The following is a 72,089-nucleotide window of genomic DNA, read 5'->3' as shown; positions in this document are numbered from 1 at the left end:
CGCCCGAGGGGTCCGGTCCCGAGAACTCCAGGTGGGCGACCTGGTGCTTCGGCTGCGACAAGACGCTCGAGGGAGGCACAAGCTCACGCCCCCCTGGGAAGGGCCATTCGTCATCGCCAAAGTTCTGAAGCCCAGAACATACAAGCTGGCCAACAATCAAGGCGAGATCTACGGCAACGCTTGGAACATCAAACAGCTACGTCGCTTCTACCCTTAAGATGTTTTCAAGTTGTTCATATACCTCGCACCTACGCAAAGTTTAGTCGTCAAGGAAGGGTCGGCCTAACCTCGGCAAAGCCCGACCCTCCCTCGGGGGCTAAAAGGGGGGAGACCCCCTCTGCGTCGAATTTTTCCTCGAAAAAGGATCTCTTTTTAGCAGGATTTCTTCCGTGCTTCTTGACTACTTCGGAAAGCGGATCCTGGAAACGACGAGGTACACGTAAGCAGCCAAGGCTGACCGAGCCGAGGGATTCCTACGCCTCCGGGATACGGATACCTCACTCGTCCCCTTCTGCGATAAGTAACTCGCGCTCGGATAAAGCGACTCCGTGGACCGAACGAGTCATCACGTTCGGAAGCTCTCCTGCCGAAGCAGTCCTTCAAGCTTCCTCGACTAAAGTCGGGGACAGGGCCTCATGGACGGGTGAAAGTACGCGTAAGCGGCAAGGCCGACCGAGCCGAGGGATTCCCACGCCTCTGGGATACGGATACCTCACTCGTCCCTTCCGCGAGAAGCAACTCTCGCTCACACAAACATCCCTGTTACCGACAGAGTCCAGATGCTCGAAACAGGAGGAAAAAAGACGCAGCTTCGCAAGCGCAGCGAGGGTGTGTTCTTCTGGCCTCGGCGGTCGCAGAAAGCACACGCTACAAGATGATCTGATCCTGCAGGCTCGGGTCTTCACGCCGAAGGGAGCCGTAGCACCCTCGGCATCGACGACGTCTTCAGCAAAGCCCGACCCAGCCTCGGGCGGCGCCGCGGTCCAGGGACTCCTCCGGGAATCCGGCCCGAGCAGGCGGCTCAGCCGGACACCCCTGGGGCCTCGGACAACCGGCTTCCAAGGGCGCCAGCCCGACCCGAGGCCTCGGCTGATCGACTTTGGCGTCGGCTCCGCTGACGGACAACGTGGCTAGGCTCCGGCCAACCAGGTTCCCATTCTCGAGCCAACTCCGCCTCTGTTCATACTGATATCGCTACCCCTGGCCTCGGTCCGCCGAAGGGCAGCCGGGGGGTCTCTTTAACTAAGCTAGAGGAGCCCCAGACAACAAGGCCGAACGGGCCGAGGGATTCCTACGCCTCCGGGATACGGATACCTCACCCGTCACCTTGACACGGGGCAACTCATGCTTGGTGAAGCGGTTCAGATAATCAACAAGCGAGACTTAGTGCTCGAAAATGAGGAAAAAACACGGCTCCGTGCCAAAATTACATACACGTTCAGGCCTCGACAGCCACAATGAACGAACTCACTGGCATACGAGATGCCACTACCAACGGAACTCCGGTTCCCCCCTCCGCAGGTACGAACGACCCCACTCCATGGGGAAGGCCTGCGGAGCCACAGAAGACCGATGGCCGGCTCGCCGCCGCCCGTCCTGACTACGGCAAACAGTGGGTCGGCGCTGCTGCGATCTTGCCCCCGCCCCCGCCGACGCTCGAGGGGCGAGGACAAGCACGCCGGCGCGATGGCCCGGGGCGCGGGCGGTGGCAGTGATCCCGTCGGTGACGAGGACTTCTCGAGCCGCCTCCGCACCGGCGCCGATGGCAGGGGACACCAGCCCCCCGGCAGATCCCCACTCAAATCCTCCCAGACGAGTGGGGCGCCGGCCTCTGCGCAAGGGCGTCGTCCCAGTGCAAAAGCAGGACCACCCCAGAACACGAACGCCGCCCTAACGGCGCGCGGAATCCTGGGTGGTCCTCCTATGCACACGATGCGGCGGCCACCCTCCGGCAGGAGGGGCCGCCGGAAGCCCGGCCGACGACTCCGACACGCTGGAGGTGACGACGCCCGCCGTCGTTCAGCCCCTCGTTATCGAAGTCCGCGCCGTCCGCAGGGCCAGCGAGCGCCTCCACCCCCAAACGCCGCGGGAAAGGGCGACCCGCGGACCCGCGCGGAAGGTAGAGCGCCGGCTCAGCATGGCTCCCGCCCCAGCGGGGATGATGAACATCCTTGAAGCTGAGGGTGGGACCAAGATCGCAGCCTGGCTTGCTCTTCCCCACCTAGAAACCGGCGGTCACCATCCTGGGTGATCGTCGGCATGGGGGTACGGCCGGGCCGGCTGATGAAAATCCTTGAAGCCGAACGATGGCTGAGAGGTACCAACTCCCATGGAGTTGCGTTCCTCCAACGAGGAGGCGGAAAGGCGGCGGATACCCCCCATCCGGGGGCTTGGAAGACGGGAAGGCCCGACGCTCAAGAGAGGAAGAAGACATGGTTGCCATACGAAAGGAGCCTCCCTCCTTTTAAAGGCAACTCCCCTTGCGTGCGCCCCTAGGCGCCGCGGGCCGAGTCTTCTCCAACACGCTCCAAGGCCCTCCCCTGCGACTCGGGGGCTGGGTCCCACATATCATGCAAGCCGGCTCAGGGCAGAAGAAGCCAAACCGCCGCGCGTGGTGCGCACGACCGTCCAGCGGTTACAGGCGACCCCCCATTTTCGCCCAGACCAACGGGCAGAAGGGGCGGGTAGCCATGCAGGCGGCATGCAGCCGCGCCAGATGGACGCGCTTCTCCGACTTCTGACACGCCAGCTTGGAACCCAGGCCCACGCGTCGGTCAAAGCGACCGAAAGGGGGCCGGCAGTAATAGCGGTGGCAGGCGGCGGGCGCAGCGGTCACGTCGTCAGCCAGGCTCACGTCCCATCCTGAGACAGCAAGAGAGCCTCCTCTCACGGTGTGAAGACGGTGCACCCGTGACCCGTTCCTCGAACGGATCGCACGCGCGCAACGGCCGCCCCGCCAACCACTCGCCCCGTCGCATTAACTCCGCGGCGGGACATGCGGCGCTTCTGGCAGGAGGAGCGCGCGACGCTTCACCTTCGCCGTATAACCGCTTCAGAAAAGGTACGCCACGTCGTCCGATTTCGTATCCTTTTCCGTTTTCCTCTTTCTCTACCTCTTGCAACAGGGACCGGGAAAGGGGGATACCCCGAAAGGGATCCTTCTCCGCGAAGGAACCGGGCTCCGAGCCCCCCACTACTGATCAGGGGTTCGAAGGCTGGCCCCCCGAGGGTTCAACAGTCGCCTCAGATCGCGTGAGCCCGACACCCACTACTGGTCAGGGGTTCGAAGGCCAGCCCCCCGAAGGGCTCCATGGCCGCCTCAGGCTACTCGGGCTCCGCGCCCATTACTGATCAGGGGTTCGAAGGCTGGCCCCCGAAGGGTTCATAGTCGCCTCAGACACCGAGCGAGGGATGACCAGGGGTACGTTCGATACATAACCAAGGCTCGGGCTGCGCTCCCGAGGTACCCTAGGACATTTCCGAGACCAGCGGGAACGATCTTGTAACGGAATCCCATCGGAGGGAGGCATCGAGCCCTCGGACCCCGTCGCCAGGGGACCGGGTCCGGCAAATCACCCGCAGGTACTTTTGGGCGTGCCTCTAGGCCCCTAGCCGACCCCCAACGAACGGGGCACGGACGTCCACTCGGATTACCCGCTTGCAGCTCACCGGAGACACCATGTTCGGTGCCCATCGAGGGTAACATGGCGCACTCCCCCCCTCCTCCTTGCGGAAAGGCGACGTAGGGGCGTATGTAAAAAGCCGAGTCTGTCCCTGATCGTCCTCTCGCCCTGTGCAGAGGCTCGGGGGCTGCTCTCGCAAAAACCGGCTCCGGCCAAATCGTTGACAGCGTCAACATACCAGCCCGAGAGCTTGGGCCCCGACCGTGCACCCGGGCTACGGCCAGTTCGCATGAGGGAACGACCAGACCAGCCGAAGCGTTAAGCGAAGTATTAAGACCTCGAAGGAGTGTAACCACTCCTCCGAGGCCTCGGGGGCTACACCCGGCGGGTGCGCTCGCGCGCACCCACCGGAACGAAATGCAACCGAGAAAGGCTGGTCCCCTTGCAAAAAAGTGCGACAAAAGCCTCCAAGCGAGTGCTAACACTCCCTTCGAGGCTCGGGGGCTACTGTCGGGGACCATAATTAGGGGTACCCTCAAGACGCCTAATTCTCAGCTGGTAACCCCCATCAGCATAAAGCTGCAAAGGCCTGATGGGCACGATTAAGTCAGGGATCAGTCCACACGAGTGACTCGATCACGCTTCACCCGAGCCTAGCCTCGGCCAAAGGCAGCCGACCTCGAGAGACTTCCGTCTCGCCCGAGGCCCCCCTTTTTATGGCGGACACATCACCGGCTCGCCCGAAGGCCTTGGCTTCGCTCAGAAGCAACCCTGACTAAATCGCCACACCGACTGACCAAATTGCAGGGGCATTTAACGCAAAGGTGGCCTGACACCTCTATCCTGACACGCGCCCCCGGCAGAGCCGAGGTGACCGCCGTCACTCCACCGCTCCACTGGCCAGTCTGACGGAAGGACAGCGCCGCCTGCGCCGCTCCGACTGCAGTGCCACTCGACAGAGTGAGTCTGACAGGCAATCGAGCCTTGCCAAAGGCGCCACGGCGAACTCCGCTCCGCCCGACCCCAGGGCTCGGACTCGGGCTAAGACCCGGAAGACGGCGAACTCCGCTCCGCCCGACCCCAGGGCTCGGACTCGGGCTAAGACCCGGAAGACGGCGAACTCCGCTCCGCCCGACCCCAGGGCTCGGACTCGGGCTAAGACCCGGAAGACGGCGAACTCCGCTCCGCCCGACCCTAGGGCTCGGACTCGGGCTAAGACCCGGAAGACGGCGAACTCCGCTCCGCCCGACCCCAGGGCTCGGACTCGGGCTAAGACCCGGAAGACGGCGAACTCCGCTCCGCCCGACCCCAGGGCTCGGACTCGGGCTAAGACCCGGAAGACGGCGAACTCCGCTCCGCCCGACCCCAGGGCTCGGACTCGGGCTAAGACCCGGAAGACGGCGAACTCCGCTCCGCCCGACCCCAGGGCTCGGACTCGGGCTAAGACCCGGAAGACGACGAAACTCCGCCTCGCCCGACCCCAGGGCTCGGACTCCGCCCTGGCCTCGGCCAAACAACTTCCGCCTCGCCCGACCCCTCGGCTCGGGCTCGGCCACGGCAACAGAAGGCAGACTCAACCTCGGCTTCGGAGGAACCCCCACGTCGCCCTGCTTGGGGCACAGACCGCCACGTCAACAGGAGGCGCCATCATCATCCCACCCCGAATCGACCGGGGTCACGGAGAACAAGACCGGCGTCTCATCCGGCCAGCTCCGCCAGAGGGGCAATGATGGCGCTCCACAAGCTCTATGACGACGGCGGCCCCCAGCTCTCTTACGGAAGCAGGACAACGTCAGCAGGGACTCGACCGCTCCAACAGTTGTCCCTCCATCAGGCTCCGCCGCACCTCCGACAGCCACGACATCACGCCAGCAGGGTGCCCAGATCTCTCCGGCTGCCACATTGGCATGTACCTAGGGCGCTAGCTCTCCCTCCGCTAGACACGTAGCACTCTGCTACATCCCCATTGTACACCTGGATCCTCTCCTTACGACTATAAAAGGAAGGACCAGGGCCTTCTCAGAGAGGGTCGGCCGCGCGGGACCGAGGACGGGACAGGCGCTCTCTTGGGGCCGCTCGCTTCCCTCACCCGCGTGGACGCTTGTAACCCCCCTACTGCAAGCGCACCTGACCTGGGCGCGGGACGAACACGAAGGCCGCGGGACTTCCACCTCTCTCACGCTCGGCTCCGGCCGCCTCGCCTCTCCCCCCTTCGCGCTCGCCCACGCGCTCGACCCATCTGGGCTGGGGCACGCAGCACACTCACTCGTCGGCTTAGGGACCCCCCTGTCTCGAAACGCCGACAAATGCTCTTTTTTAAATACTACTCCCTCCATCCAAAAATATGATTCAGGAATCTCGTTGATAATTATCTACTTGTAACACTATGAAAATCATTAAATAAAATAATGAATTTAGTTAATAATGATATTAATGGTAATGAATTTTCTTTTAAGCGTGTGTCATTTATTTGCCTTTGGAATGATTTTTTGGATGCTCATGATTGATTTTGGTCATTTAATAGCATTTCGTTTTAAATAAAAATCCTAGTAAATAATATATATAATAATATTAGTCCAAAAATTAATATTTTATTTATAAATAATTTTGGTTTAGTTATTATGAATTTTAGAGTTATTTAAAATTATATTTCGAATTTAGAAAAGAAATAGAAAAAAAAAAGAAAAAAAGAAAAACTAACCCTAAAGCCCACCAGGGCCCAACATCCCCAACACCTAAACCTAGCGCCGCCCCTGCTCCTCTCACAGCCGCCGCTCCCTGGCTGGTGAGCTTGCCGCGCACGCCCTCTCCCAGCCAGCCGCCGCCTCTCTCTCCTCTCTCTCCTCCCCCTCGTTTCTCTCTCCCAGGTGCGCTGCCAGGGCACCGGCCGAGCGCCCCAGCCCCGACCGCGCCGAGCAGCCGGGCGCGACACCCTGCGCCCAGGACCTCGAGCCGCCGCGGCGCCCCTGCAGCTTCCCCCGACGCGCCAGCCGGCCAACCTCGACCGCGCTGACCGCGCCGCAAGGAACCAGTGCGACGCCGTGCACCCGACCCCGCGCCCATGTGCCTCGCTGCCATGAAGCCGAGCCATCGAGCAACAACAGAAGACCAAGCGACCCCAAGTGCCGCGCGTCCGTTCCTCACCTGTGTAATGGAGCGTCAACCGAGCGTTTCTCCGAGTTATTGGCGCCATTACTCCTCTCTCCATTGATGTCGACGCCATTATTGGCCATGAAGCACCCCGGCCGACCCTACATCTCTCTCCCTCTCTCTATAAAATCCGCCGAGCTCCTCTGTCTTCTCCCTCCCCTGTCCAAGCTTTTCTCCATCGCTACCTCGCCCGGACGTGTTCGTCGGCCGTCGTACGTAGCTCGTCGGAGCTCGTGCCCCGTCATCCGCACTCAACCCCAGCCACCTCGCCCCTTCCTCCTTCTCGCAGTAGAGCACGTTCCGTCGTCCGCGCCTTCGCCGACGCTGGACCATCCACTGCCCTGCAGTGCTCGGACCACCCGTGGAGCCTCGCCGGAGCGTACCTCGCCGTCCACGCAGCACCTCTGCCGAGACCACCCTGCCCTTCCTCCTGCACATGAGCAAACTCAAGGTTGAAGGCAACCCCAAATTGTTGATGTATTTTCTAAATCTTGTTTTAAATTACTTTATGGATCTTATGATTTATCGTGGTATTATCGATGCGATTCACGTGTTTGATTTTAGAGATGCGATGTATACGTGTAGCCAAAATCGAACCCCGCAACAATACTTTGAATATGCGTATAATTTTATAATTTTAAAAATGAGTATAGTCACTATTCACTACTTCCGTGATTTCATACTAGAAAACGTTTACAAATTTGATTTCGCTTTAGTGTGTAGAATAATAATTGTTAGTAGTATTTTAAGTGTAAACTTATTTGCATGAAGATAATAGAAGACATGCTAAGCCACGTATTTTCGGTCAAATGAAAATATATATTTTACTATTTACGATAAATGTATTAATAAGTATATCTCTTAATTATTTAAAATTAGTAAGCTATTTATTCATGTCATAATAACCATGAATAGGTTATTAAAAGTCCCATTTAGTAATTTACAATCAATTCTTAGAATATTAATGTTATAAGAATTAAGTAAACAATTTTAGCCACGCGCATAATTTCTATTTAAGAAAGAAAGGAGAAAACTGAAATAATAGAATTTTATTAAAATAACTTGATTAGGTGCTTATACTTTCCTAATAAAGAAAATGATAATATGTTGATAAATATAGGTTTCTTACTAAAGAATTAGAGAATTTATTTCTAACTATAAAACGACCTTTTAATAGACATCATGATTTTGATTTAATAAGATTCGTTATAGATGTTTAAGTATAGCCGTACTAAATGGTAATATGTCATATAACTTTTCTAATAATGATATAATGGCTTAATTAAGTACTCACATAACTAAAATGATAGTTAATACCAATAAATATAGCATTCATTCTAATTATCCTTTATCATACTCAAACTGGTAGTCAATTTGTTCTTAACTAGATTTATGGCAGGATTAATGATTTCATAGAATTTAATCCACATTATATACGAATCACTTAGCTTTTTCTAAAGGATAAAATAAAGTAATAGGAGTTTAAGTTCCTTTATAACTTAAACTGTTATTTAATGTTGACTTCGAATATAATAATATAGGCTATGTGTTTTCAAATGAAATTAAAAGATAGTTGTTTGTTCATTGTCTTTTACATAAAAGTTCATTTAAGGCATATACCATAACTTTCCATAAATAGGTGTTTAATAATAATAATTACCTTTTTCACATAAAACCTATTTAAACTTATATCTTAATTTGTCATAAGTAATTGGTTAACAATATTTATAAAAATGCTTCATAATGCTTCTAAAATTAATAACGCGATTAGTAGCCCATTAACTTTACATATATATAACTTATATCTATTCTAAAAGGTTAAAAATGTTTAATATCGTTATTAAGTGTTTTATCATCTTATTAACCTTTTATCTTAGACGTATCATGTATGACGTTTTATAAAAGATTAAAATTGATGAACCCAATATTTGTATATTTTAATTAAGATATTTTTAAGCTCATGTCTTGTTTTATAAATTATAGATCACACATTTTTAAAAGGAATACCTTCTTATTATAACCATTACTTGCGACGTTTTTGAAAAGCAAACACTCTTTTCGTTAAACTTTCTTTTAGCTTTACGTATGGTGAATGTTGTATGTTATTGAGTGGTGTTTGTTCTTCTTGTTTGTTTGTGTGATATTCAGTGGTTGATCTAGTAGTTGAGAATCAAGATATATTCTGTGGAAGAACCTCGAGTTTTCAATAAGCAAGGCAAGTGGACTTCTCCCTCTGCATACTCTGTTTGATCCCAAACAATACATTTAATAAAGTTTATTCTTTTGGATATATATGCATAATTTGACGGGTTACCTATTTAGATAACCTTTCCAACCTTATTCCTTGATCAAACCTGGGAATTATACTTTACCTTCGTAGCTATGCTATTGCTACAACTTAACTTTATGCAGTCACTCCTGCTTATGATATTAATGTTCCAAATGGTAAGTTTACATTATTGTTGTTAACCCGATGGTTAAACAAGATTATTGCATATTAATTGGAACATGGAGTGACCACCCGGGAAAACAGTGCTACCATGAGAACTATCATGGCTCTGGTCTTGGCTAAATAACTAGGGAAGTCTTATGTTGGGTGCTGGTCGTGGTCGACAGGAACGGGGGCATCTGGCAAGCTCTTATAGTTCCGGCTCAGACAGATTGGATACGGGCATAGTTCCCAAAGCTTTACCCTGTAGTCTGGACTATAAGTTGGTTACGGTAGGTGTGCCTTATGCAGTTTGACCATTTCCAGCATTTGCGTAATGAGGACTCTAGGGAGAAGCCTCGTAGTGAGACCCTGGCCATTCACCTCGGAAGTGAATACGGGTCTAGCTAACCCGGGCTAGAAGGGAATCGCGACTCATGGGTAAAGATGCGCCACCTCTGCAGAGTGTAAAACTGATATATCAGCCGTGCTCACGGTTATGAGCGGCCTGGACTCCTCACATGATAATTGAACTTGAAGATGAAAATAAATCGAGATCCGATGATCTGCCAATGGTTTGCTTAAGTGGTTTCACTTAAGTGTTTTTTTATATACTCTTGTACCTTTGTTTAATGGGAATACTTGGGAATCACACTTATTAGTAAGACAGGTGTTGTTAATAAAATGTTGACCAACTAAAATGCTTACTGCTCAACCTCAGCCTCACCTTGTTAGACTTGCATTAGTTTTTCCCCCACTTGCTGAGCCCCGACCATAAGTGAGCTCACCCTTGCTTAATTTTGATCAGAAGCTTGCAGATGAAGATATGATGCTGAACTCCGTGGATGCTAGTCTAGTGATACCCCCGGTCATCTTCCTGTGGATGGATGTCCTTGTTTCGTTGTACTTTGATGAATAAAGGTTAAGACATTATGTCTGTTCGAAGTGTAATATGTTAATATAATCGTTATTTACGCTTTTATGCATTGTTCTTTTGATATATTACACTTGTGACGTCAACATATGTGTGGAAATAGATCCTGGCACACATATGCTATGCACCCGGCTCTGCCCTTAGGAAACGGGTGTGACAGAAGTGGTATCAAAGCAATGTGACCGTAGGTCGCTAGATTAGTTAGAAATGGAAAGCTCAGTCAGTCTTTCAAAGCTTGATATATTTTCCTTCATAAAAATTTACTTTATATCAAACTCGTCCCTTTTATTTTCAACTCTTCTTGTCCGATTCTTCGTCTATCAGAAGGTTCTAATGAGAAGCATTGCAAGATGATCAAGCTAGGATTGCGGAACTTGAAGCGAAGTTTGCCTGAAGGAACCTTTTAGAAGCTATTGAAGATGCCTCATTCTCTGTCTTATCCCTGCCCCGCAAGAAGTTTTCGTTACAGATCTCTTGGATCTATTGCCAATCTTCTTGGTTAGGTTGATAGGATTGTTCTTTAGTATTAAGATTTTCAACTAGATCGGTAATGGCGATATTATATTATATTATAAGTGGTTTTCTAATCCCTAATATTGCTATATAACCCTTGACTCCTTATACTTTTGTTTGCTTGCCATTATTGCCACCCTTGTGCAATATCTACCTTGATATATTAAACTTTTGCCTCTCTACTTTTCTCCTTAATAATGCTTTCTCCCTATTGAATTCTTATACTTTTGTTTTCTTGCCATTGTATTGCCACCCTTGCACAATATCTACCTTGATATATTGAATTCTTTGTCTCCCTACTCCTACTTGAAAATGCCTCTCTATTTTGTCTCCTTGATAAAGCTTTCTCCCTAACTCACTTTATATCCTTGGTTGTATCATTTATCCTAACTTTAATAGTTCATGATTATCTTATTTCACTATTGGCCACCAACAAATATGTCTTGTCTAACTCCTTGATAATTCTTACCCAACTCCTTGACTTTATAATATCTTTCTTATTCCAAACCTTATCTCACTGTTTGTTTTGGTTGAATGAGTAGAATTGGATTGTGTTGTGCTGGTATGTTTGAGTTCATTGTCCTTTGTGTTCATGTTTGATTTGCTTCTTTGAAATGATTGTTGGTGTATTGTGTGACTTTTGTCCACAATGACATCAGTTAGCTAGGTAAAACCTTAGATAGATGGGTTTTCTCTGCTCTCTATAATCTGTCTTTGCTCAACCCTTTCGTCCCTTCCATTCTTCCATACCCATACAGATGTCAGACCTTGGAATGTCAACTACAAGTGTTGTCACTAAATGCAAAGAATGTGGTGTGTTAGCAAGTCAAAACAACACTATAAATACAATAGTTGATGAACAGACATTCAAGACCCAAAAGGATGCACAACCAAACCAACAAACAAGTGACCTTGGAACATGTTGTTGTTGTGAGTACTATGGAATTCCTTCTCGCCAAATCAGTACAAACGAAAGTGAAACTACAAAACAGAAGAACCAGATTTTATTTTCTGGCATAAACAGACAAATGTCTCCCCAAGAACAACTAATAGTAGATTCTCGCATACCTAATGCACTGCCAGTTGATGAATTGCAAAGTTTTCCAAAAAGGAAACATCACAAGGATGCCCAGCCCCAAGAAGAAACACATGAGTGTTACATTGATGGATGGACTATTACTTGCACACAGTTTCAGCCTCATGGTCGCATCAGATCCAAGAAACAAAAAGGGAAACGTGGAAAAAGTCAAGAAATAACTTCAAGAAAAGCTTGCTATCAATGCGGACGTGAAGGTCATTACTTCCGTAACTGTCCTGAGAAGAGTTCACTACAGATCACCTCTGAGATAAAGCTATCTCAGTCTTCAGACATGGAATATGAACAAAAATGCACAGAAACTTCTAACAACACCGTAAAGACAACTCCACCATGTAACTTATCAAGTCGTGCTTGCTTTGGCTGTGGTGATACCGGCCATCTTGTTAATGGTTGTCCTAAGAAAGATGTGGAGATCAATAAGGTCCAAAAGAAAAGACAACACCCTCAAACCCATGCATCAACAAAGAATAAACAACGGAAAGAGACAACAGGAAAGATAAGTTATGCAGTGACAGGAACCACTCCATATGACGATGCAGTAATTTTTGGAACACTAGTCATTCACACAACTATCGCCACCGTGTTGTATGATCCTCGTACAACACATTCTTTTATCAGTGCCCAGTTTGCAACAAAGTATGGTATCTTTAAGTGCCCCTTAAGATCAAGAAAGACCATCAGTACACCTGAAAGGAAAGTGTTAGCGAACTACATATGTCCGAAAGTAAGTATTAAAATCAACGGGATAGATTTTTCAGCTGATCTCCTAGTGATAGAATCAATGGGAAAGGATGTGATTCTTGGAAAGAATTGGTTACAAAGAACTAAGGCGGTAATCCTACATACTGAGAAAACCATGTGCTTGGAAACTACGTCTGGAGAAACAATAGTAGTTGAAGACAACCGACCTCCAGCTCAGATTGGTACATCTGACAAGGAAGAATAATATATCGTTTAGCTAGAAGAAGGAGTATGTCTCACGAAAAAAAATGTTAAAGTGTTGCCCTTTCAAGATTTGTATTTGTGCTAAGTGATATATGAATAAATTTGGAGAATCTTTCGCACTTATTGTGTTTTGCCTCTTTATAAGAGAATAAAGTATGGTGTCATCTGCTATATGCAAACAATGTGATACTCTAGTTGCCCTAAAGTACCCGCTCAAGTCTTTCTCTCAAATTGTGCTCAAAGAAATACTCTTGGATCAAAAAGATTATTTGGATATCATGCTCTGTAACTTATAAGGTTCAAAAGGATCTATGCTAAGGATTATAACACTTGTACGCTCTTGTAGTATGATGAAGCTAGGAGAAATATGAAACCACCCTTGTTCCTTGACCAATCTTGGAAATCAAAAAGTTGTGTTAGATCTTTATCTTAATGTCATGTAAGCCTCTTATGCAATCTGTCTCACTAACTCTTTTACCCTCTGACTAGATGATGAACCCCAATGGAAATGAAGTAAATGATGCCAACGACAATATTCCTACCTTAACAACTATGAACGAGAAAAATGAGTCACAGAGATATTCGATGAATGGAATGAAGAACAACAAAAGGAATAGAAAAATGTTTGGATACATGATTAGTCCACCTCAACCACAAGCAAAAGCCCCGAAACACATGGATACCCAAACAGAAGAATCAAGTCAGGCTCAGCTACATGAGATACAGACACCCGGTCAACCCTCACCCCCTATTGGTCAAGCAAAGTTGACTCGCAAAGAACTCAAAGCAAGAGGTGCTTGCTACTACTGCAAAAACGAAGGACATCTTATTCGTGAATGCCCCAAGAAGCGTCTAGACCGACTAGAGAAGAAAGCTGCCAAGCATGACCTAAGCAATAGTTCAGAAGACCCACCATTTTATAACTATGATGATGAAGGTCGCTTGATTAGTATACATTTTGGAGCAAAGAAGTAAGGAAGTTCCTTAAGTTTGGAGGAGTTCAATGAGAACTAAGAACCTACAAATAAACCATGTATCTCCTTTGCTTTCGTGCTAGCCTTTCTTAATCTCGAGGACGAGATTCTTTTTAAGAGGGGTAGATTTGTAACACTATGAAAATCATTAAATAAAATAATGAATTTAGTTAATAATGATATTAATGGTAATGAATTTTCTTTTAAGCGTGTGTCATTTATTTGCCTTTGGAATGATTTTTTGGATGCTCATGATTGATTTTGGTCATTTAATAGCATTTCGTTTTAAATAAAAATCCTAGTAAATAATATATATAATAATATTAGTCCAAAAATTAATATTTTATTTATAAATAATTTTGGTTTAGTTATTATGAATTTTAGAGTTATTTAAAATTATATTTCGAATTTAGAAAATAAATAGAAAAAAAAAGAAAAAAAGAAAAACTAACCCTAAAGCCCACCAGGGCCCAACATCCCCAACACCTAAACCTAGCGCCGCCCCTGCTCCTCTCACAGCCGCCGCTCCCTGGCTGGTGAGCTTGCCGCGCACGCCCTCTCCCAGCCAGCCGCCGCCTCTCTCTCCTCTCTCTCCTCCCCCTCGTTTCTCTCTCCCAGGTGCGCTGCCAGGGCACCGGCCGAGCGCCCCAGCCCCGACCGCGCCGAGCAGCCGGGCGCGACACCCTGCGCCCAGGACCTCGAGCCGCCCCGGCGCCCCTGCAGCTTCCCCCGACGCGCCAGCCGGCCAACCTCGACCGCGCTGACCGCGCCGCCAGGAACCAGTGCGACGCCGTGCACCCGACCCCGCGCCCCTGTGCCTCGCTGCCATGAAGCCGAGCCATCGAGCAACAACAGAAGACCAAGCGACCCCAAGTGTCGCGCGTCCGTTCCTCACCTGTGTAATGGAGCGTCAACCGAGCATTTCTCCGAGTTATTGGCGCCATTACTCCTCTCTCCATTGATGTCGACGCCATTATTGGCCATGAAGCACCCCGTCCGACCCTGCATCTCTCTCCCTCTCTCTATAAAATCCGCCGAGCTCCTCTGTCTTCTCCCTCCCCTGTCCAAGCTTTTCTCCATCGCTACCTCGCCCGGACGTGTTCGTCGGCCGTCGTACGTAGCTCGTCGGAGCTCGTGCCCCGTCATCCGCACTCAACCCCAGCCACCTTGCCCCTTCCTCCTTCTCGCAGTAGAGCACGTTCCGTCGTCCGCGCCTTCGCCGACGCTGGACCATCCACTGCCCTGCAGTGCTCGGACCGCCCGTGGAGCCTCGCCGGAGCGTACCTCGCCGTCCACGCAGCACCTATGCCGAGACCACCCTGCCCTTCCTCCTGCACATGAGCAAACTCAAGGTTGAAGGCAACCCCAAATTGTTGATGTATTTTCTAAATCTTGTTTTAAATTACTTTATGGATCTTATGATTTATCGTGGTATTATCGATGTGATTCACGTGTTTGATTTTAGAGATGCGATGTATACGTGTAGCCAAAATCAAACCCCGCAACAATACTTTGAATATGTGTATAATTTTATAATTTTAAAAATGAGTATAGTCACTATTCACTACTTCCGTGATTTCATACTAGAAAACGTTTACAAATTTGATTTCGCTTTAGTGTGTAGAATAATAATTGTTAGTAGTATTTTAAGTGTAAACTTATTTGCATGAAGATAATAGAAGACATGCTAAGCCACGTATTTTCGGTCAAATGAAAATATATATTTTACTATTCACGATAAATGTATTAATAAGTATATCTCTTAATTATTTAAAATTAGTAAGCTATTTATTCATGTCATAATAACCATGAATAGGTTATTAAAAGTCCCATTTAGTAATTTACAATCAATTCTTAGAATATTAATGTTATAAGAATTAAGTAAACAATTTTAGCCACGCGCATAATTTCTATTTAAGAAAGAAAGGAGAAAACTGAAATAATAGAATTTTATTAAAATAACTTGATTAGGCGCTTATACTTTCCTAATAAAGAAAATTATAATATGTTGATAAATATAGGTTTCTTACTAAAGAATTAGAGAATTTATTTCTAACTGTAAAACGACCTTTTAATAGACATCAAGATTTTGATTTAATAAGATTCGTTATAGATGTTTAAGTATAGCCGTACTAAATGGTAATATGTCATATAACTTTTCTAATAATGATATAATGGCTTAATTAAGTACTCACATAACTAAAATGATAGTTAATACCAATAAATATAGCATTCATTCTAATTATCCTTTATCATACTCAAACCGGTAGTCAATTTGTTCTTAACTAGATTTATGGCAGGATTAATGATTTCATAGAATTTAATCCACATTATATACGAATCACTTAGCTTTTTCTAAAGGATAAAATAAAGTAATAGGAGTTTAAGTTCCTTTATAACTTAAAATGTTATTTAATATTGACTTCGAATATAATAATATAGCCTATGTGTTTTCAAATGAAATTAAAAGATAGTTGTTTGTTCATTGTCTTTTACATAAAAGTTCATTTAAGGCATATACCATAACTTTCCATAAATAGGTGTTTAATAATAATAATTACCTTTTTCACATAAAACCTATTTAAACTTATATCTTAATTTGTCATAAGTAATTGGTTAACAATATTTATAAAAATGCTTCATAATGCTTCTAAAATTAATAACGCGATTAGTAGCCCATTAACTTTACATATATATAACTTATATCTATTCTAAAAGGTTAAAAATGTTTAATATCGTTATTAAGTGTTTTATCATCTTATTAACCTTTTATCTTAGACGTATCATGTATGACGTTTTATAAAAGATTAAAATTGATGAACCCAATATTTGTATATTTTAATTAAGATATTTTTAAGCTCATGTCTTGTTTTATAAATTATAGGTCACACATTTTTAAAAGGAATACCTTCTTATTATAACCATTACTTGCGACGTTTTTGAAAAGCAAACACTCTTTTCGTTAAACTTTCTTTTAGCTTTACGTATGGTGAATGTTGTATGTTATTGAGTGGTGTTTGTTCTTCTTGTTTGTTTGTGTGATATTCAGTGGTTGATCTAGTAGTTGAGAATCAAGATATATTCTGTGGAAGAACCTCGAGTTTTCAATAAGCAAGGCAAGTGGACTTCTCCCTCTGCATACTCTGTTTGATCCCAAACAATACATTTAATAAAGTTTATTCTTTTGGATATATATGCATAATTTGACGGGTTACCTATTTAGATAACCTTTCCAACCTTATTCCTTGATCAAACCTGGGAATTATACTTTACCTTCGTAGCTATGCTATTGCTACAAGTTAACTTTATGCAGTCACTCCTGCTTATGATATTAATGTTCCAAATGGTAAGTTTACATTATTGTTGTTAACCCGATGGTTAAACAAGATTATTGCATATTAATTGGAACATGGAGTGACCACCCGGGAAAACAGTGCTACCATGAGAACTATCATGGCTCTGGTCTTGGCTAAATAACTAGGGAAGTCTTATGTTGCGTGCTGGTCGTGGTCGACAGGAACGGGGGCATCTGGCAAGCTCTTATAGTTCCGGCTCAGACAGATTGGATACGGGCATAGTTCCCAAAGCTTTACCCTGTAGTCTGGACTATAAGTTGGTTACGGTAGGTGTGCCTTATGCAGTTTGACCATTTCCAGCATTTGCGTAATGAGGACTCTAGGGAGAAGCCTCGTAGTGAGACCCTGTCCATTCACCTCGGAAGTGAATACGGGTCTAGCTAACCCGGGCTAGAAGGGAATCGCGGCTCATGGGTAAAGATGCGCCACCTCTGCAGAGTGTAAAACTGATATATCAGTCGTGCTCACGGTTATGAGCGGCCTGGACTCCTCACATGATAATTGAACTTGAAGATGAAAATAAATCGAGATCTGATGATCTGCCAATGGTTTGCTTAAGTGGTTTCACTTAAGTGTTTTTTTATATACTCTTGTACCTTTGTTTAATGGGAATACTTGGGAATCACACTTATTAGTAAGACAGGTGTTGTTAATAAAATGTTGACCAACTAAAATGCTTACTGCTCAACCTCAGCCTCACCTTGTTAGACTTGCATTAGTTTTTCCCCCACTTGCTGAGCCCCGACCATAAGTGAGCTCACCCTTGCTTAATTTTGATCAGAAGCTTGCAGATGAAGATATGATGCTGAACTCCGTGGATGCTAGTCTAGTGATACCCCCGGTCATCTTCCTGTGGATGGATGTCCTTGTTTCGCTGTACTTTGATGAATAAAGGTTAAGACATTATGTCTGTTCGAAGTGTAATATGTTAATATAATCGTTATTTACGCTTTTATGCATTGTTCTTTTGATATATTACACTTGTGACGTCAACATATGTGTGGAAATAGATCCTGGCACACATATGCTATGCACCCGGCTCTGCCCTTGAGAAACGGGTGTGACACTACTACTACACATTATGCAAAGGTAGCAGGTGTGCTTTGAAAGAGATGTAGTAAATATTTTTACTATAACAAATATTGACATAAACATACATGTGGTGTAGTGGTAGCTACGAGCACATTTGTTTGAGAGGTCGCAGGTTTGACTCTCATTGGAGCCACATTTGTGTTTTTTTATTTAATTTAATTTTAGCTAGGCGTGGGATCCACGTGGGAATGAGAATGGGATTTGCGGAGAGGGGGTAATGAGAAAGACAGTGCGGGGAGGAGGTAATGGAAATGGTAGAACACTGACAGAAGTACAGAACATGGAATGGCAGCCGGGAATGGAAATGGGCTTTACGGTGAGAGAAGAATGAGAAAGACAAAGACAGTGTGGGGAGGGGAAAATGGGAATAGCAGAACACGGAATGGTAGCCTACCCCTTACCGCCTTAATAAATAGTAGAGATAAGTTTTCAATCCTGCACCAAAGCAGGAACCCTGGCCTGATTGACCTCAAAAGATAGATACATGCATGCGGCAGCTATTTGATCTATACAAAAATGCAGAATCCATCTCATGTTAAAGTCAGTACATTAACAAACTTACAGAACTACCACTAAACGTGTCTATTTTCCTCACAGCAATACAAGAAACCAACATATTATTCTTACCAAAAAATAAAGAAACCACTGCACTTGAATTAGAAAATAGTAAAGGGCACCTTTTGACCAACGCTTCCCAGCACAACCCCCTTTGATGCCTTCGCCTATTGACCACGTGCTGTGCTGGTTGACGTTTGTAGTTTTTCTCATTTACCATTATTTGGGTAGACCTCCCTCTGGCATAGTGGAACAGGAGCAAAATCGTTCCAGCATTGCTGCCAAATCCACTAAACTCAACCTGAAGCGACCTTTTTGCGGACGACTCTCTTTCGACGAGGCTTAGACAACGTTGTCTCAGGTCCACCCTGCTTGATGCCTAGAAGACCAAGGCCAGATACAATTGCATCCTTGGATATAAACCACCTTGAATCCTGTTGGTCCATATAAACCTCCACGGGCCTCTTGTATGGTCTGAGCAGTCGATCTGAGTACTGTGGATCAGCTTCCTCGCCAAGCCATGCTCGCCTTGATGCCTCACCAATCTGAATATTCAACAGTCTGCAATATAGTACCATTGTGTTAGTGCTCGAATAAGCACTCATAGAACAAAGAGCAGTTCTATTATTCTGTGTAATATAAAAATGGGCCGAGTTCATAGTTGCTGAGCATGGAAATGCAGATTAAGATTACACGAATAATAGGTCAAAGATGAGACACAAAGAACCACAAATAAGGAGGCCATTGAAATGTGAATAACGTTGAAACAGCCAAAGTAAATATAAGAATGAAAGAGTACAAAAAATATTGGTTCATAATAAGATCAAAACAATGTTCCTAAACCATTGAAATGCTGAGAACTTAACATATGGACAACAAAAGCACTGCCCAGGTGGTTCCTTATATTATATGTTATATGCCACTGAACTACGTATGCTGACCAGAGGCCACTGATGTCTCTGACATGTTAGCACGGGCCATCCCACCGAGTGGAGTTAGGGAAAATTGGTTCTATAGCTCTGAAAGATCACCAAAATCATAAAATACCATCAAAAGTTCGAGCTAAGGTAAAACACCACTAAAAGGTTCGAACGTTAAATTGGATTTAGCAGTCTGTTATAATTTTTGCACCGAAAATGTATTTTAGTATCTTTGATGAGTAAAATGGCACATGAAATGTCCATTATACCCTCAGTCTTATCCTATCCACACCACGCAGTCTTTGAAGTCTTGAGCACACACACCACGCAGACTGCACCGCCGCTCCGCCCGCCCATGCGCCGCCACTCTGCTTCCACCTACCCATGCGCCGCCGTCAAAGGCCAGAGGCATGTTTTGCCCGACGAGGCGCACCCATAGCAATGCCCGCGATGGGGGCCCAATGAGGGCCACCCACACCAATGCTCGTGATGAGGGCCACCCACCCACCCGGCAGCCATGGCATGGGACGCCAGTCGGCCATTGTGCAAGGGCCACTTCCCAGGCTAAATTTTGGTCTTCCAGTGTTGTTCTTCGTAAACCCCATAGCGCAGACCTTCTTCATATGCATCGATTTGAGATCCCTTAAGGGTAGTACTTGAACCCTAGCTCTGATGTGCATGTTCCTCTACTGCTCCTGAAATACAACTTCCATATTAGCCTAGTGATTCTCCCATGGCTCACGCCCAGTTTTCTACTAAATTTTTTCGTTCTGATTCTGGTGGTTAATTTTTATCTGATAATTTTCACTAGTTTTTTACCTCATAGAGTACTCTTACTCGGCTTTCTTGTCCTAGTAGTGATGCATAAAACGGTGTTGCTGAACGCAAACGTCGTCATATCATTGAGACTGCACGCACTCTTCTAATATCTTATTTTGTTCCTTGTATTTTTGGTGAAGCTATCTCTAATGTTGTTTATCTCATCAATAGACAACCGTCATCAAAACTCTCTGGCAAAACACATAGTAAAGTCCTTTTTAGGACTCCTCCATGGTATGATCTTCGATTGTTTGATGTACATGTTGTGTTTTGTTAGCACTCGACGAGCGGACTAAATTGACTGATCAATCTGTTGAATGCATTTTTCTTGGATAGTCCTGAACATAAAAATTATCGATGTTATGATCCATCTTCTAGTCGCATTCGTATTTCACAAGATGTGAGTTTTAATGAAACTCGACCCTTCTTTTACTACTCGCCCATCCACTCATATTTTCCCAGAGTCCACCTCTTTCATGTGTCTTTCTCCCATTCTTGAACCTCCATTTGTGCCACCATCATCTATTATATCCACACCTGATGTCCCCATTCCTATCACACCACCTTCCAATATCACCAAACCTGATATTGCTCATGTTGTTCACATTTTGAGTCAATTTGTATCTACACCTACCTCTGTTCATTATGGTCATTTGCTTCATGTGTTGAGTTATTTACAAGGGACAAGCTACAGATGTTTACTCTAATGCTTCAAACAGCCCCCTTCAGTTTCATGCTTACTCCAATGCCACTTGGGTGAGTGATCCCACTGAACCTCGCCCTATTACAGGTTAGAGTATCCTTCTTGGATCCTCTCCTATTGCATGGAAATCCAAGAAGTAGGCTGCCATCTCTCAATCTAGTACTAAATCAGAACTTTGAGCCCCTGCCACTACTACTGCTGAAATTATTTGAATGTGTTGGCTCTTAGCAGACCTTGGTGTAGAAAGTAGAGATTACGTATAATGTGTGGGATGATATTGCATTAAGCCTCTAGTATATAGGAGTACATGACTTGGAGGGAAAGAAGCCTATCCTAAAGATAAGGAAGGTTATCTCGGGATTACAATCAATCCTAAACCAAGCATATCAGGAGTTGCATAATATACTCTAACACCCCCCCAGTCATAGCGTTAGCAACACGAACGGACAGACTGGAGAACAATGGAGATATCCCCCCATAGTCGGAACGCCGGTGCGAATGCTGCAACTGCAGTAGCCCATGCATAGGATAGCCCTTTGTGCCGATTATGTCGAGATAGCCGAGTGCAAGGAAGTCAAGCCATTGTCGAGGTGCCAACAGAGAAGACATCCACGACGGTTGTGGTGCGATATGACGGGATTGCCGTCGCAACTCACGGTTGTCAGAGCGGAGTACACGAAGTAGTCGAGGATGAGACGACGACACTGGCAACAAGGTTGTGCTAGAAGAAGGCGAAGAGGTAGACGTGGCGACGCATCGAGGATCCTGGAGTCACGGCAACGAGAGCCACGACACACAGGAAGAAGAGACTCGACGGCGCCAGTGGAGCGCGAGTGGTACTTGTCGGTGAAGAACTCGCAGGTGTCGAACAGCTCGTAGACCGTGCGCAGGAGACACGCACCGACAGAGTCAACGACGATGTAGATGCAACGGCGGGGTCGATGACGAACAGCGACGCTGCTGCCCAAAGAGGCGACGCAGCGGTAACCCTTGTGCTTGGTTAAGAAACTCGCGACAGAAGACAGACGTCACGGGAGAGAGGTCGCGCACGCAATCGATTGGCCAGACCGACAGCGTGCAAGGCGAAGACGATGATGACAATGGCGATGGTAGAACCTCCCGGCCAGTATTGGCGACGATGAACCGGCGGAGATCAACGTGCCAACAAAGAGGCACAGAAATAGCATGTGGGTGTCCCCTGGCACACTGCTAGCCACGCCATGCGGCACAGTTGGAGAAGATGAAGGAGCCGATGTGGAGACACAAACCCGATCTCTAGCCAGGAAAAAGATAAAAAATGTGTAGCAGCAACAGCAGATTGTTTGGTACATTACCAAGTACCCTGCTCCTTTGTGCCTCCTCACCATCAACCAGCTCTGACAAGCACACCGAGCATATGCCCTCCGACCTTGCCTTGGTGAGGGAGCTAGCAACGTGAGCCCAACAGAGGCCAGCGCAGCGGCGCTCAGGAGGACACTCACATGACGTGGCTCCCGTTGAGGCTTGCACGAACCAGGAAGGGTGGTGCACACAGGAAGGGGCCACGCACCCGCGCGCTACTGTGGAAGAAGACTGGGACGGCACGTGCGCCTGCGGAAGAGGACCGGTATGGCGACGCAAACATGGGGCGGAGCGAGACCCGGCCCGTCCTCCCCACGACGTGTCAATCCCGATGACTACCCAGCCACGGTCCAGCCGACAGCGGAGGTTGCATCCGCCTACATGGCGGCGTGCAATGTTGCCGACGGCAGGGATACAGCCTTATCACAGCCGCTGCCACGATGACGTACAATGGGCCAGATCCAGCTGGGCTAGTCGATGGGAAGGTGGATAGAGGCCGTCGACGGAGCCTTGATGGTGAGTTCTAGTCTGGTGTTGTGCTTGACGAACGCAGTGGATCAGATGGATCTGTGGCGCATCCTACGAGGGCGCTACCCCTAACGAAGAGAGATCTCCCCGAGGGCGGCACGGCGACAGCAGCGGAAGGGAGACTAGGGCTTAACCTAAACTCGTGATACCATGTTAGAGTAAACGCACTAACCAATTCAACTCAAAAGCTTAAGTTGTTAGGAGAAGGTAGGCAATCCACTTATACACTTCAACACCCCCACTCACGTGCAACTAGAGAGAAAGGCGCAAACACAGCCAGAGAGAAAAGCGCAAACGTGGAAATAAATGAGTGGAGGCACAAATAAAGCCTCTGTCAGGATTCGAACTTGAGACCTTTGGCTTTGATACCATGTAGGAAGTACAGATTATGTATAATGTGTGGGATGATATTGCATTGAACCTCTAGGGAGAATATATAGGAGTACATGATTTGGAGGGCAGGAAGTCTATCCTAGAGATAAGGAAGGTTATCCCGGGATTACAATCAATCATAAACCAACCATATCAGGAGTTGCCTAATATACTTTAACATGCCTAATATACTCTAATACTTGGTGTCTCTTGTGACACTCCTACACCTCTTTTATGTGATAACATGGGGGCTATGTAAATTTCTCATGGTCATGTGAAGCATGAATTCACTAAACACTATTAGAATAGGAACCCATAACCCTAACCAGGGATGGGGAGTAGTATTAATAGACTCCATAACTGGGCCAGGCCCATTACAGTGAGGGGTGAGACGGTAATTACATGGGGAACACCCCAAACCCTAGAAACCTAGACGGGTAGTCTAACACCCCCCCGCAGTCACAACTCTATCCTGTACAGATGTTGAGACTGGATCGGAAGTCTAGAAATACACTCGACGGCAGTCCCTTGGTGAAGATGTCGGCGAACTGCAGCGTGGTGGGGACGCTTAGAACCCGAACGTCACCGGCAGCGACACGCTCGCGGACGAAGTGTAGGTCGATCTCTATGTGCTTTGTGCGCTGATGCTGCACGGGGTTGGTGGAGAGGTAGACCGCACTGATGTTGTCGCAGTAGACGAGTATGGCGCGCTGAAGAGGACTGTGGAGCTCGTGGAGGAGCTGGCGCAGCCAGGAGGCCTCGGCCACACCGTTGGCCACGGCGCGGTACTCGGCCTCAGCGCTGGAGCGAGACGACGGGCTGCCTCTTGGCGGCCCAAGAGACGAGGTTGGCGCCCAGGAAGACGGCGTAGCCGGAGGTGGACCGGCGCGTGTCGGGACAGCCAGCCCAGTCAGCGTCGGTGTAGACCACGAGCTCCGACGTCGGGGATGGGCGTAGTAGGAGGCCGTAGTCGAGGGAGCCGCGGAGGTAGCGTAGAATCCGCTTGAGCGCAGTGAGATGGGGCTCCCGCGGAGTGTGCATATGCAGGCACACCTGCTGGACGGCGTAGGCGATGTCGGGCCTGGAGAACGTGAGGTACTGGAGCGCGCCGGTGAGGCTCCGGTATGACGTCGCGTCGGTGACCGGAGGCCCGTCATCCTCAGAGAGCTTCGCCTGAGTGTCGACAGGCGTGGAGCAGGGCTTGCAGTCAGACATGCCAGCCCGCTCCAGGATGTCGATGGCGTACTGGCGCTGGTGGAGGAAGAGACCCTGAGGCCGACGTTCGGCGGTGATGCCGAGGAAGTGGTGGAGGGGCCCCAGGTCCTTCATCGCGAACTCCCGCTGAAGGGCGACGATCGTGCGGTGTAGGAGGTCGGCGGTGGACGCCGTGAGCACGATGTCGTCGACGTAGAGCAGGAGGTAGACGGTGTCGTCGCCGCGCCGGTAGATGAACAGGGACGTGTCCGACTTGGCCTCGACAAAGCCGACGGAGGCCAGGTAGGAGGCGAAGCGACTGTACCAAGCCCGTGGCGCCTGCTTGAGGCCGTACAGGGACCGGTTCAGCCGGCAAACCAGGTCCGGACGGTCAGCGTCGACGAAGCCGGTGGGCTGGCTGCAGTAGACAGTCTCCGTCAGAGTGTCATGGAGGAAGGCATTCTTGACATCGAGCTGATGGATCGCCCAGTCGCGGGAGAGGGCGAGGGAGAGGACGGCGCGAACAGTGGCGAACTTGACGACAGGGCTGAAGGTCTCGTCGTAGTCCACTCCGGGGCGCTGGGTGAAGCCCCGAAGGACCCAACGGGCCTTGTAGCGGTCGAGGGAGCCGTCCGAGGTCAGCTTGTGGCGAAATAGCCACTTGCCGGTGACCACGTTGGTGCCTGGTGGACGCGGCACCAGGTCCCAGGTGTGGTTGGCCAAGAGGGCCGCGTACTCCTCCTCCATAGCGCGACGCCAATGTGGGTCGGCGAGGGCAGTGCGAACGGAGGAGGGTACCGGGGAAGCGTCGGGTGGAGTGCTAGTCGTGGCGGCTGCCAGGATGAGCCGGTCGACGGGGCGGAGAACGCCAGCAGCGCGCCGAGTCACCATCGGGTGGACGTGCCCGGGGTCGCGGTGGATGGCGACCGGGTGGTATACAGACGACTCGGAGTGAGCCGCCGGAACGTCGGGAGCGGCTGGTGGGGCCGGCTCACGGCGGTGATAGACGTCGGCGGGGTCGGCGAAACGGGCCGCGCTCGTCGACGGGCCCGAGTCGGGGGGCGCCGAGGTAGTGGCGTGGCCGCGGCGATGGTAGACGAGGGCGGGGTTGGCAAATCGAGCCGGAGTCGACGGGGCCGCGCGTGGCTCAGGCGGGGTCGACGGGGCCGCGCGTAGTGCAGGCAGGATCGACGGGGCCGCGCGTGGCGCAGGCGGGGTCGACGGGGCCGCGCGTGGCGCAGGCAGGATCGACGGGGCCGCGCGTGGCGCAGGCGGGGTCGGCGGGGCCGCGCGTGGCGCAGGCGGGGTCGACGGGGCCGCGCGTGGCGTGGAAGAGGTCGTGGGGGCCGCACGAGGAGCAGGTAACGGCGCAAGGCGGGGAGCCGAAGGTGGGGAAGGAATCGGATCGGACTCGAGGAGGGAGTCAAGATCGGTGGGTGGGGTGGAGCCAGCAAGGGGAAACACATCTTCGTCAAAGACGACATGACGAGAGATGATGATGCGGTGGGAGGTGAGGTCCAGACACCGGTACCCCTTGTGGTCAGGGGAGTAGCCAAGGAATAGACAGCGGGTGGAGCGAGGAGAAAGCTTATGTGGAGCGGTAGCGGAAGTGTTAGGGTAGCAGGCACAGCCGAACACGCGAAGGTGGTCATAGGAAGGGGTTGTGCCGTAAAGGGCGAAGTGGGGGGTAGGGTGGCGTACCGCCTTCGAGGGAAGACGGTTGAGGAGGTGGGTGGCAGTATGCAGGGCCTCTGCCCAGTAGCTGGCAGGGAGAGACGCCTGGAAGAGGAGACAGCGGAGCATATTAGTGGTGGTGCGGATCATGCGTTCGGCTCGGCCGTTCTGTGCAGAAGTGTAGGGGCACGAGAGACGCAACTGGACGCCATGAGTGAGGAAGAAGAAGCGAGAGGCGTTGTTATCGAACTCGCGGCCATTGTCACACTGCAGAGCACGGACCGGGCGACGAAACTGAGTGGATACCCAGGTGAAGAAGTGTGTGAGGGTGGTGAATGTGTCCGACTTCAACCGAAGCGGGAAGGTCCAGAGAAAATGGGAAAAATCATCCAAAATCACCAGATAATATTTATAACCAGAAAGACTGAGTACAGGGGAGGTCCAAAGGTCACAATGAACCAGGTCAAAAGCCTGCTCAGCCCGAGAAGAAGAAGTAGTAAATGGGAGACGAGTATGTCGGCCTAACTGACAAGCATGACAGAGACCCTCAAAATGTCCCCTACTACATGAAAGATCGAGACTACTGGTAATCTTGGTCATGACGTCGGGTCCAGGATGGCCGAGACGTCGATGCCATGTGGTGGAGGAGGTGGTGGAGACCAGGGCAGGAGGTGGAGACACGCCGGCGGTGGAGGGCTGGAGCGTGTAGAGAGGCCCCGAGCTGTCACAGCGGGCGAGAAGGGTCCTGGTGGCCAGATCCTTCACAGAAAAACCAGAGGGGTCAAACTCAATGGAACAGGAGTTGTCAGTGGTGAATCGACGAACAGAAAGAAGATTGTGGGTGATGTGGGGAGCTACGAGAACATCGTTGAGGTAAAACGGCCCAGGGAGAACCGAGGCACCTACTGAGGTGACTGGCAGAGTGGAACCGTTTCCAACGACGATCGAGGATGGGTGAGAGGGGAGGGGGGATGAGAGCGAGAGAGCGTGCCTGCCGTGGGAGTGGTGTGGTACGAGGCCCCGGAGTCGATCACCCAGTCGGAGGGGGGGGTCATCGCCATGGTGCTGAAGGCAGCAGCGAGGGAGGCGCTGTCCCAACCACCGGCCGGCGGGGACCAAGGCGTCGAGGTGGGGGTCCCCGGGGGCAGGAGCGCGGGCGGAGCCTGGGGCACGACGGGAACACCATAAGGAGGTGCGCCGTAGTGAGGTGTAGTCAGGAGGGCTGGCGCCGGAGGACGGGGGGCACTCGGTGCCTGGCCCGGCCACATGGCGATGGTCCCGGTCCAGGGGTTGTAGAATGACGGCCACGCGTGGCCGCCACCCCGGCCGGAGGGACCGCCACGAGAGGAGTCGCCGCTCCCACGGCCGCCCTTGCGGGAGCGACGACCCCCGTCGGTCGTGGAAGTCGGACGAGGGGCCGTCGGGACGGCAGGTGGGGGGCGGGTGGGAGCCCCGGTCAAGGGAGGACGGGTGGCCTGACCCCCTGAGGGCGGCTGACCACTGGTAGGAGCGCTGTAGAGGGCCGATGCAGGGGTGGGTGCCTCATGCGCCAGGGTGAGCTCCTCGAGGAGAAGCTCGTTCCGCACGGCGTGGAAGGTGGGGAAGGGTACGCTCCGCTTGATGAGAGCCTTCAGGTGGCCGTAGCGGGGGCTGAGGCCACGCAGGAGGTTCAGCACCAGGGTACGATCGGCAACTGGCTCGCCGAGATCGCGGAGAGAGTCAGCCAGACCCTTCATCTGGCGGCAGTATTCTCCCACAGAGAGGTCCCCCTGAGAGAACAGGTGGAACTGAGCGTCGAGGTGGAGCGCCCGCGCATCTCGATTCCCGAGGAACTGGTCCTCGAGAGCGAGCCACGCCTGGCGAGCAGTGTCCGCCTGATCGCGGATGATGTCCTGCAGCTCAACGGTGATGGTGCCGTGGAGCCACGAGAGGACAACGCTGTCCATGAGGCACCAGGAGCGAGGCGGAGGAGCGTCGTGGTCGACGAGGACGTGGTCGTCGAGGACGAACCGCCGCAGCGTGAGAAGGACCTGTCCGCGCCAGCGTGGGTAGTGGGAGGACGCCGGATCCAGCACCACGGACACGAGGGCCCGGATGTTGTGCAGACCCGCGGCCTGAGCATGGAGAGCAGCGATGAGGTCGGTGTCGAGGTCAGAGTCGCGGGGGTCCTCCGGGTGGTCCACAGGGGCGACCGGTGGGCGGCCGAGGAGACGCTGCGTGGTGACCATCTGGGTGGTCAGAGCGGCACCCAGGGCCCGCTCACGTTCCAGGGCGAGGGAGGCGGCGCGCTCACGCTCCCGCGAGGCCATCACAGCCGCCTGGATCGTAGCGAAGGGGTCGCCGAGTGTGGAGTCGGTACCGGGGGGTGCCGCGAGGGCAGGAAACCCCGGTGGAGAGCCACGACGGTGGGCCGGGGAAGGGGCGTCGCGGAGGGGCCGGAGGCCGACGATGTAGGGAGCCTCGGCATCTGCCACGGAGCGGCCGGGGCCCATGGGGTGGGTCTGGCCGGCAGCAGGGAGGCCCAGGGAGGTGACGCCGGCGGCCAGGGATGTGGGGGCCGCGCCCAGGCCCGCGGTCAGGGGCGGGTGTGCCAGGCTGGTGGTGAGCGCGTCCTGGGGAAGGTCCGCCATGTGCAGGAAGGGCGGCGGCTGGCAGCAGGGAACTGCGGCGAAGGGGGAGAAGGGAAGCCGGCACGGGCACGCGCGGCGCGGGGTGTGCGCAGGGCGCGGCAGGCACGGGAGCGGCGGCACGCGCTGCAGCGACGTGGCCGAGCGGGGCTGGGCGGCGGTGGGCGCACGGCAGAGAAGCAGGGAGGAGAGAGGGTGGGAGCGCGCGGACCTGTGCACGCCGGAGAAGGAGGGGGCGCGGCCGGAGAGAGGGAGCAGGGGACCGGCGGCGGCGGCGCAGGGGAGAGGGGCGCGCGGAACCGGCGATGCAGCAGGGAGGGAGCGGGAGGAGAGGCCGGCGCAGGGAGCTCCGGCGGCTGGGGAAGAAAGCCCGGCGGCGGCTGGGCAGGGAGTCGGCGGCGGCAGGGAGGAGCCCCTGGCGGCTGGCGGCTGGGCAGGGAGAGGACCTAAACCTAAACTAAGCTGATACCATATTAGAATAGGAACCCATAACCCTAACCAGGGATGGGGAGTAGTATTAATAGACTCCATAACTGGGCCAGGCCCATTACAGTGAGGGGTGAGACGGTAATTACATGGGGAACACCCCAAACCCTAGAAACCTAGACGGGTAGTCTAACAAACACATTGGTGTTGATGCATCATTCATTCGGTCCCATTGTCATCAAAAGACTATTGGTCTTCAATATGTGCCCTCGGAATCTCAATTGGCCGACTTCTTCACAAAAGCGCAAACCAGAGCACAACATCAATTTCACTTGATCAAACTCAATGCTTCGGATCCTCCACTTCCACCTTGAGTTTTAGGGGGTGTTAAGGCCCACACGACCCACTATTATTTGCTATATCTATTACACAGTTCTATGAACCACGAATCATCCATCAATCCTAAGGTTAGTAACAATTGTCATTTGTTAGTTAGTCCTGTATAACAAGTATGGCAACAACAAATTCAACTCCAAGTCACTACAAGACATACTACCAAAAGCAGGGCAGCATCACAAGAAATATCTTAGGTGGCATTGCTACAAGGCTCACCATTAATTAGGCTAGAATTTGTTGGGCGGTTGGGCCAAAGACTATGAATGGCACTTTTATGTGCTTGTTTGTTGGAAATTAGGGGCGTGTTTGGATGGCGCCTAGGTGTTAGAGTATATCAGGCATGTTAGAGTATATTAGGCAACTCCTGATATGGTTGGTTTAGGATTGATTGTAATCCCGGCCTTTTGGGTGGCTCATTGCCTTTGGATCTTCAAATCTGTGGTGAAATAGCATTTTTTAAGCATATATGTGCTCAAACAAGTCAAAAACACATGTGCACAAAATGTTGAGTCTAATGTCTTAATTAACATCATCAACGTGAAAGGTAACAGAGTGCTCAAAGCCTCAAACTGGGTAGTTCTTGGATCTTTCAGTGGTTTTTTAAGTTAGCTTGAACTTTCGATGTGCACAAACAAGTCAAAAACACTTGTGCACAGAATACTGAGTCTAATGTCTTAATTGACGTCATCAACATGAAAGGAACTAGATAGTTCTTGGACTTTTCAGTGGTTTTTTAAGTTGGCTCGAACTTTCGATGGTATTTTACGATTTTGGTGGTCTTTCCGTGCTAAGTACATAACTTCTGCAATCTCGACCAGCAAGTGGATAGAGAAGATGGAGAATAAAGGAATAAGCCGTAACCATTTCGGAACCCAACAAATTCAATACTTCAATCTTTATAAAGTATGTATATCCCAAAATAATGCAATTCAACTGAAATTCCTCATGATGAGATTTTGTAAACCATAAATCATGGAGAAGTTTTGAAGGGACCAACATAATGAACCTGAGACTAACTCAATAAGTACAGAATCATACCGCACAGATAAGAAACACCAGTAAGAAGGTAAACAACCGTTCTATGATGTACTAGCATATGGTATCATGTATACCAGTTAGTGGGTATCAATTGCCCATATTCAAACACTTACCCATCTCTGTAACACCTCAAAACCATCAATTAAAAATAATGCATTTAAATTATAGTAGACAGTTTCATAAAGAATTTTTTTTAATCAAGTGTTTTACTTTATTTATCTTTAGAATGATTTTTGTTTGCTCATGTTTGATTGATGTTTGTTTTTATAAAATTTCTTTTATATTGAGAATTCAATTAATTAATATGAGAACTTTGGTCCAAAAATAAATTCTTTAATGATAAATATTGTTGGTTTAATTATTATGAAATTTTAGAGATATTTAAAATATATTTATTTATATTTCTGGGAAATAAGGATAAAAGAAAAAGAAAATCGGAAACCCTAATCTTTTCGGCCCACCAGGGCCCATCTCAAGGCTAGTCGTCGCGCCGCCTTAACCCACTCCCCTCTCTCCGGCAGGTGGGGCCTCACGGTCGCGCGAGCGCGCTCACGGCCGCACGAGCGCGCTCACAGCCACGCAGGCGCGCTCGGACGCGCCGCCGACACCTCGGCTTCCGCGGCTGTTCGAAGAACGGCCAGGGCAGACGCCGGTGCTCCTTCCCATTCCCCGGCCATCTCTATCCCCAGCGTCGACCCTCCATCTTCCTCTCCTCCCCACTCCCCTCTTCTCCAGGCCGGTAACGGTCGTAGTAATGGCCAACGCCATTAATGGCGTTTGATGGTTGTCAGCCGCCATTCATCCCTTCCCAGCGTCTTCTCTCCTCCCCACTCTATAAAACCCCGGTCGCGCCCTTGGAGCCTTGCCCTAACCACAGCCACCTCGCGCTCTCCTCTCTCGCTGTGTAGCTCGCCGACAGAGCCCCGCCGTGCCCTTCACCGCCGACCGGAGCCAGAGTGTCGTTCACCACCGCATCGTTGAAGCCGCGACCCCGGTGACCACCACTGCCCATGCCCCTTGTTCGGCCGTCCCGCTCCCACTCGCCGAGCTCCTTGCGCACAAAAGCTAGCCAGAGGTAGAAGATGAACATTTTGTGTTTTAGTCCCTGGCTTTGTGTAGATCTTGTTCAGGTATTTTTCAGTTCAGAAACCATTAAAAAGAGATCCATGTTTCTTTCTTGCTACTCCCTGATGTATACGTTTAATTGTGAACCAGCACCTGCAGCAATATTTCGATATGGGCATTTTATATTTCGAATATAAATAAGTTATGTTATGATTTATTAACTTCGTAATCTAGTACTAGAAACATTTGCAATTAACTTCTCGTTTTAACGCATGAAATAATATTATGTTAGTAGTTGTTAAGTGTAGTGTTGTAGATAAGAAATTGAAAGGGGCACTAGGCCACATCTTCTTCGTCAGGTTAAGGTTTAGATTTTTGCTAGTCATGATACATGTGTTCATACGCATATTGCTTATTCACTACGAAGTAGTAGAATCTCTATTTATGTCGAAATAATATAGCCATGATTATGTTTACTATAGTCCAAGTTAGTAGTTTACATTAGTTTTAAAATAGTAAGGTTATGTGATTTATAAATAACATTGTAACGATACGTATAATTTCCATTTAAGATTTAAAGAATAAAACTAAAACTTTGACTCGTGTTTTATGATAGGAACAATTAGTAAGTAATTAAACTAGTACTGTAGAATTTGGTTTAGTGTTGTATCTATGTTATTTTAAATGAATTTTTATATAGCATGTGTTTCCATAATTTATTTGCCATATAGTTTTCACTAGTGAATTCTCGAAACAAAATTAGTATATTATGTCATAGCAAATGAGATGAACGTCGATGTGAGTAGACTTGTATTATAGTTACAAATCAGGTCCTATTTCAGACGATTTTCCTTTATAAGTATGATTTGTATTGTGTATGTTTATTTTGTAATGTGTATGTTTATGTAATAGTGTATGTTTATTTATTGGTGTATGTTTTCTTTTGTATGTACGATATGTGAATCTATATTAGAAGCGGGCTATGTGGTAGAAGAATCGAATATGTTCGAAGATGACCCGCAAGACACGTTTGAACAAGGCAAGTGGATTCTCCCTCTGCATTTCTGTTTGTACCCAAGTAATGCATATAATAATGTTTACTTTTCAGATATTTGCATAATTTGATGGGATTTACCTAAATAGGATTTCCTAGAATTACCAACCCTATTCCTTGATTACCCTGGAATAAATACTATGCTTAGCAATTTGTGCTACCGTTCAACTTGATAAATATGATGTCACTCTTTAATGATTCTATTGTTCCGGAAATGAAGTTTATATTATGATGTTAACCCGATGGTTAAACAAGATCATTTCGTATTAAATGGAACGTGGAGTGACCACCCAGGATAACAGTGCAACCACGAGTGCTATAATGGCTCTGGCTTTGGTAATTAACTCTATAGACTTAGTGCTTAGCAACCCTACCTGAAAGATGGCAGTGGTTTGGTGACAGCTCATGTTAACATGGGGTGGTAGCCTTGGCTAAGTTACCTCGCCCAGAGGGCCATTAATTCTGACGTGGAAACCTTAGCGGGTGGCTTTGTACTAAGGATATTTTGTGAAAGCCTCATAATGAATCCCTATCCATTCACCTCGGCAGTGTTTACGGGTCCGTACAACCCAGGCTAGATGGGATACATGGCTTGTGGGTAAAGTTGTACCACTCCTGCAGAGTGTAAAACTGATATGTCAGTCGTGCTCATGGTTAAGAGCAACCAGGACCCTCACATGATAAGTAAACTCAAAGATGGAGAATAAATCGTGATCCGATGATTTATAAATGGTTTTCTTAAGTGGTTTCTTTTTTTCTCGAACGCGCAAGAGAACTACGCCCCATTATATATTAAGCAGAAAAAAAAAAGAAAAAAACATTGATATAATCATATGCTTATTATTAATTGGGATATTTTGGGATACACTTACAATTAGTAAGTTAGGCGTTGTTAATAAAATATTCACCAACTAAAATGCTTACCGCTTAACCATAGCCTACCTTGTTAACCTTGCATAACTCCTCCCACTTGCTAAGCCCCCACCATAAGTGAGCTCACCCATTGCTAATATTTTGATCAGAAGCTGATGAGGAAGATTTTGACGAGGATATGGAGTTATGGACAAATACTGAGTCTAGCGACGCGCCGGCCCCTAATATTTCTATTGTACTTTGATGATGAAAGTATTTAATACATTTATGTCTGGATGATGTAATAAAGTTATTATACTCTCTTTACGCATTTTTTTCTCGAAAGCGCAGGATAATTGCGCATCATTATATTAAGTAGAAGGAAAAAAGGTCCAAAATAGACCGCAGTACAAAAAAACTCCCCTAAGGAGGTTTAAAACAAAGGAAAAGAAAACAATCCATAATAAACAAATACAACCCTGCAACTAGGTGCCCCTGATGGTTGCGGCAAGAAAGGAGAGACCCTTAGCTCCTGTCATTTCCCACAACTGTTGTTCCTCCCTTGACTGACAAAGAGTTGCGGAAACACTAGGGGAAATTCCATCAAAGACAATTCGATTCCGATGATTCTAGAGAATCCAGGCTCTCAAGGCAATAAGAGAGTTGACACCCCTCATAGCCATATCTCCAGAACCATTGTCAATCATCTCCCACCATCCCATAAAAGACGCAGTACTAGGGATAGGAGCCAGAGTTTGTAGTCTGAAATGGCGCATCAGCAGGAACCAAAATTCCCTCGCAAAAACACAAGAAACCAAAATGTGATCCAAAGTTTCAGACTCCTGGTCACAAAGCGGACACCTCTCCAGATGGTTGAGTCCTCTCTTTGCCAACCTATCTGTTGTCCAGCACCTATTTAGCACCGTCAGCCAAAGGAAGAAGTGGCATTTAGAGGCGGCCCAAGTTTTCCAAACTCTTTCATAGTGACCGAAATGAACAGACCTTGTGAACAGCCCATCATATGCAGCCTTAGCAGAATAAGCCCATGGTAATTAAAACGTCGCTTAAACGACGCCGGTAAAACGTTATTAGAAACTAAAACGCCCGAACGTTCCAAAAAATCAGCGTAGAACGTCTGTTTTGGACGTTTAATCGTCATTTAAACGTCCAAAACACGTTTTATGTCGTTTTAGATGTTCTGAGGACGTTCTAGTTACTAGTGTGCCTTCTTGGGCTTTAGGTCCTCGGTTACTCGCTTTCGCTTCGAACCAGCGCTGGAGGTCGTCCAGCCGCGCCTCCTCACTCCTCAGCCAGCGCTGGAGATCTCCCTGCCGGCCGCCCAGCCGCGCCTGCGACAGTGCGACCGCCCTCCTGCCCCCAGGTACGCCGCCGAGCCCCCTCCTCCCTCTTCCCTCCGCCAGTCCGCCCACAGGCTAGTGCGCCGTCGTGCCACTGCCCAGTGCCCACTTGCTACCGCTGCATCCACTTGCCCGGCCAAGCTCCACTACTCCAGTGTCCACTTGTTGCCGCTGCATCCACTTGCCCCGCCAAGCTCCAGTGCGCCGCCGCATCCACTTGCTGCTGCTGCCCTCGACGGCCCAGATCCATCTGCTACCCTCGCTGCCCCTCACAGTGAATCACCTCTGCGGCTGGGACTGGGAGTAAGGGGTCCCAGCCACTTCCCACTGCGTCGTAGACCGTCGGCCTCTACGTTGCGCCTCACCTCTGCGGCCACTCTACAAGACCAACTCAAAGATCAGTCACGAAGGCTTATGTGTGAACTTATTCTATATTTGAATTTCTATGTCTAGTCTGAAAAGACGTTTCAACATTCGTTTAAACGTTTAAAAGTTAAAAAGTTGGTTCATAACGTTTTAACGTTTTACCGCTTTAATAACCATGAATAAGCCCCATTTGCAGCAATATTGAATGTATGTTTATCTTCCGTATCTGGCAGCAGCTCAAAATCTGAAATCAAATTCCAGAGATGAAGATAATCCACTAAGACTCCCACCGAGAGTGATCCTGTAATATCTAAAATCCATCTTCTATCTGTCAACGCCTCCTGAACCGTTCTTCTGTTAGTGATTCTTTTCGGAATGATATTCTAGGAACCATATCTGCAATTTTCTGCCCATGAATCCATTTATCAGTCCAGAACAAAGTATTAGCCCCATTACCAACCTTTGAAGTCAACACCATCGAGAAGAAAGCCCTTGCCTTATCTGGAACTTGGATAGGTAGGCTGCACCAAGGTCGGTTAGGCTCAGTCTTTTGGAGCCAAAGCCATCTCATGAGCAGGGCCCAGATAAGTTCCTTGAGACTAGAAATGCCAAGACCGCCCAGGTGGAGGGGTCTATAGACTCTGCCCCAGGCAACCAGACAGTGACCACCTCTGGCCTCCTTACGCCCCCTCCGTAGAAAGCCTCTTCTAATCTTGTCAATGGCCTTGATAGCCCAAGGGGGAATATTTACAGCCATAGCAAGATAAATAAGCATTCCGGTCAGCACATGCTGAACTTGCACTTTTCGGCCTGCTCTTGTCATCAAATCTGCTTTCCAACCCGGGAGTTGATCAGCAATTCTATCCACAATAGGTTGCACCTGATCCTTGGTGAGATTTTTCAGGGACAAAGGTAGCCCCAGGTATTTACAAAGAATAGTTGAGTTGCCACATGGGAGAAGATCATGAACCATTTCCAACTCACATCCCCACACTGAATGGGATAAACACTAGACTTTTGTTCATTGTTGCGGAGACCTGACGCTTCACCAAAAAGATGTAAGATATCTAGAGTGATAGTAATATCCGCTGTCGAAGGGTGTAATAAAAGTGCCACATCATCTACATACATAGATACTCGATGCAGAGGTTTTCTGGGGGAAAGATCCTTGAGCAGACCTGCGTGTTCAGCTCTAGAAAACAGTAGACCAAGAACATCCATTACTAGAATAAAAAGCATGGGGGAGAGAGGATCCCCTTGTCGGAGTCCTCTCCGATGCTCAATATGTCCTCCTGGAATGCCATTCAGAAGCACCTGAGTGCTAGAGGAGGAAAGAAGCCCACAAATGATGTCCCTCCAACTCTGTCCAAAGCCAAGATACTTCATAACTTCGATGAGGAAAGGCCAAGAAACCGAGTCAAAAGCTTTAGTAATATCAAGCTTTAGGAGAAGACGTGGCCTTTATTGCATTGTCTTATGATATATTACACTTGTGACGTCAACATATGTGTGGAAAATGAATCCTGGCACACATATGCTATGCATTCGGTTTTGCCCCTAAAACCGGGTGTGACAATCTCATTAGGGCAGGTTATGAGTAAATTAATATTCAATAGAAATAGGTAGTACAGAGTATGGGGATTATCCATGGGTAAGTATTTAGTTCAATTAATAATTTATTAGTAGAAATGGGTGGATCAGGTAACAAGGTTTGTTATAGTTTTAGGTTTCTAATGTGGGACCCACATGTTGATCTTACTCCAGTAATTTACAAAAGGTACCGACTACAACAAATTTCAGTTAAATTCGCTGAAATTTTGAAGTGTGAATGCAAAATTTTAAATTCTATGGTCCAGCTTTTGGTGTAGGGCCTATATATATATATATATATATATATATATATATATATATATATATATATATATATATATATATATATATGTGTGTGTGTGTGTGTGTTTGTGTGTGTGGAGCCACACTCATGTGCAGGAAGTAACAGTTTATTATAATAAGCCATCTAAAACGAATTTCAGTCAATTTTACGGAAATTATAAGGTGTTCACCAGGTTTGATAAGTTCTCGATTTTCAGTGTTTTGTTTGACAATTTCATTTCTATTACCAAATGCTTTATTGCTATCCATGTTACCAGTTCAAAGTCAAACAACAAATTATGTCTTAGAAGACCCAAAATTATGTCATTTCATTTCTATTAGAAGGACTTTAATCCTAAGATGTTAAAAAACTCGACCTGCGGGGGTAAGACAACTCCAGAGATATTGTATTACGAAGACTTTCTCACACAAGTCAAGAAAACCCCCGAACCCCTGCCCCTCCTATACATAGTGGTACCGTAACCCATGTGAGAATGGCCACGACCAGGACCAAGCCTTAGACTTGTGTTTTGGCATGGGACAGACGAGGAGATTTTTTTAACCAAATCCTAAAATTCGCTCCCACGGGGAGTCAAACTTAGGATTTGACGAGTGCTACTCTGACCATGTAACCAACTCAACTAGAGGCCCTTCGAATTATGTCATGGATGCCTCATGATGCTCCTAATGTCCTCAAAAAATAGTTCGCATTCAGCTCAATTCTGCTTATTATGCACAATGAACCACACTAATAACTTATTCCATGAAACACTAATGTATTAAGACGAAACATCAATACAGATTTACCTTGCTGCTGTGCTAAAGAAGATTGCCACACCCAAAACGTCAAAGCGCTTGACCATATATTGGTCTAGTCCACAGAGCAATTGATATCGCAAGTTCACATAGAGCCCTAGGAAAGCTCCGTAACCAAGAGCATTGGTGCTGATAGAGGGAATAGTCACCGATAACCTAAATTGAAGGGTAGCAATATAATAATTAAAAGGATGCATCAGAGAAGCCTTAGAAGGATGCTTTTATATGACTTTGAGTAATATGATAAACACACCTCCTTTCTTTTCTTACAGACAAGACTTTGGACATACCACCTTGAACAGAGCCGGCCACAAACCCGACAAGACTAAGCTCAGCAGCTTTATAAAAGAATGCACTGATTCGTTTTGGTAGATCAAACTCTCTCAAAGGATAGCTCTTCTCGAATATGTTGCTTGGAAGTTTCTCAATTGCATTTTGGAACTCAAATCGAGATGTACTCCCATATGAACGGCATGGCGCCAAAAGCCCAAGAACCATCAAGTTGCAACACGATGCAGTCAAAGCATTCACAATCACTAAGTCCCATTCTTGTTTAAACCTGATTTCACAAAAGTGTGAAATGGTTTAATGATGTAATTAGGTGAGATTGTTGAATAGCTCTTGAAAAGGTAAAACATACCTCTCCTTACGAATATTCATTTCCCACCAAATAGATGAGGAAAAGGTAGCCACAAACTCCAAACCCATCTTATGTGGGAATGATGGATCTGCAAGTGTCCTGCAAGAAACAGAATATATTGCATATTTGTTTGCAAAAAAAACAACCTGCATTGTTTATTTTTCTCGAATTTAAAGGAGGAAACCATAGTTCTTATTGACCAAAATAGTAGCACAAAACACAGGTTTTATTTCAGTAAGATCTCACAAAATCACATTCTTAATAATTCAGTCCCTACTCCCAAAAAAAACGTGTCTACAGCAGGTGGATCCTCCGCAAATGCTACCTGTAGAGTGGTGTGTGTGTGTCATGGTTCTGCTCTGGTAAGCACGTGAGAGAGGGATTTGATGGAACAGTTGGAGGAATTAGGGTGGTTAGAGGAGGGGAATGGCTGCCCTAGGGCTAGCTGCATCTTAGGAAGGGAGGAAGTGGCGGTCGCGGGCAGTCGCAGGTTGGCGGCATTTCCGCCGGCGGCTCCAACACTCGAATGTCCGTTTAGATCAATGAGAAGGAAACCTTATGACCCTTCCGACTAGGAAAGAACAATTATGAAACCTATTTTATTGGCAGTGTTCTTTGCATATACTATTTATTGAAAGTTGAAACAGTCAATATCCTAACAATGCAATGCATGTGCCATGCCTATTCTTAGTATTCTACCATGGTCACCCTAGCAAGAAACTAGATATCGAATAATGATTATTATCAAACTTCATACCAGCAGTATATATGCAAAAGGCATAATCATTTAGGTCTAATTTGTCTGAATTCATGCAACTCAACTTTGAACTAAATTCTAAAATTATGGTAGCAATCTACCTTAACCAAATAACGGTGTCAACAAGCACATGATTCTGGAAGTTACCTTCCAACAAGACCTTTGGAAAGCCAACCTGGAAGAGCTCTTGAGAAGGACCTAGTGTTTGTAGGTCTTGCAAATATTGACAAGTAACGTACCATCTGTGCAGAACTCACCAAACCCTGTGACCAGACATATATATCATGTAAATTCATGTTGTTCAACTATCATACTAAAACTAAAGTAAGAAATATGAAAGGGATGGTCAAATTTTACCATCTCACAAGCTTGGTGGAGACCAGCAGGCAAATTACTCATCGTCTTGCACCATTCTTGCAACACAGTTTCTACAAACTCTCTATTGAATAGCTGCCTCAAGAAAAGAAGCACTTTAACTCACAAGTCTCAGCATTTATCAGGACATGGACACAATTTTATTTGAATTCAAAATATTTGCAATCCCACCTCTTGTACAACAATATGCCTCCTGAAAAGCCCACCTTCTTCTTCCTCTCCATCATCAAAATCATCAAAGTAATCATCATCATCACCATCATCATCACCACCATCACCCCCACCATGACCGATCCTTTTTCCAACATCTCCACCGCCACCACCGGTTGCTAGCTGAATTTTGAAAGGAAATTTGTGATTAGTAAATGCAGCTAGGGACTTAACAATGCAGACGACCATCACAATTTGTTACTTAACCATAACATTTAAGGTAAAACAAGCAGATTATAACAAAAGATATTAGATTTCAACTAAATCCAGCCATTTATCTAGCCATGTGTGCTCAATAAAAACTTAAATCAGTTGTATAAATGGCAGCTCATCACCGAATAGTCTCTAAATTTCCATGCAACTCTACAAGATACATAATCATGACTAGGGATGGCAACGGGCACATTTTACCTGCGTGCCCGCGGGTAAAAACCCTATAGGGTGCGGGTTTGGGTGTGAGTTTGCACCCGCGGTTACGAGTGCGAGTTTGATTCTCAACCCGATGGGTTTTTTCTCGCGAGTATGAAAATGTTATACCCGTGCCCGCAAACCCACGTACTCGCCATGAATATATATGTATATGTATATGTATATATGTGTGTGTATTATATTTATATATATACATATTTGTATATTTATATTTATATGTGTGTGTATAAATATATGTATATATATATGTGTGTGTGTATAATTATGTGCCCGCGGATATACCCACTGGTTCGTGGCACTCGTGGGTTATACCTGTCGCGGGAAACGGGTACGAGTGCGGGTTGCGGGTTTGAAAACCCTCTACCCGTGGGTTTCAAACTTATTGCCATCCATAATCATGACTAGATCAGATAGGCTATGATGTCAACATTAACTAAATCTTATACTACCAATGAACGGCTCCATAACTCCACACAAAACAATCCATCACTAGTTTTCTTCGTGATGCCACATGGAACGTGTAAAACTTCGCTTATGTTGCCTCAACATTAGCAGGCCCCAAGCCATGGTAAAAGAGGAGGGTTGTGTTAGGCTTGGCGAGCCAACATTAAACCTAGCCATTCAAATAGAGATGAAACTCGAAAGAAATCCGTTGGGACATAACCCTCTTAGCAACGCACCATATTGGAACCTGAGTATGATGTTAAATGGGCAAGGACCGAGTCAGCACCCTCTTGGCGACGTGTCGTGCCACGGTCTAGGCATGGTGTCAACTGACCAAGGATCAGGTCACTACATCAACGCTCGGATCTAGTAAAAAATGTGCAAGGGCCTTCACATCACCGATGGGTGCGAAGGATAAAGTAGCTAGTTGAACTAACCATAGTCACAAGAAACAGGTACACTAGTAGCGACCCTCGACCCGAAAAAGTCCCCGGTCATTTTCGTTATCACCATGTAAAAATATCTCACATGTAGCGTACCACGTTCACCAACCCCGTTCCTCAACCCTATCGATCCGAGAACTTTTTGACTATGGAACCAACTAAGATCCGTTTAGGTAGTTGGAATGGAGGGTTGCTTACAGGTAAGTTAAAAGAGTTAGTTGAGACAACGACTAGGAGGCATGTAAATATCTTATGGCGTTCAAGAGATTAAATGAAAGGGGCAGAAAGCGAAGAAGGTGGACAATACCAGCTTCAAGCTTTGGTACACCAGGACAGCTGCAAATAGAAACGGGGTAGGAGTTTTGATTGATAAGAGTCTCAAGCAATGTTTTCAAGTTAGACGACTTGTTGGTCGTTCTGGCTGACCGACTTGGGCGATTAATCACGATTAGTCGAACGACTTGGCAATTAGTCGTGATTGGTCCAAACCGACTTGAACGATTAATCGCAATTAATCAGACGACTTGAAAACATTGGTCTCAAGAATGGTGTGGTGATTGTGAGGAGGCAAGGAGATAGGATTATCTTAGTTAAGCGTGTCGTGGGTGATTTTGTAATTGAACGTAATTAGTGTGTAAGCCCCCTACGTAGGCCACATTGAGAGTGCTAAGTGACTTTTCTAGGAAGGCTTGGTTAGGTTATACCTATTAGTGAGAAGCTTTTCATAGGAGCAGACCTCAATGGGCATGTAGGTACAGCAAGTGCAGGTTTCAACGGCAAAGAAGCAGTCGTGCGTGAGAACTAGCGGCTGCTAGGAGTCGGCTGGGGACTGGGGTGAGGATAACCTAAAAGTGTGGTGTTGGACTACTTGGTTGGGCTTCTTTCTTTTTTCTTTTTCTTTTTCATGTATTTATTTTCGACTAGGCTAGAATGGGCCTACAAGAAGGCCTTACAGTTGTGCTATTTGCTTATTAGCCTCTAACTTTTATATTTATCAATATAATTAAGGCATCGCCTCGCCTTACGCTTTACACTTCAAAGTTAAAAAAGGGGGTCAAGCGCCTTATGTCGCCTTACCGTTTTAATAACTATGATTGATAGCCAACACCTTTTGGAAGAGAGATTCCCATTTAGTGATCTATACTAGTTGCCAACACTCTAGTCAGGTTGACTTTGTCCTCACAAGAAGGGAGGATAAATGAGCATGCTTGGATTGTAAGGTGACCTAGGGAGTGTGTTGCCTGTCAACATAAGCTTGTGATGACGGTCTTTTGTTTTCAGGTTCGTGTCCATAGGGATAAACAAGCTAAGATTGCAAGAACAAAGTGTCATGATCGCCTTAGGGGTAAGGCAACACCCAGTCGCCTTATGTGCATGACACTTTGTTCTGCCCCTTTATAACTAAAAGGAGTAGTTCTGACCCTTTTCAGAATGCCTATTCCCTATGGCATGGGAGAAATAGTATAAGCAAAGCAAACACCAGACAACATGCGCATTTGTTAAAAGAATATGGAATCCGCAGTAGCAAGCAGTGGCAGAGGACTCATTACGGCGCAGTGTGGCTGGCGCCATACCTAAACGATTAAAACCGTTATATGCTTCCATACAGAAACTAAGGCATTGTGGTGTGGTGGTAACACCTTGGCACTGTGTTGTTCAGGTTGTGTATTCAATTCCTGTAATATGCATCGTAGTCTCCTTTTTTCTACTATATATCAAGCCACACCTAATTTTCTTTGTGTCCTCCACCACCGGTAGCAAGACACGTTCAGGCACACACCTTTGGATGGAAAAATGCATAGGAAACTCTCTGTTTTGAAGATGTAATCAGAAAAATTTTGAAGCAAATATCCATGCCGAGTAGCAAGTCTAAACAGAGCATGTTACACAATACAAGCACATCTTTTCCATGATTTCCATACAACTATTCTACCATCACCCGCTTTCTGCCCTGCATACCTTATCCAATACCTTGGCACTCGATCACTGTAGTCACCACTGTGCCAAACATGGGTACTCCGCACTCTATTGCATCCAGCAAAAATTCCGCACTCTAAAGGCTTATTATCCCTAAAATTCTAAACCTTATTTCGGAATGCCCCTTCCTCCAGCAAAAATTACGCAAACCTGCGAGAGGATTAGGATTAGATAACAACCTCGGGCATGATCTTCTTGCGACGCTGGGAGAGATCGAGCTTGGCCTTCTCGAGCGTGACGGCTCCTAATGTGCTGCGCTGCTTCCGTCCCCCCTTCATCACTGGCGCGGCGCGCGGCGGGGCCGAGGCTGGTGGCATCGCCCCCGTTTCCATCCCCGCCCCCGTCAACAAGAGGCATCTCTCAAGCGACGACGCGGCCTCCGACCGATCGGCCGATGGGAGCGGGGCAGAGGTGGAGGAGGCAGAAACGGCGAGGCGGACGAGCGCGGGAGCACGAGCGCGACGGCAGGGCGGGAGGAGGCGGAGGAGACCGGTGGTGGGGTTGGGGCGCGCAGGGCAGCGATGCGGATGGGTTATGGGTTGGTCCGGGGAAAGAGTGGGGTGGAAGGCAGCGAGTGACGACGCCATGGGAGGCGCAACGAAGGACAGGGTAGGGTTGGTAATGGGCCTGCGCGCTGTGCCGTCGGGAGCTTTATCGAAAGACGAGGCTATCTCTTCATCGCCGTGGTGAAGGCATGTTTGATTTTGACGAATCTATCATCCCTGACAGAATCCCGATGGTAAAGATCCAAGTGTTGGTAGTGTTGTTGGCAAACGTCGTCGTCTCTGCGCACGCGCGAACTGTTTGGCTTCGACGCCGAGAAGACTCTGTTCCTACCGCAGGTCGCAGACCGTTGGCCCTAGGTCGCAGACCGTTGGCCCTGCCGCGGAGAGCACCATAGGTATACCTCGCCGTGATTGGCGCCCAGATCAGCGTAACATATTTTTTGACGACTCCGTTGGGGACAAGGCATGAGGATCTATCAGATCGGGCCCTCAATGGCCGGTTCAAGAGATCATTTCAATGTCTCTCCCGGTAACATTATCGAGTCGACTATGGAGATTTTGTCGGCTGCAGATCAACAGGAATTCGAGGAGCATAAAGAACAGTTGATTAAGGAGGCTCAGGCCAAATTCCTGACCAACTTCAAGGTGGACACGAATTATAAGGTCGTCCGACAATGGGCAACTAACCTAGCTTCGCAACGACATACTGTAGCTACACCAAGGTAAGTTAAACAAATAAAATCCAAGCTCCTAGATCCTACATAGATGAACAACGAGAACAGATGCAACAAATAATAGGGGTATGCAAGATGATTACAAAAGGCTAGCACGTGCATTTGATAAATCTGATGTTGCTAGTTTTCCTTCGCACGAGGTTGAAACTAAGGAAAATACATGTGATTCATCGACTGCAAATCGGCACGACCAATCCCAACCACTTTATGGGATTCCGATAAACACATCTCCTAAACAACCATAGCTTTCTACACATATCGGTGGCGTACAGCCGGACCGTCCGCGCATGAGCACGGACCGTCCGAACCAACGGGTGACTGACCCCGTTTTTCGAATCGAACCACCAAAATCCATGCTAGGGTCGTTGTATGACGCGTGAACCCGAACATACACACATGGACAATCTACGTACAGGGTCGGACAGTCCGCGTGTGTCACACCCGGTTTTAGAAGACAAACCGAATGCGAACCATGTACGTGTCAGGATCAGAAACTCACGTACACAGCGATAACATAATAGGACATCATTACACATTGCTCAAATAAATAGCGGAAAAGGTACTTTATTACATCAAGATGTCCAAGACATCCATAGAGTCATTAACATAACATAGTCATTAATGTGATCAAAATGCGGAATACGAAACGTAGCAGATAAGGCCATCACAGGCAGCTGGCTAGGGGGTTTGCCACTAACACAACTAGAATTCATCTAAAAGTCGCCTAGAGGGGGTTGAATAGGCGAAATCTCAAATTTACAAACTTTAAACATGCATTATGCTCGGGGTTAGTTTTAGAGATAATTTGGAGTGCGAAAGATAGTTCTCCTTGCTAAGAGTTGCTCAATCAATGCGGATAACTTTGGGAGCCAACTCAAACCAATATGTGCAAGGGAACTTTTAAAGAGAGGAGAGGGGATAAACAAATCGAATGGAGATCAACACAAATGAACACGGCGATTTGTTTACCGAGGTTCGGTTCTAAAGAACCTAGTCCCCGTTGAGGAGGCCATAAAGGTCGGGTCTATTCCAACCCTTTCCCTCTCTCAATCAATCACTTAGACCGGTCGAGTGCTTCTTAATCACACGGGTCACTAAGACCTCGCAAGGATCACCACACAATTAGGTGTCTCTTGCTTGCTTTACAATTCACTTAAAAGGTTGAGAAAGAGATGAAAAAGCACGATTGTGAAAGCCAAGCAACAAGAGCAATATGAAAAGACATAAAATCACACTCTCTCAAGTCACTATCACTAATGATCACTGGTCACAATTATGGAACTTGGAGAGATTTGGAAGCTTGAATGTGTCTTTGGTTGAAGTGAATGCTCTTGTATTGAATGAGAGTGAATGAGAGGCTTGGATGTAGTGAATGGAGGTGGTTGAGGTTGTGAAAGGGAAATAGGGTTAACCTTTTTCCCAGTATTAATTTTGGTGGTTGAATGCCCAGCACAAATATTAGACTAACTAGTTTTGCTCTAGATTATATGTTCTACAGGTGCATAAAGCTTGAATCAGGCAAATTAGTTGCCAAATATGTTGGGGGCAAACACAAGGGCTCCAAGACTTTTGTTTGGGTACCCAAGGTGCTTGTTTCTAACATCAAAGGACCCAAGACTGTTTGGGTACCTAAGAACAAGGCCTAAATTGTTTTGTAGGTTTATGCATCCGGGGGCTAAAGTTGGATAATTGATAGCGGATGCACGAACCACATGACAGGGGAGAAAAGAATGTTCTCCTCCTACGAGAAAAACGAAGATCCCCAAAGAGCTATCACATTCGGGGATGGAAATCAAGGTTTGGTCAAAGGACTTGGTAAAATTGCTATTTCACCTTATCACTCTATTTCCAATGTTTTTCTTGTAGATTCTTTAGATTACAATTTGCTTTCTATTTCTCAATTATGCAAAATGGGCTACAACTGTCTTTTTACAGATGTAGGTGTTACTGTCTTTAGAAGAAGTGACGATTCAATAGCATTTAAGGGAGTGTTAGAGAGTCAGCTATATTTAGTTGATTTTAATGAGAACACAGCTGAACTCAACACTTGTTTAATTGCTAAGACTAATATGGGTTGGCTCTGGCATCGCCGACTAGCCCATGTTGGAATGAAGAATCTTCACAAGCTTCTAAAGGGAGAACACATTTTGGGACTAACAAATGTTCATTTTGAGAAAGATAGGGTTTGTAGCGCATGTCAAGCAGGAAAGCAAGTTGGTACCCACCATCCACACAAGAACATAATGATAACGGACAGGCCACTGGAGTTACTCCACATGGATTTATTCAAGCAGGAAAGTAAGTATTGTCTAGTAATTGTGGATGACTATTCTCGCTTCACTTGAGTATTCTTTTTGCAGGAAAAATCACAAACCCTAGAGACTTTAAAGGGATTCTTGAGACGGGCTCAAAACGAGTTCGAATTAAGAATCAAGAAGATAAGAAGCGACAACGGGACGGAGTTTAAGAACTCTCAAATCGAAGGCTTTCTTGAGGACGAGGGCATCAAGCATGAGTTCTCTTCTCCCTACACACCTCAACAAAATGGTGTAGTGGAGAGGAAGAATAGAACTCTACTGGACATGGCAAGGACCATGCTTGATGAGTACAAAATTCCGGACCGGTTTTGGGCTGAGGCGATTAACATCGTCTGCTACTCTATCAACCGGCTCTATCTTCACCGAATACTCAAGAAGACATCATACGAACTCCTCACGGTAAAAAGCCCATTGTTTCATATTTTAGAGTCTTTGGTAGCAAATGTTTTATTCTTGTTAAAATAGGAAGAAAATCTAAATTTGATCCTAAGGCTGTAGAAGGCTTTTTACTAGGATATGACTCAAACACAAGGGCATACAGAGTCTTCAACAAATCCACTGGATTAGTTGAGGTTTCTTGTGACATTGTGTTTGATGAGACTAATGGATCCCAAGTGGAGCAAGTTGATCTTGATGAATTAGATGATGAAGAGGCTCCATGTGTCGCGCTAAGGAACATGTCCATTGGGAATGTGTGTCCTAATCCAAAGAGCCTCCACAAGCACAAGATCAATCGTCATCTTCCATGCAAGCATCTCCACCAACTCAAGATGAGGAACAGGCTTAAGATGATGAAAATGAAGATCAAGAGGATGAGCCATCTCAAGAGGAGGACAATTATCAAGGGGGATATGAAGTTGATCAAGACAAGGAAGATGATCAAGAGACACAGGGTCAAAGACCGCCTCACCCAAGAGTCCACCAAGCAATTCAAAGAGATCACCCCGTGAACTCCATTCTCGGTGATATCCATAAGGGGGTAACTACTAGATCTCGAGTTGCTCATTTCTATGAACATTACTCTTTTGTCTCCTCTATTGAGCCATACAGGGTAGAGGATGCACTAAGAGATTCGGATTGGGTGCTGGCTATGCAAGCGGAGCTCAACAACTTCACGAGGAATGAGGTATGGCATTTAGTTCCACGTCCTAACCAAAATGTTGTAGGTACCAAGTGGGTATTCTGCAACAAGCAAGATAAGCATGGTGTGGTGACAAGAAACAAAGCCTGACTTGTGGCCAAAGGATATTCACAAGTCGAAGGTTTGGACTTTGGTGAAACTTATGCACCCGTAGCTAGGCTTGAGTCAATTCGTATATTACTTGCCTATGCTACTTACCATGGCTTTAAGCTTTATCAAATGGACGTGAAAAGTGCATTCCTCAATGGACCAATCGAGGAAGAGGTCTATGTTGAGCAACCTCTCGGCTTTGAAGATAGTGAGTATCCTAACCATGTGTATAAACTCTCAAAGGCGCTTTATGGGCTCAAGCAACCCCCAAGAGCATGGTATGAGTGCCTGCGAGATTTCCTTATCACTAATGGCTTCAAAGTCGGTAAAGCCGATCCTACACTCTTTACTAAAACTATTGCAAAAGATTGGTTTGTATGCCAAATTTATGTTGATGATATCATATTTGGGTCTACTAACAAATCTACTTGTGAAGAGTTTAGTAGGATCATGATACAAAAATTCAAGATGTCTATGATGGGGGAGTTGAAATATTTCCTAGGATATCAAGTCAAGAAGGATGCCAAGCCCATCAAGGCACCCATGGGAACCAATGGGCATCTCGACCTCAACACGGGAGGTAAATCCGTAGATCAAAAGGTATACCGGTCGATGATAAGATCTTTACTCTATTTATGTGCATCTCGACCGGATATTATGCTTTCCGTATGTGTGTGTGCAAGATTCCAAGCCGATCCTAAGGAAGTTCACCTTAGGGCCGTGAAAAGAATCATGAGATATTTAGTTTACACTCCTAAGTTTGGACTTTGGTACCCCAAGGGATCCACTTTTGATTTATTAGGATATTCAGATGCTGATTGGGCAGGGTGTAAATGTGGCGGAACTGCCCGAATTATTCCAACTTAAGTGTCCAAGTCCCGCCTTAGAGGCTAGACCACACTTAAATGGGAATAACCCGTCAATCCCTCGGATCTAGTCCGACACGGCCACTGACAGGATCAAGTACCACAATCTCACTCGAAGGTGAGTCACAGAGCAAATACAATAAAGCATAAAACCATACATGTCATAAGGTTAAGTTATTACATCACCATCATCATCATCGGAGTTTTTGCAAAAGTATCCATCATTGTTCGAAGTGCAGCGGAATAAACTAACGGTAAATAAAACAGAGAGATGGGGAAGCCTGTCCCATCACTCCTCATGCTCCTCCTCAGCCGAGGCAGGGTCCCACTCGACAGTCCAACCCGGTGGCAGGGTGGTCGGCCAAGTTATCCCAGCAACCATCTCCTCCAGAGAACCTGTAAAAATTATGCCACAAGCAAGGCTGAGTATACTAATACTCAGCTAGACTTATCCGGTGTGAGGAGTCTACTCCTCTACCTCTAGACATGCAGCTGTTTGGCTGTGGGGTTTGGTTGCCAAAAGCACTAGCTGAGTTTCTAAATCAAGATTTTAACTTAATCAAAGTTAAGTGTGACTCTCTTAAGGCTAAAAGTGAACTATCTACTCATACATGGTAGCAAGCAGTATTAGCAGTCAACATCTTATCTCAACTCATCATACTTCCACTTATTACTCAATGCAGTACAATGGATCAAGCAGTCTCATTAGCTGCGAGAAGCAGACGATTCGAATCGAGTTTTTATCCTTGCAAGGTAAACCTAAACACACGACATGTAGGGGCACTCCGTCCCCACACATATCAACCGTCCCCATCGATTCCCTGGCAACAGATCAGGGCTCACCGCCTTGGCGTACAATGCCCCACTGACCCCGACTGGCCGTCGTGCAGTGGCCGCACTTGTACCCACCATAACTGGAATGGGAGACCTCGTCTCAGGTCGCGTGAGGGGTAAAGTCTGCGGGCAGGTTCACTCAGGTACTAGGCTTACCGATTTACCATATTTCTCGGTATGCGTTTAGTACGTTCAAACGCTTGACACAGGTATCCGCACGTTAATCCTTATTCCATTTTCCATCTCGTAAACAACCAATCCCCATGGATTGTTGTCCACCAACTAGTATCATGATAGTGTGAAAGTGGGTACAATCAATTTCCTGATCTCGCGCGAGTGCTAGAAAAATCACTCGTCTTCTACCGAGATCCTATTTAATTAAAGCAACTACTCGACCTGTCATACTAGTATTCATTTCAAAAGGATTCCTGAGATCATGCAACTAGGGTTTCAAACAACTCCTACACCTAAGTGCACAATCAATCCTACAATCATTAAGTGAAGTAAAATAGCATAAATAACAGGTTATGCATAAAACCGGGGCTTGCCTTCCAAAGCAGTGGCAGGCAGGTCCTCTGGTGCTGGCTCTGGTGCTGGATCTGGGGCTACCTCCTGAGCAGCTCCTTGCTCCGGCACGAGGATGTACTCTCCGTCAGCAAGATTACAGTCTATCGAAATGCAATGAACATGTATGTCATGATTATGCATGATTTAAGAACATTAAGTTAAAGAAACTAAGTTAAGAATTAACTTAGGGTTTTCTCAGTTATGCGGGGCTTCTAGTGATACATAGATAGACTTATTACTCTTTGGACTTAAGTTTTCCTTTAGGATAACATAGTGGATTTGTATTGCCTTGATACCTTTGAGTGGACAGCAATAAAGTTTTTAGGGACAACCTTTATTCATATCTTTTATTTCTCTTCCCTTAATTTCCCTTTAGGTTTGCTAGGGTAGGTTTGAACTACAACAGGGTTTTAATAATTTCCAAAAATTTTGAAAAATTACAGTGGGTTGCCACTGGCTATTTTAGCTTGTTTTAAGAATTTGAGGCTTAAGGTATAAAAGTTAGGCCTTAAACAAAAATAACAAAAGTTAGGCAAAAAGGGGCACTTTACACTACTCCTCCTAGTTAGGGGTAGGTTCTGTCCTAAAGGTCATTTTTGTTGGCATCCTCTGGTAATGATAGGTCTTTGTGCTAAAAATCACAGGAAACTAAGGGGTGGTTAATTAGCTATGATTTTCCCAAGTTTAATGTCAAAAAGGCACTTTCTACTACCTTATTATTTGAAAAATGTCAAACAGCAGATTTCATATTTTTCTTAGGTTCTTTCTAATAAAACAATAGTTATCCCAAGGGTGGGGGTGTTTTCACCTTGGGGTCATTTTTGTGGAGTTTTTCTAGGTTATCCTTGTTTTATTAAAATAAAAGAGATCTTAATTATTTTACACTAAAACAGGGTATGATATATTTTTCTAGTGAACTACATTAACTAAGTATCTTAACAAAAATAGGGGTGCCCTCTGGTTCACTATTTGTGTCACTTTTCCTATTTTTCTTAAACTTTAAGCATATTTGGAATAAGGGGTTAAAACTAACTTAATGTATTGGACAGAGGGGTTTAACATTTTTAAACAGGTTAGGAGGTGAATATAAACTTCTCCAAATTTTCCTAACCTTAGTCAAATAGCCTAACTATTTTTCTTACTATTATTTAGCTTTTGGCCAAAGTTAACATTAAATCAGAACTTTTAAGTTTTCCACAGCACCAAGGGGTTTTATATTTTTCCTAAATAGGTTACATGATTTAGAGTCTGGCAAAATTGGTTTGACCAAAATTGGATAAACCAAACAGAAGTTATGGGTTTTTAAAGTTTCTGTTTGAATTTAAATTAGGTTTTAATTAAGTTTGCCTGGAAAAACAGTTTGCGCCGAGGCCCCTGGATTTAAAACAATTCAAACCTCGCAGATCTACCCTTAAGGCACTATTCACTTGAGTCTCTGACCTTTCACTTAACCCCCTGGGTTTCTCTCCCTCTCACCCGCAGTCCCTCCCTCAACTGAAACAGTCGCCGCGGAAAAAGAAAGGGCGGCACGGCTTACCGGCGGCGAGGGAGTTCCGGCGAAGTGTAGGGTTGGCTCGGGGAGGGTCTGGCGATCACGTCGAGGTACGGCTCGTCGTCGGGGATGGCCGGAATCGCCCGGTCCACGTGAGCAGGCGGGCGAGCTCGTCGGCGGCGTGTGCTCCGGCCTATCCACGGCGGCACAGTTCAATCCAAGGGCATAGGGAGCTTCGTGGAGGTCTAAGGAGTCTAACCGTGCAAGGAATTGAAGAGAGGTGCACGGTGTACCTCGGTCGACGGTTGCCGGCGGTCGGTTGAAGTCCGGTGACCTTGGGCCGGCCTCTCCGGTGAAGCAGAGCCCGATTCCTTGCTCGGGGAGCTTCACGGAGACGCGCACAGTCCTCTCCGAGGGCTGGACGGGGCTGGGAATGGCTGGGCTGGCCGGTCTACGGCGGCAGGGGCTCGGGTGGCCGCGGGCGCGTCGCGTATGGGCAACCGGCGGCGAACTGAGCTCCGGTGAGGCTTGAGTGCGTGCGGAGGGGTACGGCCAAGGCTCCTGGGCGTTTTATAGCCGCGGACGCGGACCAGGGCGCTGGCTCGGCTTGGGCGCGGCGCGGGCGCGCGCACGGGCGTGCTCTGGCGCGGCAGACGGCGTCGAACACGTGGCGGTTTGTTTCTTCCAGTGTTCAAATGTCGCCAGAGGTCGCATACGTGCGAATCTTTGCAAAAGTCCGCCGCAGACCTCTTCCTGGCACCTAGGGCTGTCACTCGACTGTGAGACGCCGGGGCAGATACGGCCTAGGGAGGAAGATCTTCGGGTGCCAAAACAGGTGTGTCATACTGAGCATAACACGACAAAAGCCATGCCATGGCATGTCAAACGTCCGCGTCTCGAGCTCAACTTTTTCCAGTGGGTGCCCTAAGTGGTATTGCACATTTTTGGTATAGAACCCAAGTGGTTTTGGCGCCATTTTTGAAGTGAACACGGTTGATCTTTGATTTAGGGCTAAAAAGGGACTTAGAGGGAATTAGAGAGCTCTAGCTCTCTCTCCACTTGGAGATTTGAAATGGGGTTTCCCTAGGGGCCTTTTTGCAATTATTCCCCCCCCCCTAATTGATGGTTATAAAGTTGCTTAGGGTTTGGGTAAAGGTTACCCATGTTTTGCACATTTGCTCACTCTCTTTCCCCTCTTATCCATGGTTTTGGGAGATAGGGTTTAAGAGAGGCCTAGGGTTCTTTCTCCCTCTCCCAAGGTGATAGTTGCACACAATTAGGGTAAAGCCTTTGGTCATTCCCAACTCTTGGTAAAAACTTAGTTTCCAAAGCCCCTTATACTTTTGTTCCTTAGGTTCTTCCACATGTGATCATAGTCTTGAGTGCCAAGGTGTGTTCCAGCCATGCCAACACCTGGGGTGTTACAGCCCTCCCCCCTTAAAGGAATCTCGTCCCAAGATTTTAGGTAGAGTCCCTTGGAGGGTGCTGGAAGGTGTGTTGGTGCTACTCTTTCTTTATACTCAAGTTTCTCTTGTTAACTGCTCTTCGAATGTCATTCTCTTTGCAACTTCAGAAGGAAGCCCTTCTTAAGTTAAATCCACTACTTAGACTATCCTTGTTATCTAAGTTTTTCTTATAATTGGATTCAAAGGGCAGGTGGGGGTGGGGTTCTGAGGTTACATACCGACTCCTTTGGGTAGAAAGTCGGGGAAGCGAGAGCGTAGAAAATCCTCAGTCTCCCATGTAGCTTCTTCTGCTGAATGGTGACTCCACTGAACCTTATACATTCTGACCGACCTTGCCCGAGTTGATCTCTCCTTTTGATCTAACATCTTGACGGGGTACTCTTGATAGGACAAGTCTGGTTCTATCTCAATGTCCGGTTCCGGGAGCACTTCAGTGGGTAGACGAACGCATTTCCGCAGTTGAGATACATGGAACACATTATGAACTGCTGACATGTGAGGTGGCAATTCCACTTGATAGGCCACGGGTCCACAACTTGCCTTGATCTCATAGGGTCCAATGTAGCGAGGAGCTAACTTGCCCTTGATCCCGAATCTCTGAACACCCTTGGTGGGTGATACCTTAAGATAGACATGATCTCCCACCTCAAACTGTAGAGGCTTCCGCCTCTTATCATGATAGCTCCTTTGCCTAGCCTGAGCAGCTTCCAAGTTCTTGGTAATGACTCTGACCTTTGCCTCTGCCTCGAGTACTAGGTCTGGTCCAAAAATTTCCCTTTCTCCTGCTTGAGACCAATTCAGTGGGGTCCTACACCTTCTCCCATCACTACAGGAAACACCTAAATTTTCGTGGGCCAAAAGCCCACGAAAATAAGCCTAAACCGACGAAAATAGACTATTTTCGTCGGCAGACCGACGAAAATAGCCGCCGAAAATAAGTTCGACGAAAATAGGCACCTATTTCCGTCGGTACCGACGAAAAATACCTATTTTCGTCGGCTTTCCCAAGGCCGACGAAAATAATTGGTCGGACTGACTATTTTCGTCGGCCTTGGGAAAGCCGACGAAAATACGCCGCCCAGGCTATTTTCGTCGGCCAGGTGGGGCCGACGAAAATACATGCCCGATATTTTCATCGGCCCGCTGATGGCCGACGAAAATATGTTCCCAGAATATTTTCGTCGGCCACCAGCGAGGCCGACGAAAATTGATGGTTCCCCCCCCAAAACAGATTTTTCTGCACCTATTAATAATTCACAGCAAAATACACAATATCACAATTCACATATATACAGATTCACAATCAAAATACATAATTCACAAAACACATTCACATATACATATCACAAAACACATTGACATATACATATCACAAAACACATTCACATATACATAAATAGTCCATAGTCCATAGTCCATAAGTCCATAGTCCATACATAGTTTCAATACCATAAGTCCATAGTTTCAAACAAACTCACTACTCACTAATCACTCCTGCGGGCTATGAGAGTTTTGGCCACTCCCTCCTCCACCACCAGGAAGGTGGCCACTCCCTCCAGAACCATGGACGAGGAAGTCGTGGACGTTGACAGCAGCACCCTCCTGAGCATGTGACGCTGAACCCTGCAATTCATCAATCATTCAAATAAGGCTGTGTTTTGCTATCCCTATACCTATACTGGCTATGTTTGGTCACTATTTGCATAAAACTAAACATGGAACGTCACCTGTGATCCATGGTGATAAGGAGGCTGTGCATGCATCCACGGGTACTGTTGTGCTGGCCACCCCTGAGGTGGTGGCACCCACCCCGTCGGTGGCGGTGCCATCCACGCTTGAAATGGCTGCGATCCTTGGGGTGGTGGAGGCGTCCAAGTGCCTGGAGGTGCCTGCGTCCACCCAACACCGGTCCACTGTGGCTGCGACGCTGGAGCTTGTCCTGGCCATTGTCCCCATCCTTGTGCCTGCGATCCATTTTTGATAATAAAAAAAGAGTTGCTATGGAATTGAAGTGTTCAGATAGTGTTACCTGGGGAGGGCGAAAAGCGGGCAAGTTCATATCAGGGCCGAGTCGAGTAGTCATTTCCTGCAAATGGATGAAACGTTAGAATCGCAACACTATACTTTGAATTCAATGACACGTGATGAGATAGACGAATTACCTGAAAATAAGAAGTCATATACTGCGTCAGCTGTCCGACCTGCTCCTGCGCTGCTCGAGCCTGCTCCTGTGCGAGTCGAGCCTGCTCCTGTGCTGCCCGAGTCTCCTCCTCCAGCTGAGCCTCTCGAGCAGACTTGGAGCGAGAACTCCCTGCCGAAGACGATGCCTTCCCTTGACCTATGGTCCTGTTGTACTCCACAACGCCGGTGCCAAAGGCAAACCTGCATGATACACATAGTTGAGCCATTAAGTGGACACATTCTTGTTAATGAAATTGTCGAATCAAAGACAACCACCTCACCTGCCATGCTTTCTACCCCCACCACTGTGGTACAACGCCGAGGCATCTAAGTCTGAATGCATCCAGTCGAAATCAGGCCCATGGCGTTGAGTCATTTCCTCCCCATATGCATTCTGCAAAGAAAGTTAGAGTTGGAGTTAGACACAAATCATGCAATTTAATTCGTAAATACAAACTTGTTTACCATTTTCTCCCTTGCCGCCTCGCTGCATAGCTCATCCGGGTTCGCTGGATCAGGCCCACGGTGACCACGGACGTAAACCTCCATAAAACTTGGAGCAACTCCACTTTCAGCTTCCTGCATGAAAAAGAAGAGTTAAACCATAGAATTGTAATAGATGTAACATACAAGTTTGATTTATACACTTACCATGCGGCGTGCGGTACCAAGGTGTCCATCGGCGCCGTACCTATGCCCCGGTCCTTCAGTGCCACGGTTGGCACGGTGCTTGTTGGACTCTGCAATCCACTCAGGCGACGCCCATCTCTTAGCCAACCACCTCCAGGCTTCCATGTCCTTCGCCAGCCAATCCACAACGCTCTCCAAGTACTGCTCCTCTGTGAGGTAGATCTCATTGGCCCCTAATGCTTTGCTCATTTTCTGCCCCTTTATCTTCTTGTAGTAGTAGTTGACGGCCGCGATGCGAGCATTGTACATGGCATCCTTGATGACCTTATCAGCGCACTTCCGAAAGTGTCTCTTCACACGTGCCCACTGAGGCTGATCCGCCTCGATGTCATCCGGCAATTGGAACCTCCCCTACATATCAATGGAGAAGTTAAGTTAAAGTAAGATTAGGAGAAGCAATAATGCAGTGAATTGCTTATATACGAAAGTAAACTCACCCAGAACTCGTCCCACACAGCCACCTGACAAGTCCTTGGTTTTTGTTCTGAACTTCCCCCTCCGCTACTGCTTTCCCCTGGCTGGACATAGTCCTTCAGACCCCAGTCGGCCCACTGCATAGCCGCGAACCTCTCGCCATTGAGCTCCACCATGCCAGGGTAGTAGAAGCGACAGAGGCTACCCAACACCGCGTTCACCTTGGGACGTCTGCCTGTACCGTCCCAAGTCAAGTCTTCCCATGACCTACAAACATTAATAAAACAAGTAAACCAGTGCAATCACGTTCATATTAAAAAATTAACACAACAGAAATAAGCCCCACCATTCTCCATGCGGCCGGATGAGCCTCCTCTCAGCAGGCCTCGGACCAAGCGCATTGCTCTTCTTATACCTAAGTATACAAGTAAATTAAATATGATGAAATGATTTAAAATTAATATCAATTAAACTAATATGCATAATAATACCTGAAGGATGTAGAACCATCTGACGCGTCGCCCGCGCTGCCTGCCCCCATAGGGTCACCCTCCTCATCCTGCTCACCCTCCTCATCTTGCTCACCCTCCTCATCCTGCTGAGGAGCCTCCTGCTCACCCTCCTCACCATGCACTTCATCTAGACAGTCGAGAAGTTGCTGCTGCCTCTGTCGGCTCTGTGAGGTGCCCTGAAAAAGCCCACTGCCCGAGCTGTCCTCGCTGGCCGCGCTGCCCCCACTCCTCCTCGATCTCCTATGCTTGAACATGTTCAACTGTAGATAAATTAATGTCAAACCACAGTATATGAAACAAATAATATGAAAATTAATAATGTGAAAATTGGAATACATAGCTTAATTGATTAAATAAAAGAAACATACTAATCAAAAGTCATCCGCATCCGATGATGCTTCTTCGGCTCGTTGTTTATTCATACGCTCTTGATTTCTTTGGATCCTTACTGATCTTCTAACGACGACAGGTCGTTTGCGCTTTGACCTAGGTTCTTCAATTAAGTCGCTTGAATTGTAACAGAGATTTTCAAGGCCTTCTCCATTGGTCACATGGAATCGGTGAGCTATGTCTTGATTCGACACCGCTTCTGGTTGAAAAACAGCGTCATCGTTGTCCCTGCTCGTATTCACGTAGTCAGCACTCTCTGGAGCGACGACTTGTGGGTTGACTTTGATTGCAACCCACCAAGCCCTAAGGCTTGGGTGAGGATATGGCAGGTAGTACACTTGTTTTGCCTGATTTGCAAGGACAACATCGCTCATACTGCTCGGAATCCTAGAGCTATGCTTCACCTCGACATTACCATACTTGTCGACACGAGTCCCACTATGAGCATCAAACCAGTCGCACTCGAAAAACACGACTTTAAGTTCCTTGGGGCCATCGAAAATCAACTCTACAATGTTTTGAAGAACACCGTAATAGTCCACTACTTTGTCATCGTCAACATATGAACTTGCCAACACACCACTATTGGTTGTGGCTGCCAATGGTCGACTCTTCTCCAATTTCGCGGTTCGGAAGCGATATCCATTTACATCATAGCGAGTATAGTTCCGGACGGACACAGAGGTATGTGCCATTTGCTGCAAGTCCGGGTGCACAGAGTTTTTGGAAACCTATACAAGGAATTAGTATATGCATTATATCTTCGAAGTCCAAAATTCAAAGTTTAAGTATGGACAATGAGAGAACGACAATTACTAACATAATTACGAAACCACTGCACGAAGTTTGGTCCACCTTTCAACCCATCACGTCGAAGATTTTCTAATTGGATGGCCGTAGGTTTACTAGTAGATTTCCAACATTCTTCATCAAACATGCTGGACATATTAGAAACATGGAGATTACACACTATAGAAATTATGAGATGAGAAAATGGAAGTAACTATGAGGAAAACTTACTCGAACGCCTCCTGTGTGCTGTCAATATTGCTATACATATATAGCATTAGCGTGTTCAAATCTGATCCTTCAATGTGACGTACACTCCCTTTTCCAACTGCTTTACCCGGATTCGCAAAAATTTGAAGGGTGCTTTGGGGCGATTCATTTTCGACATGAAGTCGCACTGAAGGAGCAAACACATTGTTGGCTCGAGCGAAATACCTGGTTGAGAATTGAGATATCTCCTTAAGGGCAAAAGCCTCCGCAATACACCCTTCGACTCTAGCCTTGTTGCGAACAGACGCCCTAAGCTTTTTCAACGCCCTTTCTATAGGATACATCCACCTGAATTGCACTGGTCCGCCTACCAAAGCTTCCCAAGGCAAATGCACAATTAGATGTTGCATCACATTGAAGAATCCTAGCGGGAAAACCTTTTCAAATTTACAAATAAGAATTGGAATTTCTTTCTCAAATTTCTGCATCAACCTCTTCGATACCGTCTTTGCGCATACTTCCCTATAGAAGAAACTCAGCTCTGCAAATATGCTCCAAAGCTCATCCTTAAAATAGCCTCGAAACATCACGGGCATCAGCCTCTCCATAATAATATGGTAGTCATGGCTTTTCAAACCGATCAATTTACCGGTCTTCAGATTGACTGCCCGTTTCAGATTTGCCGCATATCGATCTGGAAATTTCAGATTCTTCAACCACTTAAATATTTCTTTCCTTTCATCTGGCTTGAGGCAGTAATCAGCTCGCGGCCTACTCTCATGCCCTTTATCGCTTACTTTCAACTCGAGCATCGGTCTCTTACAAATTTCAGCCATGTCTTTTCTTGCCTTCATATTATCTTTCGTTTTATCAGTCACATCGAAACATGTGCTTATGATGCTTTCAGCAACATTACGCTCTTGGTGCATCAAGTCTATGTTGTGCGGCATGATCAAGGCTTTTGCATACGGAAGGTCCCATATTGATGAAATATGGGTCCAGTTGTGGTCCTCCCCGTAGCCTTGAAACCTATCATTTTCTCCTTGCTTCAGACAAGCATGCCATGCCATTATCTGCGGTGCAGTTTGCCTCTTTGGTGGCCCATTTCTGATTTTGGCTCCACTTCTGAATGCAGTAAGCGAATTCCTGAAATCATGCTTGAATGGAGTCCAACGTCGATGAGCATCAAAGAATGACACTTTCCCACCATGCTTCAATCTGAATGCATCCGTATCATTCATACATATGGGACAGCACAACCGACCATGAACACACCATCCAGACCAATCTCCATACGCCAGCAGATCATGCACTGACCACAAATAAGCAGCGCGCATGGTAAACTCCTTTTCAGTATGGCTGTCATAAGCCTTCACACCTCTCCACAATTGTTTCAGCTCTTCAATTAAAGGGCGAACAAACATATTCAGCTTTGGCCCTGGATGCTCGGGGCCTGGGATGACTAGTGCAAGGAACATGAACTCTTCTTTATTGACCAACTCAGGAGGAAGATTATATGGCACAATGAAGACAGGCCAACACGAGTAAGGGCTTGCACTGGTATTGAAAGGTGTGAATCCGTCCGTCGATAGACCAAGCCGTACACTCCTAGGGTCGTTTGCAAATTCGGGATCAAACTCGTCAATTGCCTTCCACGCATCACCGTCCGACGGATGGACCATTATGTCTGGATCAGTGACGAGACGTACACCATTCTTTGGCCATGTCATATGCAGAGCTATTTCCTTGTTGAGGAACAACCTTGAAAGCCGAGGAATGATGGGCAACCGACGAAGTTGCTTAGCTGCGACCTTCGTAACTACCAATTCACCCTCATCATTTGTCACCTCGACATATCTAGAAGCTTCACAATGCTTACAACGGTCCAGCTTGTCATCCTCCTCAAAGAATAGCATGCAACTGTTGGGACACACGTCGATCTTCTCATATGTCATCCCAAGACCAGCCAACATCTTCTTTGCGAAGTACATATTCTTTGGCAACTTATGATTCTCCGGGAGAACCTCGCCCATCAGTTGGACGATGTCGTTGTAAGCACTGTTTGAAATGTTGTGCTTCGACTTTATCGCCATTAGTCTTGTGAGAGTCCCAAGAACTGACATCTGAGTGTGCTCGTGCAGTCTCTCTTCCCCCGCGGCGAGTAGCCTGAAGAATTCCTGAGCATCGCGTGGAAGCTGCCCCGGCTCCTCAGCGTTCATTTCAACATCCCTACCAAGATCATGCAACATGTCGTCCATCCTATCATGATCGTCATCAAGTTCCACCTCCGCGTCAACGTGTTTAATAGACTCTCCATGCCGGTACCATACAAGGTAGTTCGGCATAAACCCACTTTTGCAAAGGTGTTTCTCCATTTCTTCCTTCTTCTGAGGCCACTTGTTCTCGCAGCGATTGCAAGGACACTTCACTAGACGACCAGTTGCATCTTTGAAAGCGTGCTCAAGAAAAGCCTTTGTTACACCCATCCATTCATTCGAATGTGCCCCATCCTTTCTCCACCCGTCATACATCACCCTCCGATCACCGTCCATTTCAAAGGCTAAACAAAACACAAAGAACATCAACGATCGTCTGTGGCTTAGGTGAACTCCCTATTAGGTAAAGGCCCTAAACCCACCCAAGAGTGTAGGCCGATGCTTGTGATTTGTGACATGTATCCTACGATTGCCGCGAAATTTCGGCAGCATAACCTCGCTGCTCTCCAAGCACACGCCTGAACATGGTGTGTTGGAGAACAACTGGGTTACACAACCGAAATTCCGCGTAAATCATAAGGCACATGTCACAAATCACAAGCATCGGCCTACACTCTCAGGCTGTCCAAAATACGTGGACAATTCCGGAACGACGAACCTCACAAGCCAATGTGACGTTCGCCGTTCCCGAACGGGTGACGCATACGGTTCGCTACGGTTAACGATCAAAACTAAACTCTAAACATTAAACTAAACTCTAAAATTAAGATAATAGAATGAGATATTGAGGATAATGAGGCACTGATCACTGATGATTACTGATCACCACTGATCTAGCATGCACTCTTCACTATACAAAACCAATTCACCACCGCCTTAACAATCTGTATAACGGTTAACGGCCGCCACGACCGCCACGGCCGCGCGCACGGCACGCCACGGCCGCCATGTGCATCAAATTAAGAAGGGAGACGGGGAGGCTCACCGCGGGGAACGAGGGCGGCGTCGACGGATGGCGAGCGCGGCGTGGACGGACGGCAGACTCCCTTCTTCGCGACGGCGGCCACGAGCTCCCTTCTTCACGGGCGGGCGGCGCGTCGAGCGCGGCGAGGGCGCGCGGGCTGCGTGCGGCAGCGTGCTCCCTTCTTCGCGGGCGGGCGGCTCGGCGAGGGCGGGCAGGCGCGCTCAGGCGGGCAGTGAGAGGCTCGGGCGAGGGCGCGCTCAGGCGGGGCGCGGGCGGCTCGGCGAGGGCGGACGGGCGCGCTCAGGCGGCGGGCGGGCGGCTCGGGCGAGGGCGCGCGCAGGCGGGGCACGGGCTGCTCGGCGAGGGCGGGCGCACTCAGGCGGCGCGGCGAGCGCGGGCCGAGGGCGGTGCGGCGAGCGCTGGCGCTCCGGCGGCGCGGCGAGCGCGGGCGCTCCGGCGAGCGCGGCGATGGCGGGCGGGCGCGGCGCGGCGAGGCGGGCGCGGTGACGGCGGGGCGAGCGCGGCGACGGCGGGCGGCGGCAGCGCTTCTAGAGACGAGTGAGCGAGAGAGAAGATGCGCGCTGAAGCCGGATGGAGGTTAACGGGCCTTTATTTTCGTCGGCCTTAATGAGGCCGACGAAAATACAGGCCGGTTAATGACTAATTTTCGTCGGCCTGGATGCGGCCGACGAAAATACGCCACTTATTTTCGTCGGCCTAGCTACGGCCGACGAAAATAGCACACAGTTTCGTCGGTCCCCGAGGCCGACGAAAATACCTTTCGTATTTTCGTGGGCCTGCCGACGAAAATCTTCGCTGGCCCACGAAAATAGGACACATTTTCGTCGGTCACTCTTGCCGACGAAAATAACATTGTATTTTCGTGGGCCAGCCGACGAAAATAGTCTGGCCCACGAAAATTTAGGCGTTTCCTGTAGTGCATATAATGCCTCAAAAGGTGCCATCTTTAAACTGGACTGATAGCTATTGTTGTAAGAGAACTCTGCCAAAGACAGACACTTGTCCCAATCCTTTCCATAATGTAGTGCACAGGCTCGCAACATATCTTCCAAAATTTGATTCACCCTTTCTGTTTGGCCATCGGTTTGTGGGTGGTATGCTGAGCTTCGGATGACATGGGTCCCAAGTGATTCTTGCAGTTTCTCCCAAAAGCGTGCCACAAACAGTGCTCCTCTGTCAGATATAATGGTCTTGGGAATACCATGCAATCTCACTATCTCATCAACATAAATTTCAGCATACTTCTCAGTCTTGTGGGTGGTGTGCACTGGTAAGAAGTGAGCCGTCTTGGTCAATCTGTCCACGATAACCCAAATAGAATCATGGTGTCTGGAGGTATTGGGTAATCCCACTATAAAGTCCATGCAAATGTCCTCCCATTTCCAAGATGGTATGGGAAGGGGTTGCAGAGGGCCTGCTGCCTTCAAGTGACTAGCCTTTATCCTCTGACAAGTATCACACTCGGATATGTACTTGGCAATTTCCCTTTTCATTCTAGTCCACCAATATAAAGATCTGAGATCATGATACATCTTGTTGCTACCAGGGTGCATGGAGAATTTGGAAAGGTGAGCTTCGTCCAGTATCTTCTTTCTGAGCTCAGGGTCCTTAGGGACAACCAATCGATCTCCAAACCATAGAATTCCCTTGCTGTCCTGTCAGAAACACTTGTATTTTTCTGCCTTTTGCTTGATCATATCCTTGATAACTTGAACACCCTTGTCCTCAACTTGTGCCCTGACTATCTGTTCTTGCAATGTGGGCTCCACCGAGATATAGCTTAGGTTACCCGAAGAAACAACTTCCAGGTTTAGTTTGCACAATTCATCACACAGGGTGGTCACTCCCACATCCATGCTCATGCAATAGCACTGGGCCTTTCTGCTTAAGGCATCTGCCACAACATTGGCCTTACCAGGGTGGTAATGCACCTCCAGATCATAGTCCTTAATCAACTCTAACCATCTCCTTTGCCTCATGTTCAGATCTGCCTGAGTGAAGATGTATTTGAGGCTCTTGTGATCAGTGTAGATGTTACAGTGAGCCCCCATCAGGTAGTGCCTCCAAATCTTAAGAGCATGAACTACAGCTGCCAACTCTAGATCATGTGTAGGGTAGTTCTGCTCATGGGGCCTGAGTGCCCGAGAAGCATAAGCAATCACTCTGTTCTCTTGCATCAAGACACATCCCAAACCAGTACCAGAGGCATCACAATAAACCTCAAACGGCTTGGTGTTGTCAGGTTGAGCTAACACTGGGGCTGTTGTCAAATGCTGTCTCAAGGTATGAAAGGCATCTTCACACTTTTGGCTCCACTCAAATTTGACTCCCTTCTTCAACAGTTCAGTCATTGGTTTGGCAATTCTGGAGAAATCTGGAATAAATCGTCGATAATACCCTGCCAATCCCAGAAAACTCCGAATTTGCTTTACTGTGGTCGGGGGTTTCCAATCCATCACCTCTTGCACCTTCTCAGGATCAACTGATACCCCATCCTGAGAAATGGTATGACCCAAGAATTTGATCTCCTTCAGCCAGAACTCACACTTACTCAGCTTAGCATACAACTGATGATCACACAGTCTCTGAAGTACAGTATGCAAGTGTTTGGTGTGCTCGGCTTCATTCTTGGAATAGATCAGTATATCATCAATGAAAACGACCACAAACTTGTCTAACTCTGGCATGAATACTGAGTTCATCAAGTACATAAAATAAGCCGGGGCATTGGTCAGCCCAAAAGACATCACCAGAAACTCATACAGTCCATATCTGGTAGAGAAAGCCGTCTTAGGAATATCACTAGCACGGATCTTGATTTGATGGTATCCTGAGCGAAGGTCTATCTTGGAGAATACCTTGGCTCCAACCAATTGATCAAACAGAACGTCAATGCGAGGCAACGGGTATTTGTTCTTAATAGTCACCGCATTGAGAGGACGGTAGTCAACACACATCCTCAAACTCTCATCCTTTTTCTTCACAAATAAGGCTGGACATCCCCATGGTGAAGTGCTTGGACGAATAAACCCCTTGTCCAACAACTCTTGTAATTGCTTCTTCAATTCTGCCAATTCCGCGGGAGGCATCCGATAGGGTCTCTTGGAGATCGGAGCAGTCCCGGGTTGCAACTCAATTGCGAACTCAATGTCTCGGTCAGGTGGCATTCCTGGCAATTCATCCGGAAAAACATCTGGATAGTCACAGACCACTGGGATCTTTTCCACCAGGGATTCTATCATAGCAAAGGCACAAGATCGGGTACAACCCTGGCCAGGCAAAAATAGTGTGGTCTCACCACAGGTTGGTGAGTGCACCTCAATGGCTCTGGCTGCAATATCCATAACTGCTTGGTGCCTGGTCAACCAATCAGCTCCCAATATAATATCCACACTATCCAACCCCATTATCATTAGGGTAGATTTGATTATGAGACTACCCAGCTTAATTGGTACGTGCCTACAGATCTGATAGGAGGCAACCCTGCCTCCCGGTGTTGAGATTGTAATACCCCCATTGGTGTGGTGGAAAGGCAATTGGCACTTGGAACAAAAATTAGTACTGATAAAACTATGTGAAGCACCGGAATCAAAAAGAACAATAGCAGGAAAATTTAATACTGTAAAGATACCAGTCAAGACGGGTGCTCCCTCTGGGATATCAACCATGGTGGTGAAGTTCAGCCTGCCCTGCCTCACTTGCACCTTCTGTCTCTTGCCTTGGTTCTGATTTGCATTCTGCCCCTGCCTCTGCTGGTTCCTGGGGCAATTCTTGGCATAATGCCCAGTGTTGCCACAAGTGAAACATCTGTTATCATTGGCTTGGCGGTACTGCTGCTGCTGATTATTCCGCTGTGCTGGAAACTGGTTGCGGTTGGGTGCCTGTTGCTGCTGCTGCTGAGGTCGGATTACCCATCGCCCTTGCTGCTGCTGGGGTCCCCTGCCCTGGGTGTCGGACACAATTCTGAAACGCTGTGGCTGAGCTGAGGGTCCTGCCACAGGGGTCTTCCGCTTTTTCTCTGCCTGCCTAGCGGTAATGCAGTCCTCTTGGGAGATTGCCATGTTGACCAACTCATTGTAGCTGTTGGCCCTGACGGTGTTGAGACGATCCCGGAGCTTAGTGCTGAGCCCCCTTCTGAATCTGTCCCTCTTCTTCTCATCTGTATCCGCATGATATCCCGCATACTGGCACAAGTCATTAAAGGCCTGGGCATACTGCAACACTGTCCTGTTGCCCTGAGTGAGTGCCAAGAACTCATTGAGTTTCCTGTCCATGATCCCGGCTGGTATATGGTGTCCTCTAAAAGCTGCCTTAAACTCCCTCCACTCCACCTCTCGGTCCTCTGGCTGCATAGCCAGAAAGTGATCCCACCAAGTCCTTGCAGGTCCGCGAAGCTGCTGGGTGGCGAACCTGACCTTGGTGACCTCTGAGCAAACTCCATGGAGCAGTGGAAATTTGAACTCCACCACTCGCAGCCACACATCTGCGTCAAGTGGGTCTTCTGCCCGTGTGAACAGTGGAGGCTGGGTGCTGAGGAATTCCTGATAGGTGGCCACCGCGGGGTGACGTTGGTGGTCTCCACCACCATAATGCTGGGGTGGTGGCTGACGTTGAGCCAGCTGTCTCAGGATCTCATTCTGCTGAGCCATGAGCTCCTGCAGAGTGGGAGGTGGTGGTGGCGGTGGAACGTGCTCGTTCTGGCCACGACGCTGCCTCCCAGCCATCTGAAAAACCACATACTTACTTAACACCACAGTTCCAATTTCAAGATTTCAACACGGGGAAAAAGTTAAAAACAGCATGAAAGATCTAACTTCAACAAAAAGGGGTTCTTTAAGAGATATAAATTCTTCCTTCCAAATTAAACTGATAATAGCATCCATCAAGCAAGCTCCCAAGATAGTTTAACACGGTTACATCAAATTGTTCCAAAATGACTCAACTCTTATCTAGCCTAGTACCCCAAGGGTGCAAAAGCTAAGCTAGTGGCGAGGAGTCCGACTGTCCGACTTCTAAGCCTACCCTGGACACCTAGTGAGCGAACGAAGCAACACTGGACTCGGGGGAAGGTGGTCTTCCCGAGCCAGCAGTGTCTACACTGGAGGCAGGCTCATCTCCTCCCTCAATGTCGACGTCCTCGTCGTCCTCCTGGTCCTGGATCTCCTGGTGATGCATGTCTAGGTGCTCATTTGCTTCTGCCAGCTGCTGCTGAGTGTTGAGGAGCTGATCCTCTAGGACCTCAATGGTGTTCTCCCGGGTGCCCACTAGCTCCTCCAACTCATGAATCTCATCAGACAGCTGCTCCACTTGCAAATCCTTCTCTACCATTTCTTGAGACAAGTCGACCACAAGCTCTTCTCGGTTATCCAATGTGATCTTGGTGGCCTCCAGCAGTGCCATCAGATGGGACATGGCCTCACCGCGCATTACCTGCAGACGGTACAGAGCATTCATGCACCGTACTGTTAAGTGTGCGGTCTGTCCTGGGTAGATGGCCCAGATGTCCTTGGCATGTTCCACCCGATCCTTCCACATTGGGTCGTCCTCCTTTTCAGCGGGGAACAAGCCAATGGGATGGGTAGCCAGCTCCAAGGGATGGAACCCGCAGAAGGTAGTCAATCCATGCAGCGCGATCGCCTCGATCGTGTCCTCCGCTCGGTATCCGAAGGACTCTGAGTCCAAGGAGCGCCAGCCTGGCTGCAGGGGATGAGGCTCCAAGGTCATCCTCACCCTACAGCGGGGCACCCGGTGCTTCTCGAACTGCTGCACCGCATACTGAGGGGGTGTCGTGTATCCAGCCCCCTGAAGTACCTCCCACAAAATGCGTGGAAAACCCTCTCGTGCAAGTCCGTCTGTGTGGGTCAGTGCATTTCCGTCATCGGAGGATCCATGGGAAGTCATCTGTGTACGGTTAAGCGTAAGTAAAAGAAAAGAATTATAAAAAGAACAAGAAAAATAAAACTCAGCCTCTCTCTAGTTAAATAAAAAGGCACTAAGGACCTAGCTGGTTGTTATCTTGTTTTTAAGTCTTTTACTCAGTTATCCATTGCTTAATTATGAATGCATGCATGCTCGTCCTGAACGGCCTCACAACAAAATAAAAGGAATAGGGAGGAACTCCCATCCTGTAAAAGTGGCCTGTAGGGCCTAGTTACTTAGCCACCTAGCTACCCTTCTATTAACCTAAGGCTTCACGTCCTAGGTCTATCCTGCTCGTCCTGCTATCTATCCAACTTGTTTCTATCAAGTTTTATTTAGAAAATTGATGGTATTTACATTTTATTGATTCCTCTGTGGTGGTACAAGCTCCGATACCAGCTGTGGCGGAACTGCCCGAATTATTCCAACTTAAGTGTCCAAGTCCCGCCTTAGAGGCTAGACCACACTTAAATGGGAATAACCCGTCAATCCCTCGGATCTAGTCCGACACGGCCACTGACAGGATCAAGTACCACAATCTCACTCGAAGGTGAGTCACAGAGCAAATACAATAAAGCATAAAACCATACATGTCATAAGGTTAAGTTATTACATCACCATCATCATCATCGGAGTTTTTGCAAAAGTATCCATCATTGTTCGAAGTGCAGCGGAATAAACTAACGGTAAATAAAACAGAGAGATGGGGAAGCCTGTCCCATCACTCCTCATGCTCCTCCTCAGCCGAGGCAGGGTCCCACTCGACAGTCCAACCCGGTGGCAGGGTGGTCGGCCAAGTTATCCCAGCAACCATCTCCTCCAGAGAACCTGTAAAAATTATGCCACAAGCAAGGCTGAGTATACTAATACTCAGCTAGACTTACCCGGTGTGAGGAGTCTACTCCTCTACCTCTAGACATGCAGTTGTTTGGCTGTGGGGTTTGGTTGCCAAAAGCACTAGCTGAGTTTCTAAATCAAGATTTTAACTTAATCAAAGTTAAGTGTGACTCTCTTAAGGCTAAAAGTGAACTATCTACTCATACATGGTAGCAAGCAGTATTAGCAGTCAACATCTTATCTCAACTCATCATACTTCCACTTATTACTCAATGCAGTACAATGGATCAAGCAGTCTCATTAGCTGCGAGAAGCAGACGATTCGAATCGAGTTTTTATCCTTGCAAGGTAAACCTAAACACACGACATGTAGGGGCACTCCGTCCCCACACATATCAACCGTCCCCATCGATTCCCTGGCAACAGATCAGGGCTCACCGCCTTGGCGTACAATGCCCCACTGACCCCGACTGGCCGTCGTGCAGTGGCCGCACTTGTACCCACCATAACCGGAATGGGAGACCTCGTCTCAGGTCGCGTGAGGGGTAAAGTCTGCGGGCAGGTTCACTCAGGTACTAGGCTTACCGATTTACCATATTTCTCGGTATGTGTTTAGTACGTTCAAACGCTTGACACAGGTATCCGCACGTTAATCCTTATTCCATTTTCCATCTCGTAAACAACCAATCCCCATGGATTGTTGTCCACCAACTAGTATCATGATAGTGTGAAAGTGGGTACAATCAATTTCCTGATCTCGCGCGAGTGCTAGAAAAATCACTCGTCTTCTACCGAGATCCTATTTAATTAAAGCAACTACTCGACCTGTCATACTAGTATTCATTTCAAAAGGATTCCTGAGATCATGCAACTAGGGTTTCAAACAACTCCTACACCTAAGTGCACAATCAATCCTACAATCATTAAGTGAAGTAAAATAGCATAAATAATAGGTTATGCATAAAACCGGGGCTTGCCTTCCAAAGCAGTGGCAGGCAGGTCCTCTGGTGCTGGCTCTGGTGCTGGATCTGGGGCTACCTCCTGAGCAGCTCCTTGCTCCGGCACGAGGATGTACTCTCTGTCAGCAAGATTACAGTCTATCGAAATGCAATGAACATGTATGTCATGATTATGCATGATTTAAGAACATTAAGTTAAAGAAACTAAGTTAAGAATTAACTTAGGGTTTTCTCAGTTATGCGGGGCTTCTAGTGGTACATAGATAGACTTATTACTCTTTGGACTTAAGTTTTCCTTTAGGATAACATAGTGGATTTGTATTGCCTTGATACCTTTGAGTGGACAGCAATAAAGTTTTTAGGGACAACCTTTATTCATATCTTTTATTTCTCTTCCCTTAATTTCCCTTTAGGTTTGCTAGGGTAGGTTTGAACTACAACAGGGTTTTAATAATTTCCAAAAATTTTGAAAAAATTACAGTGGGTTGCCACTGGCTATTTTAGCTTGTTTTAAGAATTTGAGGCTTAAGGTATAAAAGTTAGGCCTTAAACAAAAATAACAAAAGTTAGGCAAAAAGGGGCACTTTACACTACTCCTCCTAGTTAGGGGTAGGTTCTGTCCTAAAGGTCATTTTTGTTGGCATCCTCTGGTAATGATAGGTCTTTGTGCTAAAAATCACAGGAAACTAAGGGGTGGTTAATTAGCTATGATTTTCCCAAGTTTAATGTCAAAAAGGCACTTTCTACTACCTTATTATTTGAAAAATGTCAAACAGCAGATTTCATATTTTTCTTAGGTTCTTTCTAATAAAACAATAGTTATCCCAAGGGTGGGGGTGTTTTCACCTTGGGGTCATTTTTGTGGAGTTTTTCTAGGTTATCCTTGTTTTATTAAAATAAAAGAGATCTTAATTATTTTACACTAAAACAGGGTATGATATATTTTTCTAGTGAACTACATTAACTAAGTATCTTAACAAAAATAGGGGTGCCCTCTGGTTCACTATTTGTGTCACTTTTCCTATTTTTCTTAAACTTTAAGCATATTTGGAATAAGGGGTTAAAACTAACTTAATGTATTGGACAGAGGGGTTTAACATTTTTAAACAGGTTAGGAGGTGAATATAAACTTCTCCAAATTTTCCTAACCTTAGTCAAATAGCCTAACTATTTTTCTTACTATTATTTAGCTTTTGGCCAAAGTTAACATTAAATCAGAACTTTTAAGTTTTCCACAGCACCAAGGGGTTTTATATTTTTCCTAAATAGGTTACATGATTTAGAGTCTGGCAAAATTGGTTTGACCAAAATTGGATAAACCAAACAGAAGTTATGGGTTTTTAAAGTTTCTGTTTGAATTTAAATTAGGTTTTAATTAAGTTTGCCTGGAAAAACAGTTTGCGCCGAGGCCCCTGGATTTAAAACAATTCAAACCTCGCAGATCTACCCTTAAGGCACTATTCACTTGAGTCTCTGACCTTTCACTTAACCCCCTGGGTTTCTCTCCCTCTCACCCGCAGTCCCTCCCTCAACTGAAACAGTCGCCGCGGAAAAAGAAAGGGCGGCGCGGCTTACCGGCGGCGAGGGAGTTCCGGCGAAGTGTAGGGTTGGCTCGGGGAGGGTCTGGCGATCACGTCGAGGTACGGCTCGTCGTCGGGGATGGCCGGAATCGCCCGGTCCACGTGAGCAGGCGGGCGAGCTCGTCGGCGGCGTGTGCTCCGGCCTATCCACGACGGCACAGTTCAATCCAAGGGCATAGGGAGCTTCGTGGAGGTCTAAGGAGTCTAACCGTGCAAGGAATCGAAGAGAGGTGCACGGTGTACCTCGGTCGACGGTTGCCGGCGGTCGGTTGAAGTCCGGTGACCTTGGGCCGGCCTCTCCGGTGAAGCAGAGCCCGATTCCTTGCTCGGGGAGCTTCACGGAGACGCGCACAGTCCTCTCCGAGGGCTGGACGGGGCTGGGAATGGCTGGGCTGGCCGGTCTACGGCGGCAGGGGCTCGGGTGGCCGCGGGCGCGTCGCGTATGGGCAACCGGCGGCGAACTGAGCTCCGGTGAGGCTTGAGTGCGTGCGGAGGGGTACGACCAAGGCTCCTGGGCGTTTTATAGCCGCGGACGCGGACCAGGGCGCTGGCTCGGCTTGGGCGCGGCGCGGGCGCGCGCGCGGGCGTGCTCTGGCGCGGCAGACGGCGTCGAACACGTGGCGGTTTGTTTCTTCCAGTGTTCAAATGTCGCCAGAGGTCGCATACGTGCGAATCTTTGCAAAAGTCCGCCGCAGACCTCTTCCTGGCACCTAGGGCTGTCACTCGACTGTGAGACGCCGGGGCAGATACGGCCTAGGGAGGAAGATCTTCGGGTGCCAAAACAGGTGTGTCATACTGAGCATAACACGACAAAAGCCATGCCATGGCATGTCAAACGTCCGCGTCTCGAGCTCAACTTTTTCCAGTGGGTGCCCTAAGTGGTATTGCACATTTTTGGTATAGAACCCAAGTGGTTTTGGCGCCATTTTTGAAGTGAACACGGTTGATCTTTGATTTAGGGCTAAAAAGGGACTTAGAGGGAATTAGAGAGCTCTAGCTCTCTCTCCACTTGGAGATTTGAAATGGGG

General features: G+C 47.4%; 1 protein-coding gene across 1 annotated transcript; it reads right to left on the bottom strand.

Moving 5' to 3' along the window:
- Nucleotides 1–18,591: 18,591 nt before the first annotated feature.
- Nucleotides 18,592–44,098, bottom strand: LOC103640928 (protein RETICULATA-RELATED 1, chloroplastic). The gene is made up of 8 exons (XM_020545303.2): nucleotides 43,545–44,098; nucleotides 40,034–40,195; nucleotides 39,845–39,937; nucleotides 39,635–39,750; nucleotides 38,731–38,829; nucleotides 38,344–38,649; nucleotides 38,082–38,246; nucleotides 18,592–19,230 (listed from the first exon to the last, which is right to left on the bottom strand). The coding sequence occupies exons 1-8, from the start codon at nucleotides 43,950–43,952 to the stop codon at nucleotides 18,966–18,968; spliced, it is 1,614 nt and encodes a 537-aa protein (XP_020400892.2). The 5' UTR covers nucleotides 43,953–44,098; the 3' UTR covers nucleotides 18,592–18,965.
- Nucleotides 44,099–72,089: the final 27,991 nt, after the last annotated feature.

The sequence above is a fragment of the Zea mays genome, chromosome 10 (genome assembly GCF_902167145.1).
Source record: "Zea mays cultivar B73 chromosome 10, Zm-B73-REFERENCE-NAM-5.0, whole genome shotgun sequence".
Taxonomy (NCBI): domain Eukaryota; kingdom Viridiplantae; phylum Streptophyta; class Magnoliopsida; order Poales; family Poaceae; genus Zea; species Zea mays.
The sequence above is the reverse complement of the archived record's forward strand: the minus strand, read 5'-3'. Positions and strand labels throughout refer to the sequence as shown.

Bases quoted from the DNA above. Each gene is read 5' to 3' on its own strand.
- LOC103640928 (XM_020545303.2), bottom strand. From the start codon at position 43,952: ATGGCGTCGTCACTCGCTGCCTTCCACCCCACTCTTTCCCCGGACCAA. The intron at 38,830-39,634 runs GTAACTTCCAGA...TGTTTCTTGCAG, and splicing joins TCCAAAGGTCTTGTTGGAAG to GACACTTGCAGATCCATCAT. The intron at 19,231-38,081 runs GTAAATCTGTAT...ACTATATTGCAG, and splicing joins TTCTTTAGCACAGCAGCAAG to ACTGTTGAATATTCAGATTG.